This window comes from Oenanthe melanoleuca, chromosome 2 (assembly GCF_029582105.1).
Source record: "Oenanthe melanoleuca isolate GR-GAL-2019-014 chromosome 2, OMel1.0, whole genome shotgun sequence".
NCBI lineage: Eukaryota > Metazoa > Chordata > Aves > Passeriformes > Muscicapidae > Oenanthe > Oenanthe melanoleuca.
In genome coordinates, this window is record NC_079335.1 from 46,398,454 (window position 1) to 46,470,542 (window position 72,089).

The following is a 72,089-nucleotide window of genomic DNA, read 5'->3' on the forward strand; positions in this document are numbered from 1 at the left end:
TCACCAGTTTGTACTGAAAACTTTGTTGGTGCATTGGTTAGTTCCAAATGTAGCACTTACCAGTGTAGAAAGCATGTACCAGGGGTTACCATCCTGATTTGGTAACATGTTCTAGTTTGAGGATGCCTTCCCAACAAATACATGCTTTTAGCTTAAATCAGCTTTCCCATCTGTAATGAAAAACCTTTCTCCCATGTTGACCTTAAGCTCCAACTAATTTTCCGAGTAAGATACTAAAGAGGAGCCTTGACTATAAGTGAGATTGATAAGCCTCGTTCGTGGCTGCAGCTGGAACACAGACAAAAGCCACCCAAGGACAAGTGATCTTCAGATGTCCTTCTCAAGGTTCCTGCTGGGCAGGGTTATCTCCCACCACTGCCAAGACATTTTGGGAGACAGACCTCGCTGCCCTTGGCTGGAGCTCTCTTCACAATGAACGTGATACTGTAACTTCTCCCAGACCACAGGAAGTCCATGTGGCTCTGCTGTGATGATGCTCACACCTCAGGCACTGTGCCCAGGATGCCAAATGTCTAGCCACATATGTACCCTGAAAAATATTCTGAAGAGGAGAAGTAGCTTTTAAAAGAGTGGTGTGAGACAGAAGACAATTGCAATTCAGAAAAAAAAAAGTCTCATATTGATCACTGAAGGGAGATTTATGCATATTTAGAGGAATCATAATTTTGAACTTGATGATCAAAATGAATTGTGTGCACATCCTTGTTCTAAGACACAACAACCAAGCCTGTGCTGTCACTTTGTAACCTTAAAATAATTCACAGAGGACAGTGCTGTTTTTATCATCTACAGCACATAATTTTTTATATTATATGATATACAGGAATATAGATTGCAATGCACAGACTAAAGAAGCAAGATGAATTCTGAGGAAAACACTCTATATTTCAGGCTTTATTGAAAGAAACTAAGCCTAAAGTAAGCATGGTCCATCTTCCAATTAGGCTTATTTCTGCAGTGTCTTGCTCCCTTTTCTTCATAGTTAAGTGTTCATACTTATACACAGAGAACACTCCTGGAAAATTTATGCTTTTTGCAGGAACACAACAGAGACAGACTGTTGAAGATGAGCAGTCTTTCTACACTAAGAAACACACAGGACAAAGGAAATTTCATCTTCCAAATGCTCCACAACTGATTTAATTGAACACAGCAAACCTCTTCCCTTGAGGATCAGGGCTGATGTTTATTATTTCTAAAAACAAGAGCCCACTGATACCCCATGATGTACAAGAACCTCATCGCTCTCTTTTGCTCTCTCCTCTGCTCTTCCCTGGCCTATGATTTTTCTGCTCTTGTATTATTTTTCTTTTTTCTTTTGACAGGAGTTTCTAACTGTCAGCGAACAGACATAGTTTTCCTTCCACTTCATTAGAGACAAGGCATTCATCCTTTCTGCATGAGAAAGGCAAAGTTCAAAAGCACAACTAATTAAAAGCAACTAGCAACCAAGTTGGCCTCATAGGCAGAGCAGGAAACAGCTTGCCTGTGGACAATTTACCAACAATCTGACTTCTGTGCTCCAAGCAGTCTAAAACAACATTTTTTTGATCAAAGGCTTCCTTCTCAGGCTAAGATTGTTTGCAGAGTGGACAGATAACACTTCGGAAGTGCTAAAGCCATGACTTTGCCATCTTTTTGTTTTTGGAAATAACACTAAGTCACCAACTTGAAGTTATTCAATTGTTGGGTCCATATCAGACTCTGAATGTCACAGGCTGGAATACATGCTAAGAATCACTAGGAATGTGCTGTACTCCAGCAGGCCACAAGCTAGACCTGAGTTCAGAAGCCCATTCCAGTTTTCAAACCATTCCAGGGAGGATTGTTTTTGATTTTGTCAAATGGATAAGTTCCGAGGTATTACTGTTTCTTTGGGGGTACTTACCACATGAATGTCAAGTCTTCAAGCTCTTCCAGTCATGACCAATACAGTATCAGTATTTATTTACATAACTGCAAGATGCACAAATCCTAACATCAATTACTATGTTTTCCCTTATAAAATGAGAAGAGGCAGCATAAATCTTAAGATGTAATCCCAGATAAGGACAGGAAACTAGAAGACAGCAATGGCTATCCTAGCTGTTATGCTGTTCAGAGATTTTCATTTGGATGCTCATACTTCAATACAACTGAAGAAATTTCTCCCACTCTCTGAACTTCTGAGTCTTGTAAGAAGCCATTAAATATCTGGCTCACAAACATTGGTTTTAGTCCTGATCTCCTCCAAAGACAGAAACCTGCTTCAGCTTATGGTTTTTATCTGATTTTTTTTCCCCACTGCCAACAGACATGGAAAATCCCACAAATCTCAAAGAACACAGTTTACAATTCTTCTTGATAGTGCAGCTGACTGAAATTACAATGTCCTGCCGTGCCATAAAGAGGACAAAGATAGCCAATATGTATAAATGTAACAATATTTAAAATGATTTTTTAAAGTAGAATTTCCTTGCTGGGTCTGATTGGCTCCCTTTTTTTCTTCCATTCCTTCTGGGCAAAAGATACATTTTATTTCAAGGGTATGCTAAAAATGCAGATAAGTCATAATTAGAATCTTCTGCAAATGAAATATTTAATTTTTTTAAATGTATAAATTTAATAATCTTTTTTGTACACAATGGTTGCTTAGGCTTCTGGTATTTTTTTATTCTTATTTTTGGAGAAGAAATCTGTCTGTTTCTAGTCTTGTTTCTTGATTTTTACAATTGATCTCTGGCTTTTCAAGATGAAGCAAAATAGTTTTTCTAGCATTTGAAGAGCTAGGCAAGAGATCTACAATTTAAAAATTAATTTAAATCTTATAAAAAGTGGCCAACTATCAAAGGGTAAGAAAGAATAATTCTTACACTGTTTTAAGCTCAAAAGCAGCTCCTTACTGTCCTCTAGTGGAGCAGTAATGTCCTCATAGGCACTATCTGCTCCTTTCTTCTTGTAACTAAACCTGCTGCCCTTGGAGAGCAATCCTTGCTATTTCCACACTTCATGACTTTATCACCATCCATCACATCCCTTCTTGTGTATGAAGGGTTCTGCTCTGCAATTTTCCCCCTCTTATATATCCCAGTTCCACTTGCTCAGTGAATAATTTAACAGACTACTCCCTCCACCCTTTTTCAGAACACAAATAGGCTGAATAAAATGGTACTTAGCAGAATCTCACTGTAATGTCTTATGCACCTTTAAACAGGAGCCCTCTAGGAGAGAACTTCTGCACCATGGCAAGTTGGTTCTACTGTGAGCTGTCAGATAAATCATACTTTTACACCTTCAAAGTATCTAAAAGGCCCTCAGAATGGCAGCTGCAAAAGTGTCATCTTTCCACATAGTATTTATAAAGATCTGAAAATCTTGTTCATTATACTCCTATCAATTATCCCAGTTCCCATGACTCCATAAAACTCCTCAGGCTGCAGCCTCACTGATCTCTTTGGAGTCCTTTTTAAATCCTCAGGGCAGAATTGTTCCTTTGTTCTTCTTCACCACTACAGCTGATTTGAGCCTGATGTTCCATGCTAGAATGAGAGACTTAGCAGTTTCTTCTCTCACCTTCCAATCCATGGGAGCAGGCTCCAATCCTGTCCTTGCCAACACTCACATCTTTGGCCTTTTCTGCCATTTCAGTTCCCAACAGCTCTGCTCACCCACCCTGTACAGAAAAATTCCCAGGTACTTCTATAATGAACATTGCTGTAAAAATCCCATCTTTTCTTGCCATCTTACCTTTAAATGTTCCCATTATTGTTTATCTTTTACTTTACCTTTTACTGATAAAGTTTGTTCCTAAAATAGGATTCATAGTTATTTCTTTCAGAAACTCTCAAACAGCCTACTACATAGCAAAATTTACATTTGATAAGTTGCAATGTGCTTCCATTTTTCTTTTAGTGCACATAACTTCTACTGTGTAAAGGCTCTCCCCAGTTAAAACCCTACTCTTCTCATTAGAAATTTCTTTTTTAATGGATAAATATTTACTTATTAAGAAGTTCTTTATTAATGGATAAATACTTATTCAGAGCATGTAATAGTTGTTCTAAAACAATTTTCAAGATACCTGCAACAATTCCACTTTTTGGCAGCATCTGCTAATTTATTTTTAATTAAAAAAATAAAATTCAGGAAACCAGATTTACCTTGGCATGGGTTCTTTGTCTGCCTGCTCCAATAAATAAAGACTTTACAGTGTTGTAAACATTTATTGCCAGCGTGTATTACTATATGTGGGAACGACTAAAGACTTTCATTGTTATTTGGCTTTATGCCTTTGGTGTTCCTTAGGATATACAGTCCTGTGAAATTATGAAGTAAGCCAGCTAAACAGGTAGGATGGGGATGGTGCCTACTATTGTACCTTCCACTTTTCTGCAAGGCCTGTAATTTCAACCTGAAAGGATTTTGTGTGATTTGGTGTAACAATTAAATTGATCACATTTGTTTTAGTTTCCTTCTTGGGCCTATGCTACAACCTCTCCACCAACAGAAACTGCCACTGTTTAAATACAGCTGAATTTAAATGGTCCTATCCACCAAGTTTTTAAATATATTTTTGTACCCATACATAAGGTACAAGAACAGAAATTACAGATACATTTATACATACAAATATATACAGATAAACCCCCAGATGTATCTGTACTTTCTGTTACTTTATTTTTACTTAAAGCATTTTAATAGTTGCTTGCTTTATGATCTCCTTTTAGAAGAGTTCTCACCGGTTGAACACAACTCTGATTGCAGCTTCTTTATTCCTAAAGATCTTATGGTGATCCTTGGCTTGCCTACCTATGTAGGTATTACCCTGCCTCTGTAATACTGTATATCTTACTTACTGGGAAATATATCCCCAGCTACAAAACATTAATTTAAAATATCTCCAGAGAATCTTTTGTAATCTAGATGATGACTATTGCTGTCCTCTAGGAGAACTCTGGGCAGAGCTGTCACCCAAATTTAAAAATAACAATGCTTATCTCTATCAATAAATGAGACACATATAAGCAAAGAGGTTTCAAGGAAAAAATAAAAGAAATATTGGATGTTCTAATGTAAACACTGAGAAAAACCATGGTGCTATACATTTAACATCAGAATTGAAGAAAGACAGATTTCCTGGTTTTCACACCTCCAAACTATGAACAGTAGATACATTTAACATTTAACACAGCTTTATTCCAAATAGATATAACCATTATTGAAACATGAGAAAAGAAATACAAGAAAATCCAGAGCAAAATAAAAGCACCCTAGAAAATTGTCATTTCTGTTCCCATTGACAGACATTTACTCTTGCAAGAACAACTGATTTCAATGACTTCAAAGCAGTTACTCAATGACACAAAGTTTACACAGTAATTGCTGGAATTTCAGCTGCTGGCCTTAAAGAAAAAAAAAGTAGGAGACTTGTCTGGCAGGTGCAAAAACAAATACAAAATGTATCAACACAATATGAAACAAACATACATTAAATAGTTTTGTTTCCTGGTACAGCAGACTTGCAAATGAATTTTATAAAATTTACATATTCAATTAAACAATGTATCTATCATTGTGGAAAACACAGTTCTGTATTTCAAGTTTATATTAACTATAAATATCTACGGACAGGAAAGATACACTTCAGGCTGGCATTCCTTCCTTCCCCATCCTTTATGTCTTCTGCTCTTTGCCTTTTGGAGAAAACATTACAGCATAGGGCTGACGCCTTTTTGGACGTTGACAGGGAGCAAGATCCTCTTTAATGTATCCTTAAAAAGAATAAAGCTAAGGTAAGAAATATAATGTAAAACCAGGCATAACTTTAGCTTTAATGTGTGTTTAGCCCCAAAAAATAACTTGTAAATTATTTTTTCCATTTGAGGCAATTGGTTCTGACTTCACATAAAAGTTTTGAGATCCCAGTGTGCAAATATAATTCATTAAAAACCACAATTCTTTCTAGTAGGTAACTGCACAGTAATGCAATACAGACAGTTGACAATGAAGAACAGAATGGAAACTATGAATAGTTCATCTATTCAAAACAAAACTGCACTTTTCATTTTCTTTCTACCAAGGATTTTACTAAGAGTAACAAAGTATGCAAGAATTGCTAATTCAATTCACTAATAAAAATCACTTTTGAAAATGTAAATCCTAGTCATACAGAGGAAACTTCAGGCACATGTGTTTTTATAGGTTTAAACAGTACCTCCCTGTGTTTTAAGAGCACTCAGATTTATTAAAGACTGGAAAAAGCCAAACATGAGCCTATGGATCAAACACACCTTGAAAGCTCTCTGATAAGCAAAGTGTATAGAAAATTTCTATAACATGCTCAACTTAGCTAACACTGACAGTGAACAGACATTTTATGCAAGTCAGTTTCAGCACCTGGCTTTTGTCAATTCCTCACCATTTTTTCAGCAACAACATCCACCAAAAGGAGAGTAGTAGATTTCTACTTCATAGTTGTCTATGTAACTTGGTTATTTAAAAAAACCCCAAAACAACACAAAGGGATGGTTCAAGATACCAGTAAAGAGTAGAAAATACTTATGCTGTACCCCACTACTTTGGAGTGGCAAGAGCAACTGGTCATTATGGGAACTCTCTCTTATCTTTTAGTTCTCTTACTGCACTGCTATAAAATATTTTCTTTTCCAAGGGAGGGTTGATCTAAAGTCTGCCTTCAATATGCTGTTGAGGACCATTAACAACTGAACAGTTCTTCTTCCAGCAGAACAAGGAGACAGCCAAGAAGCTAATTTTTAATGAGGCAGCAAGCAGATTCCAAATGAGTAGTTACAAGTTATATGGTCCATAAAAATCAAGGCTCCCTATTATGAAAGATTAAGGATGATACTGCAACACTATCACACAATAGGCATACACAACTCAGGCTACATTTTCCTATGCCTGACACTGTTACAAGAACAGATAAAAGCAAAGATTATTGTTTCTAAGCTAATGCACAAGTAAAGATATAAGTAACTCAGAGTTCCTATAGGGCTTCTCACCACTTCTTAAGAATTGTACATAAAGTACACTACAAACTCAGTGTGTTTTAACATAATTTGTAAAAACTCATTTTTACACCAGGCTCTAAGATTTTGAAAAATTATTTAGAAAGAACAAACTTCTACGTGAAGTCGAGTTTAAAAAACCCCCAAACCAAACACATTGTAACTAAGAAGCAGGGTATATGTATGAAAAACTGTTTAACTACACCTTATCTTCAACATTTTCATATCACCTGGTATTATGAAACTAAAAACACTGACAAAAGATATCAATAGTGCTGCTTGTGTGTCCTAAGTAAGCAGGCCTCTTGGCCTCTGCCTCTGAAAATCCAGGTCTTGCTTATGGTCAAAAATATGTAGGGTTTAAATTAAGTTCTATGAAAATTGCAATTATTTCTACCTTCTTTATCTAGGCTCTAAGGAAATTTCCCTTATATTCCTTTCTTAGTAGTCAGAAACTGCTAAACAGAAACTGCTAGAACCAGATAATATTTATTAAAAATAATGGCTGCTGATAAACAGATATCAAGGGTGAGTGAAAAATGCTGCCATGTGAACTAGACCTAATTTCAGGGGGAAAAAAAAGAAGAGCTTTAAAAAGTGCTTTTTAAGTGGTTTTGTTTTTTTTTTTTTTTTTTTTTTTTTTTCACAAACCTCTTTCTACACAGGTTTGGGTGGAAGGAAATCCAACTTCCCAGAAATTTTCAGGAGTATTTGGAGGAATGTAGCGGAATCTGTGTCTTGAACAGGAAGCTAATTTCTTCTGTCTCTCTTCTTCTGGAATGTCTGCATAATACTGAATGTAAGGGGGGAAAAAAATCCCAGTTAACAAATTCATACATAATAGAGCAACTGCTTTACACAATTGACATTATCAATCACTGTGTTTATTAACACAGTTATCTAAAAACAATGGTGAGGACAGCCAGAGTAGAGATTCGTTATCCAAGTGACAAACACCTGGCAATTATCCTAAAAGCTTACTGAATTTACAGACTAAGTATAACTTTCTCATGGCAAATTTGTTAACCTTCTATCTTTTAACATACCATAAGTAACAAGGTTTAGGCATGTGTACAATTACTTATGTCAACAGTTTACGTACTGATTTTACAAATCTACATCGCACAGGTGTTGAAAGCTGTTGAAATAAATATTTTAATTTATTAAAGTGTCAGCTTGCATTTACAAATAAAATAAAAAAAGAAAAAAAACCCCAACCACTACCAACCCCATGCTGCAGAATTATTTCCAGTATCCAAATTTACAGTAGTAACTGCAAACTTTAGTAAAATGCTTCCTACTTACTTACCCTCAAATTAGAAGTAAATAAAGAGTTAGTTTAAGTAGCTGACTGACACTGAGACTCCAGAAATTATCTGCGAGCTAAGCAGTCTCTATAGTAAATTGGCTATACTCTTTCACCCCTGTCAGCTGTTCTGGGGGCTGAAATGAGAAAAGTATATACTCTCTCCAAACCTTTTTGCTGGGTGCTCTCCTGAGCAGCATCAAAGAAAGTTAGGGTATATTCTTTCCCATGCAGTTTTCTACTGCTTTAAATTGCAATTCTAGTTATATCTGGACCTTAGAGCACACAGAGGGTCAAAATATTTTCAAAGTGAATGCATTTTTTGATTCAGGTGGTAAGTCAACAGTCACAGCCACACAAGAAACCTGACCCCTGTGAAAATGGCAAAACAATTATATTGAAATGGTAGTGCTACAATTCAAAAAGGCAAAATAAAGTTTATAACTCATTCAATCAGATGGAAAGTGACCTAGACTGGGGAAATCACAAAAAGAACAGGTTACCTCTGCCAACAGAGATGCTCCCAGCTCCTGGCAGGATTTCAGAAAACCTACTTAGAATTGTAAAGTATGCTCATGCAATTTTAACTGACAAAAATTACGAACAAGGTGTAAAGTTAATAAAATTAACTAAAATAATTCTATAATGTCTGTGTTATACAAATATTACTGATTTGATTTAGGGATAATTAGCAGTGCACTTTATTTTGTTCTGTAAATAGTGTGAAATTTTAGAAATTCATCTACTAAAAGTTGGTAGTGTGTTGCATTTTTTTAAATTAAAAAATTATGATTAGTAAATAATAATTACAAATCCAACGATGAAAAATACAGTACAGTTCAGTAGGAACAGAAAATAAGAACAATAAAAAAAATCAAGATTAGCATATTTTAAAAATGAATTAGAAAGAAACTTTTCTTCTTTGGCATGTTTAGAAATCTATTAGAGTTGACAGAGAATGAGAGTTATGTATGTCAGCTAAACAGCAAAAAGAGCTCTCAGCTGTTTTCTACATTGATCTCACTGTCCACAGTATTTTTAATCCACAGAAAACATTCGAGCTAGGCTTTTCCATGTGTGAAGATACTGTAATCTCATCCTGTCTTCCCTGTAAAATATTTGTTTATAGAACTCTACAACTTGCAGTTTCAGAAAAAATATTCCTCCCATTAGTTTAGGAAAAACTTACATAATAATTCCTGTAATCTAAATGCATATAAAAACATCTGAGTGGTTCTCCTACTCACCTAAGTGTAGGTGCTCTTAACAACCACACTAATAAATGTTACATTTACAAGCTACCAGTAACTTCTGCCTACAGTCTCTCTCTGATAGCATCAAAAGGTCATAAAAAACCAAAACAAGACTTCTTATCAAAAGTTCTACACTGTAAAGTGAATGAGATGCTTCCACAAAGCTTTAAGAGAAGCACTTATAAAGGACTTCAATATCAGCCTGCTGTGGCACGTGCAGAAGTTAAATCTCAGGTCCTCTCAGAGTTACCCCACTCACACCACTTGCAGTACAGGGCCAGAATCAATTTACTGATCTCTACCCACTCCCTAAATACTCCCTTAGACTTTGGTAGCTTTTCAAACCCATATTGCTAATCAGCAAGCCTTTTCTAAAGCATCATTTATGCTTTATCCAATACTCCCTTCTTCCACAGGCATTTAATTCAAAGCTAGTTTTATTATTGTGCAATGACACAGCCAAGCATTCCACATGTTCCAAGACATTAATCCTGAACAGTGTAGGCTTAGAAAAAAAAGCCCAAAAAAGCCAAAACCAACAACAAACCCAAGTTTTCCTAGCATTTAATGGAGAAACATATTGTTACCAAATAGGAGCTGTGAATGTTTCCAGACACCACAGTTATCACTCCAACTTGACAGAAAGTAACAAGAATTGGATTTGCAGAAGGAAGACTTGCAGCTTACAGAAACAGGAAATTAAAATGCTTAACACATGGCTCTGGAACCATGAAACAGACTGAAGGTTGGGGGTTGTTTTGCTTCCTTTCAAAGTGTTTAAATTAAACATACTTTTTAAAATGGTATTTATAGTTGACTGTAAAACTTAAGATTTTGAATTTAATGAGTTTTTACCAAAACTATTTTTCAGAAAATATTTTCCTTAAAAACATACTATAATAAATTTCTTCAGCTAAGTAAATGGGACTTGGCTATAAAGTTGAGAATAGCAGGAGAATCTCTGAAAAATGTTGGTTCTATATACATGTGGAAATTACGTTGAAAGTCATTCTTCAGTCATTAATCCACACTACTACTGAATCATCATTTATTAGATCTATTAATGGCCAAATAAAATATGTTTTTACTACACACTCAATTATGCCAGTATTTTATTTCTACACCATGTATCTGAAAGCAGTTTAGTAAATAGAAAGGGAGGAAAAAAAATGTGTAATGTCAGATCTAAAATTTCATACTTTTTAACAAGTATTTTAAATAAGTAACTTTAAACATTTTTGTATGCATTTGCATAAATATACATATTTTTGCCTATGCTGCTGCAATTATCTGAAAAAACCCAGAAAACGAAGAAAAAAATCAACTAAACCAAAATGAGATCTGTCTACCTACATAACAGTACAACAGGACTCACTTATTCCAGCACCCATAAAGCTCAGCAGAGCTTCTGATCTAAAGTTTGGAAACCTGTAATAGTTATTCGACCAGCTAATGTAGTTTTATTAACAGTAATCTTACTGGAACCACGATGTAAGAAGCTCTTCTATCATACAGATACACACAAAAAAATCAAACCCAAGACTTTCCATGGTATATGCAGCTACCACACTAAAAACAAACCACTTGCAAACTTTGTTATCCAGCTTTGGTAAACACTTCCCAGCTACTGCAGGTAATGATGATGATGCAACCAGATTAATATTAAAACCAGCACTTCAGCACTTAGATACTGTCTTGAGTCAGGAGAAAGGAAGATTTACAAATTTTAAAGCACTACTTACTACTTCACATTCCTTGCAAGTGTGGCCAAGCAATTTTCTTCTTTCTTCTTTTTTTCGAATAACCTCAATATGAGGAAAATTTAACACAGTATTCTTTCTGAAAACCAAAAATGTTTTCATATAATAGTACTTTTATTTCTTCTACATGACTGGAAATTTTCTTTTTTTTTTTTTTTTTTTTTTTTAGAACATAATGATGGACAGTCAAGTAAAAAAATAATTCAGAAAATGTCTAAACCCAAATTGTACTGCCTTTCATAGTTGAACAGGGCAATTTTTATAAACAAAACATTTTTCAAATGTAATATGAACTCTTACATAACCAGAGATGTATGCCTCATTACTATGGCTTTTCATAGTGTAAAAGTAATTACTACATAGAAATTATTCAAATATAGATCTTCTATAGAATATTTTCATTAGAGGAACATATGCTGGGGTCCAAGATCAGTAGGTTCTTTTCAACTTAACTGCTCTCAAAACAGTAAACAAGTTTTCCTCTACAAAGAAAACATGCAGTAAGGTATAAATATAGTATATAATACAAGTATAAAATATAAGCAAACTGAAGGGCTCGGTATCATTACAAAATGAAGATTCAGACTTCCAATTATTATACTGGAAGTCAACAGAGGAGGCACTAAGAGGTGCAATTGTTGAACACTATTCATTTATTGCCTAGAGAGCAAGGGGCAAAAATACCAGAGATGAAAAGGTTTCATTTGTACAAGCAGCCCACAGGTTCTTGGCTTATAAATTCAGGCATGACCACATGCCTGTAAGAAACCACATGGATCACAAAACACTGCATTCACTAAAATTATAAAAAGCAGAAGAGGCAATCCCTTCTCTTCAGCAAATGTAATAGGCATCTCAACATTTTTTTTCCCTACCCCAGTTTTTATCCAAAGTCTTATCTAATGTAGTAGATCTTCTACCTTGGCATCTTCAACTGCTAGTCTGTTACACACAAACATGTTTATTTTATGGAGGATCAAGTTCCCTATAGGGAAGATACAAAGAGCCTTAAAATGCTCATACAGAACAAACTAAATTACCTCTCATCACTTTTGAAATAAGGCTCCACAAAAGCTTTCTGCTTGGCTTTATCTTGTTTATCCTCATGTTCTGTAAACACACAAGCAAAACAAAATATAAGGTTAACAGATTGCCTGCAGAAATTATTAACCAACTGTTAAGAAATATAAAAATGCCATGTACATCTCAGTCTGAGACAACAGATTCAAAGAGATACTAAAAATAATACAGAATTGATAGAACCATCAATCAAAAAGCATGACTTGAGTAGAAGGAAAACAGCACTGAGACAAGCAAAAAAGACAAAAAGAACATCAAAGGAAAGACTACTTAAAATACAAAATACTGTAAAATCTTCAATAGAACCTAGAATAGTGAGAAGAAAGGAAGTAAATAAACTGTAGCCAAAACCTGTTTTTTCTTTTAAGAGTCACTTAGGTGTTCTGCTGCTGTGCCAACTTTCACTACACACTCCACATTTGTGTGGTGACAAATGAACTACCAAAAAAGTTTTCATATTGCTTTATGTTATGTCCTTACAATAATCAACTTTATAATAAATTTATGCAAAAAGAACTGGTGGTTAATTTGGCATATTTGTTCCTAAAGAACAGAATCTGATTTCAAATCAACTCTTGTAGTTTAGGTAAGCTAATAAAGACAAAATGAAATTATATCCCACTCTTCAGTTTCTTGCTTGCTACTGTTATTCCCTTATCCTGCTCTTCATCATGAAGAGTTTCTTTTTCATCACATGCAGAATGATTATCTTCTGGTAGGCAGGATTCATATTCTTCATGAGTCGTCTGATCAAACATATCTGTTATTTCTCCTCCTGTTATTAAAAGAACAAAGAACATTCAAATCAGTGTCTCAATGTTTTTAGTTTAAAAGCAAGAAATTGCATTTTGACTAAATGTGTATCAAAAGAATTAACAATTACTTACTGCTCCAGTACCAATTAACTCAAAACCAGCTATACCTTTATTCTTGCTGCAACTTCTCTGTCAATCTTTCAAATGAGGCCAATGCTCATTTATTTTTCAGATACCTTGGATCCCATTTCTAAAGTCTGATTAACTGCTTAATCACTGTAATGTACCCTTAACCTTAATACTGGATATGTGAAATTTTTGTTCTTGGAATTATGGACAATCCAAACAGAAGGAAATACTTTTTGCAGGTAGGAAATAGCCACTGCCCTGCAGCCATGATTCACCACATACCATACAGTAAAAGTGATATAAATACAGCTGGATTTATTTTAAACATACTAATTCTATTTATATGTCATTAAAAATGAATTTAGTCTTCTCATACAAAGTCTGATCTGATTACATAAAAAAACTTTCAAAGCTGTTCACTGCAGGTGAGATCAGAACTGTTATATGGTTAAGTATTTCACCCTTTAAGCACTGTAAAGGAATAGCTACTGGTGTTCTCAGCATCTGTCATCTTTTTTAACCTATGTTAAAAAAAAGAACATCAAAACCCACCACAATTCTCTAGGAAAACAGACTAGTCTGTGTAACCTACAAAAATACATCACCACTTTTTTACTGCAAAACATTTTCTACTATCTAGCCATACAGGGAAAAAAATGTGCCCTTTTACTCTTTTCTTTCTCCTCAAAACACCAACCAAACAAAAAAACTCCAACAAACCCTCAAAATTCCACCATACCACAAAAAAGCAAATCAAAATGAAGAGAAAAAAAAAAGTATTACGTGGACTGCTTTCCTGATTTTGCTCTTGATTTTTCATTTCTAATAGCACACTGTCACTAACATATGTATAATCCATATCAACAACTTCTCCTCCAACTCTTGTCTGACAGCCACCCTAGGGAAAAAAAAAAAAGGCAAACATGACAATTGCACCCAGAAGCAGCTGCTGTAGTCAGTGTCAGTGCTAAGTATCTGAACCACCTTCAGAGCAGTTACTGGCTTATTTTTGGACACAGATTTACTTTTTTTCCTGCAGGTTACACTTTTATTAAAATTCTTTTGCACAACCATTTGTCCACTTTCATACTGAGAATATGCCTGCTGAGTTTATGAAGTACAACTAAAAAGTGAAAATGTTTTAGGATAATTGTAGCATGAACAAATATCAAATGAGACAAATTCAGAATTTAGTTCAAAGTGGGTTTGGTCTGCCAAGAACAATGTTCATGATACTACTTAGGCTTTTTCAACATCATACCACATGCAGACATATTATAAAAGTTCACCTTTGTATCAATCACAGTAATGTCCATTTTGTACTGTGAAAGGTCAGCTCCTGGGTCTATGCTCCACTGGAAGTTTTCTAAAGAGGGTTTATCTTTCAGGTCTGTATGCACAGAATATGAGAAAAAAAGACAAATAATCAGAATCAAACTCTGCCAGAAGCATCTGATCCCATGGCTGTTCTGTATGTGCTTTATGATGGCACTTAAGGTGATCTGCTCCATTAACTTCCTGGTCACCTGGGTCAGGCTGACAGGCCTGTAGCTCCCTGGATCCTCACTCCAGCCCTTCTTGGGGATGGATGCCACATTTGCTCACCTCCAGTCAACTGGGACCTCCCTGGTCATGCAGGACTGCTGACAAATGATGAAATGTGGCTTGATGAGCACTTCTGCCAGCTCCATCAGTACCCTCATGTGGATCCCATCTGGCCCCATAGACTTGTGTGTGTCTAAGTGGTGCAGGAGATCACTGACAATTTCTTGGATTATGGGGGCTTCATTCTGCTCCCTATTCCAGTCTTCCAGCTCAGGGGCTGGGTAACCTGAGAACAACTCATCTTACTATTAAAGATTTAGGCAAAAAAGCACTAAGTACCTCAGCCTTTTCCTCATCCTTTGTCATTATGTTTCCCCCACATCCAACAAAGCAAGGATATTGTCCTTAGCCCTCCCTTTGTTGCTGATGGATTTACAGAAACACTTGTCTTTTATGGCAGAAGCCAGATTATAAACTCTGTTTGGGCTTTGGCTATTTTACATTCATCCTGTGTAACCTCACAACATCCTTGTAGTTCTCCTGAAGCTGCCTGCCCCTCTTCTGAGAGTCATAAACCCTATCTCTGAGTTGTAGCCAATGCTCTCTGTACAGTCAGGCTGGCCTTTCCCATTAGCTCATCTTGCAGCACATGGGACAGTCTGCCCCTAAACCTTTAGGATTTCCTTCTTTAAGAATGTCCAGACTTCTTGGACTCCTCTGCCCTTCAGGACTACCTACCAAGGGAGAATAGTCAACCAGTCTCCTAAACAGGCCAAAGTCTGCCCTCCAAAGGCCCAAGGTAGCAGTTCTGCTACCTCCCACTTCTTCTCTGGGAATGGAAAATTCTATCATTTTGTGACTGTCATACCCAAGATGGCCCCCAACCATCACCTACCTGCCCTTCTGTGTTCACAAACAACAGGTCCAGGGGCTGCCTCCCCTAGCTGGTTCACTATTGAAGTTAGATCAATGGCAGTACAAGTGTCAGGTCTAAGCAAAGAGTACAAAAGTGTCTGGTTGTTGTTCCAAAGATGTCTCTTGATTTATCTCTGAGGGGGATATTTAGATTCCAAGCCACATGGCCACACCAACTACTGCAAAGTATCTTTTAAATTCATAATGCAAGTATTTCTAAATAAAGTAAACAGTGTAAGAGCTTGGCTGAGGAGTACAGAAGCTTTGATTTTACAATGCTAGTTCAAAAAGTTAGTTTTCCAACTGGAAGCACTTAAGAGGAAAGAAGATACATGTTCTAGAAAGAGTATATGACAGCCTGTGTTCATTATCACTAAAGGTACAAATTTCTTTAGCAGATCATTAGGAATAATGAAAAATATTAACAAAATCACTTATGCATACATTTAAGTAGTTTTCAAGTATTTGATACAGAGAGTTTAGACTCAAACTTTGAGGTATTATTATTACATTGCATCAAATAACAATGCTAAATAAACAAGAAAGAACAAGGTTCCTAGCCTGTTGAATGTACACCTGAATACCAATGATATATTTATTATACAGTGGCAAAAGTATGCCAGGAAAACACACACATGTAAATGTTGGGGGTGATCCTGAGAAATCCCAAATAGAATGTGACTGAGTTAGAAGCAGAACAAAGGGATTAAAGTGGAAGAAAGGAAGATAAGAAAAATTCTATTCAATCAGAGCACAGGCTGAGGAGGTAGGGAGGCAGTAAAAGGAATATTTTCATCAAGTTACCTTGCTCATTTTGCTGTGCTTTACTTTTTGATAGTCTACAAGGGTTTGGCTGAAGTACAGATGCTGGTTCAGACTCTCCAAGTCCTGTCCTTGTTTTCTTTCTATTTGGTACATGGCCACTGGCAACCTAACAACATATTGCAATTTTACTATTTCCCAAAACTTAAATAAAACACTTCAAAGGAGAAGAAAGAGTGAGAAAAGCATACCTTTACATCATCAAAAAGTTCCTCTGTCTCTGCAGAACCCGGCAATGGTGCAAATTTGAAGGGAGGAACTTCTTCTTTCATTGGGATCTGATTTTTCCTGTCAGGGAATGTTTTTCCTAGCATTGCCTCTTGTACATAGGATTCCCCTTGCAAATCTCTGCCAAACAAACAGCTCTCATTGTTGTTATTTTGAATGGGTGATGAACCTTCAGGAACGGTCTTCCCTACGTGTGAGAAGATGTCGTGCAGAGTCACTTGCTTCAGTCTGTTTTTGTATATCTCCTCACCTCCTTGTTTTTTCTCTTCACCACGAACTCCAGAGCAGCGATCAGACAGATCCAAGGGCTTATCACCTGCATGTTCCCCATTAACCTGAACATCGCATCGAAAAGGCACAGAGTTCTCTTTGTTGAATGATGTTTTCTCACAGCTAACTGCATGATCATCTTCAGTTTTCTTTCTCTTAGCACACCTGCCTTCTAGCTGCTTCTGGTATACAAGAAGGACACTGCTCTTGATAGTCTCATTTTTAGCTGTGCAGGTGTTTCCAGCACAGGTTACAGCCTCATTAGAATTCTTTTTCACAACCATTTGCCTATGGACAGAGGCCTGGCTGATAACCGAATTGATTTCTGTCCCAAGATTCAGTGGTGCAACAAAAGCAACATCTTCAGATTTTGATCTACTTTTATGAGATCTGGAATTGGATGGATTGTTGAAGAGGTTGGTTTTGAGATGAGGCTTCAATTCTGAATCTAAAATACAAGGAGCATGAACTGTACTTGAGTTGTTCTTCACGGTGCTAGAAGCTCCAAAAACAGGAGAAGCTACCCGAGTATCCCAGTCATCATGTGGTGGAGTGCTATGAGATGGATCTGAAATACTGAATACAATGAGATGTGAGAGATTTTTCTGGTGTACAGATGGAAGGAGAGAAAGTGATATGAACAAAAAAAGTTTCCTACTGCTAATCTGCTTTAAATCTGTGTGAGCTGCTTGTATTAACTGAAAACAGAAGGAAAAACAAAAATTAATCTATTCTAGGCATAGGTACTGTTGCACTTAGAGCTGTAGAAGGCAGACAAAATACACATCTCGTTCTTCATTTTGGTGTATGGTCTGAAATTTTGTTCCATGTTCAACTGAGAACCAAGGACAGAGTTAAGCTTGCCTAGTATCTCTTCTATCCAAGAACTCCCTACTTTTCAGAGCTATGAAAAGGAAAAAAGTGAAAATGGTTGCAGTAGGAGTCTATTCAGATTCTTGTACAGATCTTAGAACCACAATAGATTCTCAAAGATTCTGCAAGTGAAGGAAAAAAGTGCACGCTCCTTTCAGGTACAGTTTTTTTACCTGTCATCATCAAAACATACATTCAATACGACAAGTATGGCCAAAAATTTCTTTGTTTATACCACAATATCCTTAAGAGAGTGGGAAGGGCAACAGTCAATTGGTTTGACACCTAATCAGAGCAATAGGATCCTTCTTGCATTCCAGCTCCAGGCCCACAATCCACAGGGTTATGGGGCCCAGAAGATACCTTGCAATAATGAGAAGTTAGGAAAGAAAGGACTGTGTACAAAAGAAGCCCAAACCAGAAGTTTGTGAATTAAGTCTACAGTTTTGTATTCTATCAGTTTCTTTGCTTCTCATGTTATTTACTTGAAAGAAAGCCCTCTGATATGAAAATACTCATTTCCATTTCTATACCTTTAAAGAAAAATGCTGCAAGGTTTGAAATTCTATGAAGACCCAAACTTCTATAAGCCTGCTTAAAAAATACTATTATAACAGAGTGGAAACACACCCTAAATTGTTGTCATTATTTCTTGATTCAGAAGCTGGATGTTTTCTTGAGTCTTCAGACTGCGTGCTCTCTGAGGCCTGGCTCATAACTGTATTGGTGAGGGGAAGATTCAGTACACTCTGGGACTCCTTGCAAATGGTAAAAGAAAATAAAGAAAAGAAGTGTGAGAAGATATTTGGTTTAAAATTAGAAATATGTTCAGTTGGCACATAAATTCTCTGAAGACGCATTCAAATAGAAACATTCAAAACTCTGAAAAACAATAAAAGCTAAGAGATGAAATTTAGACCAGCTGCTTTAAAGAAATCTTATGGAAATTGAAAAAATTCGTTCACATGCATGGACATAAAAATATTCTGCATACTGTAATTTTCATGGTAGTTACCAACCAAAACCATCAAATAATCTCACCTGGGTCACCAACCAGTCTCATTGCCAAGAAATATTTTTAATGTCTTAGATTTGATCACTGCACAAAGGGAATTTAGCAGACCCAGGCATTTAGTTCACTATACTAAGAAAACTTGAAAGAAGGAACCGTGTCTCTACCCTCCTCCTCAACCCCCTGAGACAGGTCAGGACAGTTCCATCTCTTCTTGCTAAAGCAAGTCAGTGAAGACTAAACAAAAGCAAACCAAAGCAGAACTCAGAATGCTGCTGCAGAATTTTAATGCAAAACAGAAAAATACTGTTTTTGAAAACAAATGGCCCAAAAAGCTGGTTATGTAAGAAATTTGGGAATACTTACAGATTCCTCTTCAACACTAAGTCCAATTGTTTCTGCAACGACTGCAGCCAAGTTAAAAGATGGCTTTGGAACAGGGTATCCTCCCACCCTTAGTTTATCTTTGTGAGTAGAAAGAAGATCACAATAAGCTACATATGCATTATAGAATCTCACTCAACTCAGAGATGGTACAAACACTAAACTAAAAAGATCACAAACTAAAACTGGCATTTATGGAAATAGTTTGATCCATGTTAGATAAAAATCACATCTGGAAGTGGTAAGTGTCAAAAGGGGCAAAAGAATTTCTGATGAGAGCAAACTGCTGTATCAGCAGGGAGAAATATGTGCCAAATTTGAATACAGCTCCCAAAATAAAAAATCAGTGTAAAAGCTGCTTTGCACACTCCCAGTTCAGGGCACAAAGAGTCTGATAAAAGCATGTAGAAGAGATAATGTGTATTTATTATACAATCCTTGTCTTGTGTATTTCCTAATTGACAGTCACCATTATTTTTCATATGTTTTTATTAGGAAAACAAATAGATGAGTTTCCCTACTTTGAGGGGTTTAAGATTACTCAGTTCATTAAACCAGGTTAAGATAATAAGATTGGAAAGTAAAAGATCAGCAACTACCACAACCTTGAATTCTATACTGATTCTGAGAGTCATTAAATGATTTTAAAAGGTTTGTGCTTTACTAGGTTTCTGTGTTAAAAAAAAGGTTAAAATGATGAAACCTCAGTTTTATAATATTTTTGCTTTATTTTTTTATGGAATTAGAACTAAATCTATTAATACACTTACTTGGCACAGGGGACAGCTGTGGATCACAAGTTTCTGCCACTAGTATCTCTCCTCCATGGTGAGTGTTCACTTGTGTGGAAAAAAGTGGAATTTTTCCCAGCTCTAGGAGATGTAGAAACATTTTCACATGGTGAAATTAGGTATCCTGTTGTGATAATTTTGTGTAGATATAATGACCCTGATCTTAAAAGCACTCGAATGAGAGATTTAATATGTCATTAGATCCAGAAATCTAAGCATGTCTGATAATTTGAGACAGCGATATGTCAAAATAAAAATAAAATTATAAATATTTAATATTAATCTTTTTCTTTTCATAAATATCTCAGCCAGTCAGCTCTAAAACAATACTAACACAAAATGACACCACCATGTAATATGACCACATTAAAATAGTTATTCAAGCTGTATTTGACCTGTTAACAGGAGAATGAAACTATTGAAGAGTAAACCATACACGGCAACAATGTTCTGCATCAGCTAAGGTAATAAAATGGTGAAAAACCCGAGATCTGAATTATGACAAACATATGCCATGCAGTCCTTTCCACCTTGATGACCAATAGCTTTTCACAGCCATTAACTGTGATAGGTATTTACACCATGCCTTACATATTAAACTTTGAATTAATTTAGTAGCTCCACTGTTTTATATAGAATATGGAGAGAGATAGGTATGCTTAGAAAAGAGAAGCTACTCACAGCACTAAAAATTTCAAATGCAAAATAAAAGGCATGAATAATCAGCCCACCCTTTTCATCCCACAGTTACCCTATTTTTATTCCTTTAGTCAAGACTAACATTTAGATGTATTCATACTTAAAATACCTTTTTTTAATGCCACAAGATAAATTGACCTGGATTATGATATTTCCTGTGTATCAATAAAATACAAGCAGAAGGTGCCTTATTCCACAAAAATACTTTTTGTGGACAAAATAGTTATTTCTATGACACTACAGAACAAAGTCTGGAAATTAAATGCACACAATAGTTCTGAACTTAAGACAAAAAAAAGCAAATAGTGTAGAATACAGACAAAGAGAGATCATGTAGATATCTATCAGTTTCAGTAACATTACTTCAGTTGCAGAATAATTTCAGAATGTGGCAAAACATCTGTTTTACTCTCCACTAGATGGTGACATTGCAGCATGCACAAATGAAAACTGAACAGATGCTTTTTCAGCCAATTTGCACATAGAGAAGGAATATAGCCTGTTACATCTGCATGTGCATGTGGATGAATAAAAGTAGAAGGCTGAGATAAGTTCTGAGCATATCACTGATGCAACAGTTACTGCTATAGACTTTTTTCCCCTGGACTCATGCATTATCACACAAAAAGAGAAAAGGCAAAGCAAAAAAAGCACAAGGTTGGGGTTTTTTTTAGATTTTGCCCTTTGCAATACATACTACTTTCTCTTTAACCCTTAATTAATTACAAAAAAAAAAATACTCTTACCACTGTTGCTTTCCCTAAGTTCCAAATCTGGGGGTGTATGTTCAGTATATCGGATATGCCTATTCTCTTTTTTTCTTCTCATACGATTAACCACAGAAAATGAAGATGTTTGAACTGGAGAATCTGGAATGACTCCTTCTTCTGCCTGCACTACTTGCTGCTTTTGCACCCTGGAGACCAAATCAGGTGGTCAAACAAAATCCCAAGTCAGCAAGATGAAGAGCTTTCACTTCAACAAGTAGGACAATTACACAGTTCAAGAACGCAACAATTCCAGAAATACAGCAACTTCAATAATGCTACTCTGTAAAAAAGTAATACTCAACCCACTTTCTAGATACATTTAACAAAAGATTAACCATTGCTCCATCAAGCCCAAGGACAGCATACAACCCTAGTTCTTCACATTTGAAGTCAACATACAACTGCCCTATGGAAGCCCTTTTTCTCAGAAGAAGCTAGGTACTCTAGAGGTTACAGCTTATCCTCTGAAGCAGCTGCCTCTTCAGCAAAAGAGTGCTGAAATGGATGGATCTCCCCCTGTATGGAAATCCCTGTATATCTTCACAGTTTATGACCCTGAGGTTGGCTGAGCTGGTTAGTGCATGGTGCTGGATGACACCAAGATTCCAGATTTAATCCCTGGATGGGCCATTCACTTAAGAGTTGGACTTCATGATCCTTGTTGGGTCCTTTCCAATTCAGAATATATTCAGTGATCTGGAAATACTGTCTTAAATACAAAACAAAAGCTTTTGGATAATTTTAAATAGTAATGAACAGAACTGTATTCAAAACAATCCCTCTTGAAAGCATTGATTTTTACCTCTAACTCAACTCAGAAAGGTCTTCAGGGAATAATGTAAAAAAGCATGAAGAACAAGTAATGTAAAAAACAAGATAACTTCAGAAGTTTACCTTCTCTCACACTGTCAGCTCTAGCAGTTGGAGAGTCAGTATATAAAAATTAATGTAACAAATAACTATGTATTTCCTCTCCAAAAACTCTACCTAGACATAGCAAGAAATAACAACAAAAAGGATTGATTTTGGATCCTTGAATTTAAATAGTTTGTTTAGTACTTCATAAGAGGCTATCTGCCCTATGGTGGTGGCAGTGAGATGTGAAAGAGGCAATAAAATAAAAACACACAGAAATCTAACTCGACCTGCTTGGTCATCTTCCTGCAGTTGCACTTTCCCTTAAAATTCTCAAGAGAAAACACAGACCAAAAGATCACTTCCTAACTATAAAGGGAAGGATATAAGGTTTTGATCTAAGGGAAGAAGAGGAAATACAGATAAATTTTTGCCTGCATGGAAGCTGAACCACAAGATATTATATAGAATAAGGTAATGGAAAACTTGAAAAAGCTGTCTGGCTTGAGACAAAAAGCATTTTTGCAGTTAGGCTTTTTACCACTAGTAACTTTGAACACTTAATGACAAATACTGATGCACTGATGTTCTAAAGTCATGATGAATCCTACTGTGTGATTTTGCAATTGCTCTTTTCTAGCACATTTACAAAGAAAGCATTGGAAAACTACATGCAATATCTTAAGATACAAATCAAACAACAGAGCAATATATTCATCAATTTACTTTGCAAATTTAAGTTAGCTTTTAGAGTTCTCTTTAAATTTACTGGCACATGTGGCTTTGTTCAATAAATGAGCCTACTGAAAATATATTTTTCTCCACCTTACTATACAAACCAAGAGGCAGTTTCTACATACCATCACAGAAGAAAAAAACATCAAATGAAGCAGCTAGCACAGACACTGTACATCATAACTATGTAATAAATAATTTCTGAATCATGGATTTTTCTGAGACTCCAGAACAGGCTTTTTGCAGAAAATTTATTGCTGTTTCCATCCATGCATAATGAAATCTCAGTGTCATAAAGAATCAGATAATACATAATAATTCTTCTACACTTTCAGTGATTTCACTTCTATGGAGAATTCTCAGACCTTTATTCCTAATATTATAACCTGGTTACAAAATACAGAAGACTGTTTCTAGTGCATGATATGAAATCAGATTTTTGCAATCTGCTACTTTGCACCTACAATGTGATTGGTATTATATTGACCTAAGCTGCTAATTCTAAATAAAGTACCATGACTATAGCTCAACCAAAACAACCAGATGCAGTGACTGTGTTAAAACAGCAGTACTATCCTTTTAAATTACTGTTTATCCACCCAACTCTGCACTTAATTGAACAATCACCTAACATGCAGAGCAAATAACTTATTGTACATTGGTCACTGTCAGCTTTCCTACATTGGCCAGAGATCTTTAGTGGAAGCTGGGGTCATGAAGTATGCTACCCCAAGAAGATTAAATGCATATAGAAAAAATTAAGGACAGTGAAAGTGCAAAGATGGGAGACAAACCAAGAAATACAAAGCAATAGGTCTACAGTCATTTTGAACTGAGCTATAGTTGTTTTACACCCTACTGAAGTTGACTTCTGAGAAAGACAAGAAATAAGTCACATGCATAAAAAGCCTTCCATATCAAGTCCACACATCCTGTCCCATTTCTCCCAGGCACATACACAAGTTAGTCACAGACAGGCAAAAGTGAGAAATTTCAGATGATGTCAGATCACAACAAGAAAGGAACACTACTTCTGCCTTGCACAGTACACCACATTCACATATTAACCACAACATTAGATGGCACATTCTTACTATATCAGATTAAAATTTCACACTCAATTTGTAGCTCATTATTTTTATGTCTTGCTTTCAAAATTTACTATAGTGTTTTTCTTTTAAAATTGCAAAATTATAGTAGGTTTATTTTAAAAACATATTGCAAGATCCTGGGACTTTTTGACTATCTAAATAACTACTTTTCTGGAGTCTTAGCCTAGGAGGAAATACATGGTAAAGAGGCAACTAAGGAATAAAAGTATGAGATATAAGGCTTTGCTATACATTGTGATCAGAAGTCAAGCAAAATTTCTTTGATAAATTTACTTCTCCCAGTTTTACTGTCAGTTTAAAACAAGATGAAAACAGTTAAAATAAAAACCTGCACAATACACAGAAACTGAGCTTATGTTGTTATAGTGGCAGTGGGCTATCTTTTCACAGTCTATCTATCAGAAAGAGGACATAAGATTTAAAGACTTCAAAGCTGATATTTATATTCCCAAACATTTCTACTAAGGAATGGGGGAATATCCAAAACAATGCAAAACTTACTCTAGCTCCTTCTGTAATTGCTGGAACTGTTCAGTTAACTTTTTATTCTCATCCTGCAAGTTGTTTTTTTCATTCACTGAAATTTATAGAAAAAAATATTACAAAAACCAATGCACACATGTTAACATGATAATCTTGTCAGGTCCTTCAAGGAAATAGAACCAATTCTAACATGTAATACCTATGGTTTACAAAACTGAAGTTGCAAGCTAGTCATTAAAAAAAGTAGTAAAATTACATGTTAGAAAAGGCAGAGGTGCACAACTACTGTATCATATTAGTTCTACACAATTATTAATTACTTTTGTCCATGTACACAGAAGTGAGACTGTGTGAATTACTCACTTGTCTCCATAGACAAAATTGCTTCCTTAGACCAGAGATAACATATGAACTATAAAGCAGTTTGAATTTGGTTTTAGCCACTTAAGCAACCATTAAGCCTTTCTTCCATGCTGTCATGTAATGTTGTGATAGCTCCCAACTGTTCTGTTCACTTTAATTTTATGTTCTTGTTCTTATTTTGTTGTTGTCTATTTTGCCTCTATATTCCTCAATTGATCTTTTTCATTTTTATATAGATCTCAATGCAAACCCATGGGATCCTACCATTATGTCACAGTTCAAGATTTGTACCTAATAGGTGTCACTTTGATTTTTAAGGTTCAAAGCTATATTTAGAGATTGGCTGTACCCTGTTTGCTGCTCATCATTAAACTCAGAATAATTTAAGTAAGTGTCCAATATTAGAAGTCCTTGAAACACTGATGTGTTTTGTATTAGCATAGTACCTAATATTTGCATGATTCAATTAAGTACCAAAAACGTATTTTTTGTCCAGCATTTTCCATATTTTAAATCTCACTTGATGTCTGCTTGACCAAGCAAGACAACTAAGTGATACAAAATAATGAATGGCAAATCATAATGATACCATTAACATTTTAAATTTCAGTCCTGTATTATTCTATGCTTTATACAGCCAGTCTTTCCCAACGCTCTTTATGAACATATTTGTGTCCTGCTTGTGTATCACCTGGAACAAATAATTTAATTTGTCTCACATGTTCTATTTCTTGATTTCAAAATGAGCTGGCTACAAGCTGCCTAGTATAAAGCTATTTTTTGTGGCCTCAGTTGGTTATGTTACAGTTATGGGTTTACTGCAGTTGAAGTCCAAGACCAACTACAAGACACAAGCTAGACCCACTTCTGTCTGAACTTGATACTTTGTAATCACCAGTTCCTTTTGAAGTCAAGGCTTTCTTAGGAAAGCTGGCAATCATTCTAGCTGTAGGAATAAACAGAAGCAGTCCCATTTTATCTAAAGTAGCTACTTTACAGTGTAAGATTTTCCACGTCAGTTCACTTTCAGTATCAGCACTTCAATCTAAGAAGGTGGGTCAAATGACTAGTCACTGGTATGTTACATATTTTCAGACTGTACAGTTAAGTATCCCAACTGAACTTCTGGGCTTACTAAACACACCACATATAAATTATATCAAGTTACAGGAATTACTGGAGAACTAGTTTACAAAATAGCATGTTTTGTCTTCAGACTTGGAGATAAAACTCACTGAGCTCAGTAATAAGTTTGAGATTCTGCTGCCGGATATTTTCAAACTCTTGCTGCTTCTTTCTCATATGTTCTTCGGTTACAGCACAACGATCACATAACCCCGCTCTTAATCTACAATAAAATGAAGAGAAAAAGGTCCCTCTGTTAAAAAAACATTGCCATGCATGCAGCAGATACCAATGTTTAACAGACCTTTGGAACAACGAAAACCAGAAAACTTCTGACAGCTATGTGGAACACCACTAACTACTGTGGTTTTATATGTTCACATAGCAATATTTTGAGTTTCCTGAACGATCTAATACTATGTGCCCTAGCATTTGCATAAATGACTGTATGTACTGGATACTTCTAAAACAATATGCATTACTTTATTTAATAAAGTGGACCATGCTACACCTTTCCACTGAAATCCCTTGTGAGGCATCCTACTAACACTGTCAGATATAAAGCCATTCATTTTAAGTAAAGTTCATTCAAGAAAACACAAATAAGCAAACCACTTTGATAAACAGAATTACTGCTTCATCTACAAAGGACATGTATTGTCATTAAACAAAATAATCAAATAAAAAGGACAAATGGTCATCTCATTCTGTAACAACTGCCAAGCAAATATGAAACCCTTTATCTTAGCACCAATAATTTGAAGTGAATCCAAAAGCTCATGAGAGGCCTGGACTCCACTGTCTCTAATGGTTTCAATTAGCTGTTTAAAACACAGCCATGATCAGAAAAGGACTGGTTAGAATCACTCCATCTTACCTGACACATTCATTCATGCAATGAAATCTGTGTTCATTTAATAGGTGATAAATGGAATGCATTTATTTCCGGTACACAGCAAAAAGCTAACAGTATTACCAAAGTGAAAACCAGACTCTCTTTTGCCAGCTAAATAAGAAATAAGATAGTCGAAAGTTCTGCATTGTTGCTGCTACTACATCAAGTATTAAAAAACCCCAACTAAACAAACTAAACAAAAATGCAAGTTTCCAATTTCATAGCTGAATATTGGAAGTAAAAGCCATGCTGGTTTATTGGTGTTTTAATATTGTGGAATTGTGGCAAGAGTAAAATACTGAAAAGCCTCTTCATACTAACTTATCTGAATGTGCAACAAACACAGTATTACAATCTCCTTGCATCAAATCAGTTGAAACAATACTTTCGCTTTTCACAATGTGAGTAATTAATCTGCTAAAGGATTAGAAAAGTCCATCCACACCGTGAATACCTCTCTACTTACATGGTATGAAAGTTTATTACCTGCATGGCTACAAGCTTATCCCTAATCACTTTCACAGAGAGATGGGAGTTAAAAGGAGAAGTAGAGTATCACAGCTTTAAAATTTTAGGTAACTCAGGAATAGTGGAAAACATTTACTATGTAATGATCTCCTGTTCCCAGAAAACTTCTGAGAGCTATTAACAGCAAATTTAACATACACTTTCCAAAACAGAAATAGTTTTTAAAGATTAAAAAAATGCACTGTAATTTCATGTCTATTAGTTTTGTTTTCTTGAACCAGATTATACAGGAACAAATAAGGAAAAGGCAGAATGGATCAAAAGGTGAGAAGAACACCTAAGTCCAAAAGAAGGTAACAGACAGAACCTGTAATTAAATGTAAGTAAAACAGACAATTGGTAAAAAAGACACCCCTCAAATCTGAAGCCTCTCCTAGTGAGTTATTTCGTTAGTTTCACAACATATTATAGCCTTTGAGTTGTACTTGTACTACATCTTGATCAATATAAAATTGAACTATACAAATTAAACTATACAAAACGTCTGTTTGCCTCCCAAGCTCCTCTATTCTAACTTCTACTGGCCTTAACTGAACTAAACAAACTAAGCACTTTGAATATAACAATATAACAATTTAGTTATATAGAAGAGATAAATAAATATATATGCTATATATTTATTGATTGTTCTTCAGCCAGAAAAAAGCAAATTCTACACCTTTCACTATAACACACTATTTGGATTCCATTAGAAAAGGATTTGCTTACAAAAAGAAAATAATCAATAATCCCACACCAATACACAAACTCAACTTTGAAAAGTATCCAGAGCTATTTTGTAAGAGCAAAATATAGCAAACTCAAAAGCCAGAAGACACTACTTCACCTGTCTTCTAAAACCTTGATAGTGTCATGAAGTGCTTTTTGCTGTTCCCTGAGCTGTTGGTTCTTGGTATAGAACTCTTCAAGCCTCTCTGCATCCCTGAGAAGAAAAATAGGAAAAATTAGTTCTAGCTTTAAACTGCAGTAATTACTTTTTACTAGAGAATTTTCTCTGCCATGTTTTTTTCATACCCTTGGAAAATATGATTATCACCAGCACAAATATTAAGCTGAAGAGAAAGCTAGTTTTTCTGCTTAATAATAAATTACAAATGACAGAGGAAAGATGCAGCTAGTTTCTAATTCATTATACAGGTGATCTGTTACGTCTGATTTTTCTTCGGGTAAAAACTAGAATTGGTGACGGTCAAGACATAAAAGCTAGCAATGTTCAAGCAATAATTTCAGAGAACAAACTCAAATACTTCTCTTACACTTTACTGTGTTGTGGAGCTTTTGGGAATCTAATGGGAGCTTTCACAATCAGGTCATTTTGGTCTTATCAGTGAGTAAATTCTGCAGCGTGGCAAACCACATCAGGTTTGGAAATCCCTGAAGTCTTTAGATCCATTAGAGGTTAATTTCCTCAAGAAGAAATTCTCTACAGAGCATGCATTCCCATAATATGAATAAAAACAAGAGAGTCTCTTTCCAAAACCCTCAGAGGCAGATGATCCTATGGAAAATACCTTCTCTAAAAACCAGAACTAATTAATTAACAAGGAATATTTTCTCCTTGAAAGAGCTAAGAAAAAGTAATAACGTAAACTTCCCAATTTTAGCTCGCTTTCAGTTTTATTATCAGATCACAACATCTCTTCAAGATGCAAACAAAGGTACGAGTGACAAGCACATAATTGTTTTTTTCAGAGAAATTAATGTTCAGTAAAAGCTAAGCACCTGAATCTGTGTAACATTACAATGACTAACTTCTAAGAAATTCCCAGCTCTTCTTTTCACCATAGAATCCTCTGTATAGATCCATGAAAGCAGTTGTTTGTTTTCAGTGTGCTTGAGATGGATTATTTGTGGAATTCATGAAATTGGCTCACGAAAAGCTGTTAAGTGCACACACACACCAGGAAATAAAGACATACTTACTAACTTGTTGATACAGTTCTTTTACACAATCATACTTTCAAAATTGGCACTATCCCTTTAACATATGTTTAGCCAACCACATTTTCATATTGCTGGCATTACAGTGGTACAAGAAAATAGCAGTCATGGGTCACAAAGTGAATGGGACAGCTGGAAGCTTCTACAATGTACAGTCACAAGCATATTTTATTAAACTTTAAATTTAAGTACAGATGCTTTGTTTTTCTGTACTATCACAGAGACCCACATAGGCCATTCCAACTGCATGTTCAATCTATAAAACAGTTACATGCAAACAGCATGAGGGACCATTTAAGGCTTGTACTTTTACTTGGGAAGGACAAAATGTTAAAGTTCTGTTTCCTCAGTTCGCTAACCAAGTACAGCCAGGCCATGGAAAATTTGAAGTCTGACAAAAGCAGGCTGTATTTTCCTGATGTTTAGGACATAAAAAAAAAAAAAAAAAAAAAAAAAAAAATCGCTCCAACAAAAAAGTAAAACCACAAAAATCCTCTCATTTTTCTGTTTATGCCACTCACAGGAGGCTTAAAATAACATATTTAAAAATTGTTTCTAATTAATTCTAAGTCATTCTATGGCATTAAGTAATTTTCAATAAATAAGACATTTATACTACATGCCTTTCACCTAAACCCTGTAAAATGCCCCATGAAGACAGTAAAACAGAAGGAACTAGGCTGTTGGTTGGAGTTTTTTTCCTTAAAATTCCAGTGCATCTGATAAACACGACAGACATTTTTGGCTATGAAGGCATTGCATAATGGCCGGTTTCTGACCTAGGATTTACAAGTCATTAGCTCCAATGCTGGACTGGGATACAAAATAAGGTGCTCATTGTCAGCTGATTACCAAGTTTGAAATACTAAACCCCAGGTATTCAGATGTAGCAAGGAGAACAAGACCTCCTATGTAACAGTGCTGTATCTACAATGTGGCAGTTGTAGAAGATTCCAACAATGATCAACCTATTTGGTATTCTTTCATTCACAACACTGATAATATTGGTCATGTAGAAAACTGGCTGATCAATTTAAGATTCCAGAACATGGAAGCAACTTATGATACACCAGGCTAATATCAACAACAAGAGATAACTTCATTATTTCAGATTAAAAATGAGCAATTACTTAGTTTATAAATTATACATAAGAAATAACACACCCTGTAAAGAGCTACTTACATCTTCAGCTGAATTTTTAAAGTAAACAGTTTTTTACAAATCTAAAGAAAAAATCCTTGAAACCTTAATCGATCTTACAAGAATTGCAGCTCATTAATAGGACTCTGACTCTCCTTCAATAAATTAGATCATTAGCATGAGTACTTACAAGCATCTTTCCTTTTTCAACTTAGATATTTTCAGCTGTAAGCCTGAAACATAAAAAGAAGAAATCACATGTTATAGAGTTATGATTTTAAAAAAACATGAGTGAGACAATAAATTCATTCCCCCTCTGTCACTGTCGTCTGCAGAGAGTACAAAAAAGTCACTAATCTGGAGAGAAAAAGGTTTCTTCTGGACTTTTTGAGTGTGTTCTACAGGTTCTTGGAAACAAATATAGTCATTGTGATCTCCAGGAAATAAGAACTTCTTAAACAAACACACACACAAGTAAACAAACACCTTTGTGAAATAACCACACATGAATAGCCAGCACTGTCAATATATTTTCATTTACCATGCTCACATAAGTAGCATAAAATATGTTCTGTGTGCACATAAATTCATAACACTACACTGGAAATGAAGCATCCAGCTGCTGAACTGAGAAATGCTTTACAGTGTATAAGCAGAAACGAAACATTAAAAATATGTGATTCATGGCTTTAAAGCACAGAAGAACAACATCCTTCTTTGGAGGTGTGATACCAGACTCTCTCCAGTCAAAGCTTCCTTGGAATATCTGAAGGTGAATTGAGGAATGGTGTTTCATCTGTGGCCCTTCTCCCACTCTGAGTTCCACACTCCTGACTATATATTCTGAGCAGAAGTAAAAAGGTTTGCAAATACAGCTGATGTTCTCAGTAGCAGTGGCCAGCTGACAGTCCAGGGGACAGAACACTGTCCAGCCAACCTGCTTGCAAGGTCTTGCATGCATTTGTATGTGCACAGAGACAAGAAGATATTTATGTACAAAACAGTTTAATAAGCAGGACACAGTGCAATGTAAATTTATGTGATATTACCCACACAAGCTAGCCATTCCTATTCCAAATAAACAGAAATAATCAGACCCAAATGATAGAACAGCTTCTTACACAGAAATCCAAGAGAAATTTTCATATCACATCAGAAAATAGCGTAATATTTCCTAGCATGGTTTTCTTCTAACTATGAAAGGTTGCTACCAACTTCAGGTTGAACATTAGGTCTCTTGTAAGCTCTCTTGCAAAAGCATTATGCATTTAGGATAGCAGGATAAACTTATAAAATCAGAACACTTGTAAGAAAACTTCAGACTACTTTGAATTTAAGCCTAAATACATAGCTGATACTACATCTTACTATAGAAAATGCAGGTTAAGGCAGCTAACAGACTATTTTTTTATCCCCTACCACACTCAACTAGAAACAGCTCTAAGGGAAAAATTAATTGCTTGAGAAGGTTCACTCTTCAGGCCACTTAAAATGTCAAGCCAGCCACAGATTCAGTGAACCCATACTTGCTACAAGATGCCAGTGAGACAATGAGTTAAAAATGCAGACAGACTACTTAAAAAAATTCTTAGGAAATACAGCAAGATTTCTTTTATCTCCAAGTGTTCAGCACCTGTGAGACGTTATGTTCTATCATGCAGATCAGCACAGAAAGAGGGTTTATTTTTTTAAGTAGCTGCTATTCATCAAGGCAATTAGGCATCTGCAATTAGAACCCCTATAAAGCTTGCTTTAAAGCTGCTCCACGCCCATCGGAAGGAATGAAGCTGCACAACAATGCATCTCCTGTATGAACAGGTAGTCTGTTCTGCAAGTATTTAGGATTGTAACTTTGGCAACCTGAGCAACCAATTGAAGAGGCAGGGCTCAAAAGGCCCAGTACTGTGCTACAGGTAACACTATCTCCCCTCTCACCTGAATTCAGGAGGAACTAAACTAGTTACTTAAAGGTTCATTTTTTCTTAGTTCAAATGACTGCAATGAGAAGGCAGGAAACCAGCCTGTTACATTTATCCAAGAGCCTCGAATTACTACATCTGCTGTAGTCTCTTCCTTTTGCTTTTCCAGAGAATTAAGAGTTTTTAAGCATGTCCATTTAAGGAGCTTTGTTTTTTCAAGTTTCCTTATTTAATATAGGGAGCACATGTAACTCTGAAGAACTACACTGTGTCCCTTTGCCGTTCAATTTTATCTTTTGCACAATATTTTTATGAAATAGACAAGCTGCAGACTATATAAATCTACATTACCTAAAGCTTTTAAGTGTTTAGTAAATGACACTCCACACCTATTAAAGCAACAGAGACCTTCTTTAAATTATCATCAGGCAGAGTATTTAAACACTATTTTATGAAACCTGCTATTTGATTAGACTACATAGCTGTAATATTTCAATTAATGGTTATGATAATTTCTCTTCTGATTAATTTTCCAATGTATTAAATGCACTTCCTTAAACTGACAGTGCCTGGGAAGACTGCAGAAGCTTTATCACTGAAGATTTCTTGAAACAAGTTGAACAAGCTACTGTCAGCAATGACGCAGACATAATCCTACCTCAAGGGCACAGAGATGGACTAGATGACCTTCTAAAATCCCTTCCAGCTCTGTTTTCTATAATTATTTACTTTTGAGGAACTTCCAGCCATTTCCTTTCCTACAGCAATTTATCAATGAGATTGCTTTCCTCAAAAGTTTCTCTCCTATGACTACAGTTTTCTCTCTGTCGATATCTTCTGCTTTTCAGAAATAAGCAATAATAAAAAAAACTGTTTAAAAAGTTGTACATAAAACACTGCTCACATTTCTATGTTGATATATAGTTTTAGTACAGAGTTTTAGATCTAAATTAATCCTCAGAAACCATCTTGATAATATCCACATGTAGCAAGCATCTATATAATTATTTCAAACAAGAGGTAAGAATTACCACATGTAGAAATTAATCACTTTATAAAAAGCATTATTAAATTCCTTTGGATCTTCTGAGCACTATGCAAGTATCCCATTCTACAGATAGAAAAAAAACGGCAAATAGTTTTAATGACCATTATTCTAGTTGTTGAGTACTTCTGAACTCCACGAAAACACTGACACTGACCATACCCAGCATCTTTGGAAACTGGGATGGGTGTCCTACTCATGGGCTCATAATGAATTTAAGTTTAAATAATAATATTTTGGCTGAAGAAGGCCAAAATTAGGATTTTTTTGGAAGTGATCAGTTTAAAAGAACTATAAACTGGATTTCTCTACATAACAGTGGAAAAATACCCCCTTTACAATACAGTAACATCCAAATTCAATAAAATCCCTTTCAAATTGCATGAGTTTAAAATATTCTTCAGTCTACATTCTATAGATAAAACTTGTATAACATATCTGACCATGTCAAGTTCATGCATCACAAATTGTACTTTTCATGGGTTTTAAATAAAAAGAATTCCACCATTTCAGTATTTAGTACATTGTACATACAAAAAGTTTTTCAATAACTACTAACTTTCCCTTAATCCACCTTCCACCACCTTTAAAATAATTTTTGCTGACATTCAGATTGGAAACTCATGAGTCAATTTTAATTCTTATTTATAGACTTCAGAAACAAGCAAAGTCTAGGCAAGTCTGTGTTTGATGTTTCTAAAATATCTTCCAGTACCATTTTCTATAAGAGGATCCCCACCTTCTGGAAAAATTAACTATCCTTCAGGCATGCCTTTGATGTTATCATGGAAAACCTAATTTTACCTAACACAGTGTGGGACATACTGACAAAGGGCTAGGCATGAAAAAGACTGCCTGGTGGCAAAATTACTTGGCCACACCCTGCATGCATTCTAAAGAGTATCTTGCTCGGATAAAGAAAACCCAAACTTGAAAATCACGTGCTGCACACCCCAAGAAACTAGAGAAAGGGTCACTTAACATAAGTGTCTACATCAGAGCTTTTTGTTTGCTTTTTTGTTGTTCAGACATGCCATAAATTGCCAGATCCCATTCTGTCGGTACTTCCGCATTTATCTGTGGTTGACATCACACCCACTCCAAAAAGAACCATCACCAATTAAAAAAATAATTATTAAAAAAAGGGGTTTTTTGTGTGTTTTGGATCACAATATAAAATTGTAGTTCATATGTTAATGCAAAGAAATGCTGCTGTGTGCTATAGTTTTCAGTTGCCATACTGGTATATGCTTTTTGGTTGCTTGTTTGGTCTGATTTTTTTTAATAATCAAAAACAAAGTGTCACGGCCCAGTGCTGCAAAGTATTGAATCAAGACTTTCAGCAGGAGGCATGTAACATCTATTAATTATAAAACAATCTCCAAGAGTTTTTGAAACCGAGAAGTGTTGATATAATTGGGCCAAAATGGCCAGACCTGAAACTGTTTTGAGGCTGGTAGAAACAACCAAGGGCACTGAAATGGTCTGGATAAAGATCCACTTGCATGACTAAAGCTCTTAAATCACAAAAACTCATTCACTTTTATTCCAGCCTAATACAAATACTATTTCATACATAAGGATAAACTTGTTAAAAGATACAGTCTAATACTGTTTTAACTCCATCCAAAAGAATGGATCATGTGACTTTAAATTAGAACAAAATGTTAACTTATTAAATATCTTTTGCAAAAAACTTTTATGAATACTCCTTGGAAAACAGTATTACAGTAACAATACATATGGTGCAATAATTCATCTTTTCTGAATTACTGAAGAATGAACAGACACTAAAAGCCAATCTGTAGTAAAATTGTTATTACAAGTCACACAATGTAAGAATAATCATATTATAAAATCATTATAAATTTTGCTGAGAAAATTTAGAACACTAAAATCTTCACTTCAGTAACATTAATCTGCAGTGTGATTTTGCACAAGTTAGGGGAAATAAACAATGCAAATAATTTTAATGTACCTGAAGCAACTAAAGCCAAAAGCAAAAGTAAAGAATCCATTTAATAACATGTTTTTTACCATTAAAGGTAAAGGAACACATAAATATTTTGTAGGCAAGCAGAGACACCATGTAACATTGTATTACTTTTTGTTCACTGACCTAGCAAATCATTTATTTGTGTTGACAGTTTAATCCTGTTAAATCAGGCTTAGGTGGTCAGTCTCTAAGGATCATTTGTAATCATTGGGTCCAACTTTCTGCATAACTTAAAACATAAAAAATCTATTTAGTTCCATGCAGAATATTTTGGTTCAAAGTTTACCTCTAGTAACTGACAAATGCCAATTTTAATCTGACAAATCCAACCTTCAATGATTTACCTTGTACTTCTTTATCATGACATTCTTTCAGTTTGGACCACAGTTCTTTGAAGAAATCTCCTGTAGGTTCTGCAGAACTAGGGCTCCCACAGCTTCCTCCAGATGCATTCATCTTGCTTTTTTCTGCTCCCAGATTCTTTGACTTGCAGAACTGGCTCAATCTCAAACTTTATACTTTAAATTTCATAGTTATGAAACTGTTTCTGAAGAGAGGTGTACGTCTGTAACAACAGAATGATAACACATTTTAATTTATCAGAGCATAACTTGTAGCCATGGATGAAATGCAAAGTTTGTTGTCTATCCTTGATGAGAATATATATTTATATACTTTCATACTGAAAAACTTTCACTCTGAATGCTTGGACAATTGGAAAGCTAAGAATTTTGCTGTAGGTAATTAAAAAATAAGAAATTTTCCTCCCCTTAAAAAGCTATCAACTTAAAATTAGATTAAAATACTTAGGAATCTTTATATTTTTCCTATCTAAAGATACAGTTATACCGAATTCCTATTTTCCAAAAGTAAGCCATAGAACCAAAATCTGGCTGCCAGCAAAAGCATTTGTCAAAAGTTTTACCAGGGATGGATTTGTCTATATACATCCTTTATAAACTTGGACTCAAATGATACACTTTTGCAAAGAAAGTCTCACATCCCCTTGGAGTCTTCATAATTCTATATTAAAATTATTCCAATTCACTGTTAAAAAAAAAAGGAGAGTAATCACAAAATCTACAAATCTCCAAAATATTAATATTTGAGAAGGACAATCGGTGTCAGATTGTCTTAGAAGCTTGACTGCCTACAAAATTTAGGATAATCTTGCCCAGAATTCTCACTTGTTTTGAAGGGTTTCTTACAGAGATGATGCCCTCAGGCAAATTACAGGGGAAGCATGGTACTCAGATCTGGCTCTGAGACAAGGTAAGATTCAATTCAATTCACTGGGTGTCCTATACTGAAATAGTCATGTAACCTCAGTACTTCTGTTCCCTCTGTGTGAAACTGGACATACTACATTTTCCCCATTTTTATGCAGCCAATTTTAAACAAACACTATTAAACAGGGGCTGTCATTACCAGGTGGACATAGCTATCTCTATGACTTTGTAATATAAAACACAGTAAGAAAAAAAAAAAGCTAGGTATTTTATACTATTCCTAAATTAGCAACTTGAGCAAGCAAACTACCATGCCTACACTGCCAAATGGAAGTTGCTCTCAAATTTTTGAGGTATAAGTTATAGTTCAGATGATACAAGGTCTGTGACTTGTCAAGAAGCTGCATTTCCTATCTTGAGAGCCTTCAAACAACTTAGAGTATCTGAATGCAGCTACTGGTTTAGCTGGTCCCCCAGATGCACCACAATAAAATGTTCAGTAACCAAGTGTAGGGCCTGGAGGCTTTGGTTCCACTCATCTCTCTGTGCACTGTTTTAAGTCACTTTTTTTTCAGTCTGGCTGTCTTTACAATGGAATAAAAATAATGGAACAAAACATTATTCTCAATAGAAACACTTGAACTGTATATTTTCTATAGTATAATGATACTTAAATGCTACAATAATGCAGCCAGCAGCTCCACATTTGATTTAACCTGGTCTCTCCATAGAAAATTCAGTGCCTATTTCATGATATAGCATCAAAGTAGCAAATGTTACCTTCAGAGAAATCCTTAATAGAAAATAAAATTACCCTTTGAAATTAGCAATGCCTACAAGTCTTCTACAGAAATTGAACAGTAATTTGCTTGCATCTTTGCAGCTGAAATGCTCCACTTTGTGTGCAGCCACATTAAGCCATCTTACAACACTTCTCTCTGTGGAACCAATCCCCTAGTGACATTAGGAACGCCTTTTAAACTCATGCTTTGCACCTTTAACAGATGTTTCAGGATCAAGCTTTTTCTCTATCAAGCACTAGGGCAGTGAAAACCACAGGCTTGCTTTCATTTACTGTTTCAGATTTAAGTATGTCAGATGACTCATTTCCATGGAAAGGTCATCTGACTCTAGACAGTAAACGGTGTCCTTATTGTTTGTTTTGGGTTTTTTTTTCCCCAAGATGACTGCAAGAAAACACTGCACAAAACGCGCTCAGAGTTTCTGCAAATTATTAATACATCAACCGACTACAAATAGGAAAAATAGAGCAAGGCATTTTCCCAAGTTTCATCTGCTTCAAGATCCCAAAAGGATATATTGCTTCCTACAGGTGTTCAACCTCCCTTAAAACACAGGGCCCGCAAGAAGTGTTCAAGTCGAGCCTTTGACAGGCCTGGGCAGCTGCACAGGTGTAAAAGTGATGGCTTAGTCTCCAGCCCTAACAAAGTGCCTTCCAGCCCTTAGGGGAAAAAACGCCAGAGCTGGCTGTAGGGCCACTTGCAGGCAGGGACAGAAGTGAAGCTGCTTGGGGGTGGAAGCACAGCGCCGGCCCCTCTCCCGGATGTCCTGCTGTGCTGCTATCCTGCCGACTGCCGCCTCCACAGAACCACCTAAAAGCGTTCATTTCCCTCTTCTTCCACAAACCAGCTCCCTCCGCCACCGTCAGGCTTTCCACGGCTTCATCAATTACTGCCTTCAGGAACCCACCGGCACCGACAAACGCGCCGAGGCTGCTTGTCGGTGCAGACACCTTTCCGCCAGGGACACACCGCCCCTCCGGGCTTCTGATCCCCGCAAAAACCACCGGCTGCTCCTACAGACTCAACTCTCCTGTGCCTCCCGGCGGTGAGCGTTGTTCTCCTTTCCCTCTTGCACCAACACCGCACAGAAAACTCACTCGAAAGACACGCCGGGATGCTCTGGGAAATCCTGCCATGACCAACACCTGGGAGCTTCCCGCCAGGCCTGGGTCACACCCCGCAGCCGGGACGCCAGAGGAGCGGTATGGCATGTCCCACACGCCGCTTCTCCCACACGGAGAGAACGGGGCTCCCGGGGCGGCGGCGGGGCAGCGCCCGAGGAGCGCCCGGCGGCGCCCGGGCCGGAGGGGCTGTGGCGGGCACGGCCCCGGGGCGGAGCGTTGGCGGCGCGCGCCGTTACCTGGTTGGCTCCCGGCGGCTCCGCGCGCCAGCGGCGGGAAAAAAGGAAAAGCTGCAGCCAGCGCCTTCCCTGCCCAGGGGGCGGGGCTCGGGCAGCTCTCGCGAGGCTTCCGCACTGCTCTCGCGAGAGAGCGGGAGCGTGAGGGTCTCAGCCTCCCCGTCAGGGCCGCCGTGGGGGGGTTCGCGTGGCGGGCCTGATACAGTGGCGGGCCTGACATAGGATTAGCTGGGTTGGAAAAGACCGCTGACATCGTGGAGTCCAGCCTTTGACCAATCACAACCATGTCAATTAGACCACGGCACTAAGTGCAACGTCCAGTCTTAAACACCTCCAGGGAGGGTGAGTCTACCACCTCTCTGGGCAGTCCACTCCAATGTCTAATCACTCTTTCTATGAAGAAACTCTTCCTCATGTCCAACCTAAGCCTCCTCCGGGGCATCCTGAGGCCGCTTCTTTTTGTCCTGTCTCTTGTTGCCTGGGAGAAAAGGTTGGCCCCCACTTGGCTACAGCCTCCTTTCAGGTGGTCGTAGAGAGCAGTAAGGTCTCATCTGAGCTTCCTCCAGGCTGAACAACCCCAGCTCCCTCAGCCGCTCCTCATGGGACTCCTGCTCCAGACAATTCACCGGCTTCACTGCCCTTCTCTGGACACGCTCCAGCACCTCAATGTCCTTCCTGAACTGAGGGGCCCAAACCTCACAGCCTCACCAGTGCCGAGTACAGGATCCTGCTGGCCACACTATTTCTGACACAGGCCAGGATGCCATTGGCCTTCTTGGCCACCTGGGCACACTGCTGGCTCACTCATCAAGGTCACCAGGTGTTGTCTCAGCCCCCTCCTCCTCTGGCCTTGGGGTTTCCAGAGAGCTGCCAGAGGAAAGCGAAGGGAACAAGCCAGGCCCTGGCTGCTGCCACAGTTTGGTGTGATATCAGCCACAGAACGCTCTGGAAAAGCAAGGGTGTGTGCAAGAACCTGCATTGGAACAAATGCTCCCTCTGCCTTCCTGAAAGAAGTTCTTCCTGGTTTAGATGTGAAGAGGATCATCGGGGTGTACAACTGTGCCAGAAGTGGCCTTGCCTTTAAGGCTATGATGTTAAATCTATCTGTGCCCCAGGATTTGTAATCTGGTTGGTGGGGTCTACACACAGAAGTATATGGGGGGCTTCCCCCCACCCTCTTGATCTTAACAATTTCCATGGCTTGTCATTTTACTGTACAACAGAGCAGCCTTGTTATATTTTTATGTTTCATGAGTATGGAAACCAGCAGGTACATATGATTAGTACAGTTTAAGGCTGCTGAAGTTTTTTGTCACTTCTCAATGTTATTTTTTTGCCCAAATTGCAGATCAATGTTCCTTCATTTATTGGGACCAGTCTTGCTGTCTGCAATGAGATAAGCCCCTTGATTTTAAGTAGTTCTTAGTGATGTAATAGAAACAAAACACAGTTTTTCACTATTACTATTTTGCCTTCTCATGATTCCACTGGACCATTTTGGTACATATAGGAACTCTTGAAGGGTGGGCATGAGTAGAAGACATAGATCAGTTTGGAAGGGACAGTACTGCAAACACATAATTTTTAGATTGTTAATAACAATATTTAGAAAGTTAAGTGTTCAGGTATTTCATATTTGTTAATAGCTGTCCCATCTAATTATTTTTACATTAATCAGGTCTCAAGAAAACATAACAAATAAAGACCTATAGCTTAAATAAAACTGGATCTGAAATACTATTTCAACATTTTTGAGGTATTTTGAAATACTGTCAGACTGGAGATGACACATGATTCAAGCTTCAAATCTCTTGGTCTCCATTATTGAAAATATTCTTTGTTTTCCATCAAGTATGTACCATGAATTCTGAAGTATTTCAAAACTATCTTGTACTTAACTTTCCTGCTCGTTCCTCATTATTGTTTAACCACTTATTTTTCAGCTTAAATAAAATGAAAATGTTGTTCAGGAGCTCAGCAGCAGATTACTTATTGTATGATCAAATTGTGAGTTTGATCCGTTATCAGAACAGAGACATATGGTGGAGCTAAAATTGGCTACGTTTTGAAAGAAGCTGTCATGTCAAAATAGGTTGTAATAGACACTCCAGTCTTTCTAAATAATGCTTTTTGGCAGTTCTTCATTCTACTTTTGAAACTTCTGTAATCTAAAAGTTTGTGATGTAGACAAGTGATCATTTCCCCAAGTTAAGAGAAGCAGATGTCTTAAATCTATGCACAGATCTGATAGGTACCAATAAAACAGCCCTCTTGCTGATTGATCAGATATTTTACCATAAACTGTACCTTTCTTACTATTTATAGGAAGCACTCTGGCAAATAATTATGTCATCTCTTTTATTAACCAATAAACTCAGAGCTGTTTGCTTTCATACTCATTCATGTTGATCTTTACAGCCATATAAATCCACAAACTTCTACAGTGTTGTCCTTATCTACTCCACAGTAAGTGAAAACGGATTAACACTAACGGTTGAACTTTACTTTTATCTCTCTTCCAGATTTATTTGAGTTTATGTACTCTGTAATCACATAGTTGGCCACTGAATAGATTCTTTGCTCATTGAACATGATAGAAAACTACTGGAGAGTCTGATATTCCACATTCACACACTGGGTGTCTTAAGATGACTAGTCTAACTGGAACTGCATCTCATTCACCTTGTAAGAGTAAACACCCACACCTTGACAATAAAACTGTGGGAAAAATACTTCACCGTTGCTGCACTTCAACAGATGCAAAACTTCCTGTGGTGTCATGGCTTGTGTCCAGATTTCAAAATAACCCTTACTGTGGCTTGTTGAACTAGGTGACAGAACACTTATCCATGAGCAATTCTACAAAAAGGGAATCTTATTTCTTATTTCCTAACCCATTTTAGACCTGGATGGTCTGAGATGTTTAATCCTATAATACTAGGTGGAGCTGTCGATTTTCAGTTACAGTTTAGTGGCAATGCCTTTCTTCTTGATGACTGGACTATTTACCAACAAATCAGCTAATAAGTGAAGTTCTATTGTAAGCGCACTGCAGTGTTGCAGCACAGATAAAATTAAAAATAGCCCTTAATTCACACGCCCCCTCCCTTTTTGAGGGGTAGTACAGAGGCTGCATCAGTGTTTCTAACCACTCAGGTAGCAGGAGAGGACCTAGTTCACTGCATATACATACAGAGTAGGGCTAAAAGATATTAGCAGAAAGCTTAAATTTTTGTTTGTTTGTTTCTATTACTTTAAATTTAGATGTAAAGATTAAAACCAGATTTGAATTACAATGGGAAGTCCAATTCAAATATTTTATTTGCTTTAGGCACAAAGGTAACTATTTCATATATGCACTATTTGCATATATATATATACATGTAAGTATATATAAAATATATATGTGTATGTATAAAATAAAATAGTGAGGTCCTTATATATTTGCATCAGATTTAATAGGTCACACATACATATACATGGCCAGTGTGTTCACAACCTCCTCGACTTGCAGATCTGCAACTGAAGGATAAATATATTGTTTAACTCTCTAGTCATATTCATCTAATGTACTTTATGTTGCAACTGCCAATAAGGACATCAAAGGAGCCCAACTTTAGATGCAATGAATAACATGTGGCACAGTTCAGCTACTACCTAAACGGGATTTGAACTGGAAGCGCTCTGAGCAGCATGATTTCTTACAACTGGAAGGGCACACAGACAACAGACACCACCACTGCTGTCTAGCACAGGTGGTTGCTTTCTCTGGAAAAATAGGGAGGAGCCCCTCCATCACCCCACTAGTTGAATTTGATTCTTCTCAAGTTGCTTGCATAGCCACGTTTGAAACTGAGCCAAGATCAAATTCCCTGATGCCAGTAACACTGATTATTTTAAGGAACCCTCTTCTTTGAAGTGCTTTCACTGCTCCTCATCTATAATCAGAAACTGCCAGGGCTTACTCAACTCAAACTCTCAGGCTTTTTAGGAAGTCTTGATGAAGGGAAAAAAAAAAAAAAAGGCAATGTGGGGGAAGGTGTTGCAGGACCCCAGTGCAGTGTTCCTGATCTTCAGGCACTAAGCAGCAGCACCTATTTGTGTTAGCAGCATGCAGAAAGTAGTGGCATGTTTTGCTCATACTGATGTTTCTCAGGGTAACATGACCACTTTGAGTAATTATACATATTTATCTCTGCTTTGGAAGGCTGAAGTAAAAGTTAATAGAACTGTCCACAAAATCATGCCACCTACCTTTTAGTGTAGTGAACAACACAAATTCAGGGACAGAAAAAAAAAAAAAACAACATATAGGAAGTAATATTTTACTTACCATTTGGGAAAAAGAAATTCCCAAACAATAGCCTCTGTGCTTTCCAGCCCCCTAAAAAAAGTAGGGAAAAAAAAAAAAAAAAAAAAAAAAAAAAGCAGCTGAAGAAAAAAAGCAGCTGAAGAAAACCAAATAAAAGAGAACATATAAACTGGAGAGAGCATGGCATGCAGCATTTTGAAAAAGTGGTTTATTTAGTTTGAATTTTAAATATATTCAACATGTTCTGTGTTAAAATCCTATAGCTTTAGAAATCAAAGCTCTTTTGTAGTGTTTTATGGGCTCTACACAGAGTTCTTGTGCAAACCATAGAGTTCAGCCAGCTGTAATTTTTCTGTGGAGAATGATTTATCCCTTAGCAAGTTTTTTCTTACATATTTGATAGCAGAATCAACTGAGAATGTAAGAACATTAAACTTTTTTCCTGATGAATATTATAAGCTTCTGTGAGACTACAAAATTTTCCTATGTTCTTTTCTGTGTATCCACACTTCTAAGAAAAAAAATTTACACATGGATACAATGCTGTTAATGAAAAGGTGATTTCAATTCATTGATTTTTTTAAGAGGCTCAGGAGACCTTTTTCTTGGCACTCTACAAAAGAATATTATTAATTTTAGCATCAACTTGGAAATAGCTGTCAGTAAACAAAATTGAAGCTTCCTGTTGTGTGACTACCATAAAGTCTTACATAATCCTGTATAGATATTTTGTATCTAGTAGTTTGTATCCACTGATTCTGATACTGTTTTTTCACATCAGAAAAGAGAATGGTAATTGTTTTCCTTAAAGTTAGAAAAAAAATCAAGAATTCCTAGGAAGCGGAAGTAGCTATGTGAGGGTTTTTAAAAATGTAGCTACACAGATGTTGAGAAGATTCACATTTACTTAAGTTAAAGAGTTATTTTGTCCTAACAGGCATGACAAAACCTGTCTTCATTCCTTTCTATTCAGCTCAGCAAGTAGTTCTTTGCTCCAGTAGTTAATCAGTTACCAGATTCCACTGCTTTTGTTTTTACACTGTTTAATTTTTCTTATTTGACACAGAACCTGTGAATGGATTCAGGTGCAAATAGAGGTACAACTTTCAGGTCAGCCTACTCTTTATAACTAGCACTGCTTTTTATTACCATTACCACCACCGTTACTTGTTCCAAACAGGTAAATTTCTAATAAGTATGTAGAAAGAAAGCAATAAGAATGACAAGTAAATTTTCTATCTTACCACAAAATAGGTAAATCTAGACTTAAGTAGCTCACTCTATAAAATAGAACAATTAAAAAAGTTAGTCTGGCTAGAATTAGTAACCACACGTCTTACTGTAATGGCAGTATGCCTTATCACAACACTGCTGTTATGAGACAGGGATTATAAAAACACTGTATAAAAGAGAAGACCAATAAGCAATACTTAAGTGAACTGCTCAAAATGCCAGGTCATTGGCTGTGGAGTTTCTAACTCTCATTCCTCTGCTAGGTTCATTGAGCTGTCTTTGCAGTAAATACTCTGCAGAGAGAGCAGATAATGTTGAGCTGCACACAGAAGGCTCAAACAGCTGCAATTACCAAAATCCTGTCAACAAGTGCTATAAAGACTGGCAGTACTCTGACACATTAAGGAGATAGCCACTATACCACTTCAAGCATCAGAGAAATTTTTTGCTTAAGGTTATCTTAAATTAATTTAAAAGAAAGATTTTCAAAACTCACCCTTCTCTTTGACTTGTGAAAAGTTCTGTTCTTGGTCGGGGTGATAAATATTTACTATTGACTTCCCCTCCAGCTACAAACCTCAAGTGTAAGTGAGATGAGGAAGCCACTGTGGACCACACTAGAGAATGCCGAGAGGAGATCTGCTGCACCTAAGATATATACAATGTGCAATGGATAACCTAATATGCCTTTCATTTAACTGGCTGGGCAGGTTTCTGCATTCTGGAGAGCATGGAATCATACCAGAATTTGTTGGCATAACAGGCTTGTCAGACCGGTTCCTGGGGCACCCAGGAACCTGCCCAACCAGTCTGCATCAAAGGCCGGCCCAACATGCTGCAGCTCAGCTCGGCTGGGGAGGCTTCTACACCGAGAATTATTCACGCCTCTGTCAACTCCCAACATACTACTCAGAGAGAATGATGTAGCCTCCAGCAAAATAATTTACCGAGGGGTGGGGGAGTGATACATCCTTGTTAAGTGTAGCAAGATCTTATTGTTGTAAATTTTGTTTCATTTTATATGCAGATAAACTGGGCTAGAGGTCTGCCCAACATAAGTGCAAAGAGAAACAGAGAAGAAAATGCCTTTTTTTAAAATAACAGACTTATTATAATGGAGTAACAACAAATCTTTAGTGTGACCACCTAAAACCCCCCAAAACTATGCACTAATTCAGATTTATTTCCAGTGTAAAGTGTATTTACTGTGTGCATAGGATTCAGCATATCTTTGTTACCACATGAGAGACAGCACAATGGGAGCTTGCATGTGGAATATCCACCTTGTGACTTTGATGGAGCCCTAGGTCTGTGCAAGCTGACCCTGAATTACTGCACAGCCTATTTCAAGGTGAAACGTGTCAGAGAACATGGCATGTGTGGGCCATGCTTCCATAACTGTGAGGAACTACAGCAGTTGCCCTGCTACAATGGGCTGCAATGGCAGCTGCGCTGCTTCTTGCTCATGGCTGTGGGGCAAGAATACTTGCACAACACTCCTGCATATTGCAGTTATTCAGGCTGTAGGCAGACATCAGCATATGCCCCAACAGAAGCATCTGTGTAAACTGAGTAATCTTTTTTTTTTTTTTTTTCAGATACAAATATAGGCCATAATTTTCAGATCTCCTGCTGTGATTGTCAGAGATGGTGAGTAGAATCAGTAAGAGCTGAATTAACACTTCTGGAAATGTAATCATGGGTACATATACAGTCAGTCTGCTAAATCTGTGCTTTTTTTTTTTTTTGTTTAGGCACCTAAGATTTAAACACTTGGGCTTGAAAAGGTTTGCTGTGTTTAATGTTGCCAAAGGCTGTGTGTAACTATCGAAAGCTGCATTTGTTCATAAAAAGATCCCACTGTGATATTTATCATTTTTTAGATCATCTTTTCTTGCTTACCAATTTTAATAATAGTTACTGGACAACCTGTGATCAGAACAGGAAGTTATCACCAAATTCAAATATTGTTGTGTAGCACAGGCAGTGTTTTCACCATTGACCTGAATAGGAAAGACAAGCTGATATTTGAATATACTCAAATGATTTTACTACAGGAAAGTAAGCCTTCCTATAAAACTGCATCGTATGACTGCCTTGAAAGGAAGGCTCTTTTCTGAAGAAGACAGCTAACTGAGCTGAAATGCCAGATGCATGCTGTTTGTGCTTGCAGTCACACCACCTTAGGCTATGATTGCATACAGCTAAGCAGGGCTGGGCTGGGTCAGTACTTGGATAAGGGATTTGCAGAGAGTCTGCAGGAAGTGGTTTTGGTGATTCAGGAGGCTATACTGAATAATTTGGCATCACTGCCAAATGTGATGGGGCATTGGGCTCTGAGTATGCCCCAGTCTTGGTGCCATATTAATTGGAAATTTTTTAAGTCTCCAAAGCCCTTTCCACAGGCACTTAATCTTGAACTGTAAATCCGTGTCCAATGTGAATGTACCATGTCTGCCTATGATTTGGTTTTGTGTCACACAACTGGATAAACTGTGTAACTGATTAACACAAGTAAATTACCAACCAAAATAGCTGTAAGACTGTACAATGAGGCACAGGTTCTGCTTGTATAGCAGACTTAAGGAGGGCTGGTGTGCTTCAAAGCTGGTCTACTTCCAACTATGTCAGCTGGTCTCATAAAAGATACTGTCTGAAATGTTCCTTTCTGAATCCTGAGCTCGTCATTAAAATTGGAGTCTTATAGTGAACCTGATGGTGGGTCTTTGAAGGCATTGTACTTGCCATTGAACTCTTCACTGGACTCTGAAAAGCCTAGGGATAAAAGAAATGTTTACTACCTCTTCCTTTAACTTGAGAGCTTGAAGGAGTTTGCTCTTTCTGGACTCTTGATCCCCCAAACAAAACCCACCATGAGCACACCTTAGAGATTCAGCAGGGGCTTTCCTTAGTTAGAGCTTTACATACAGAGTTGCTGTCAGGATTGAAATTTTAAGTTATGCTTTTATATTCATTTCCGCAAGTTACAGAAATTTAATTTTTTTATAAGTAAAAGGCAAAAGTATAAGACAAAGAAGTTATTGTATGTATCAAAAGATATTTTGTCTTCAATTGACTCTTGTTCTCAGCCTCATAACTCATAACAGTTCTAAATGTAGACTTACCACAGACATAAATATTGTAGTATCAGATTTGTTCAGAGTTCTCTGTGAGATAGTTTTTCCTCCTGAAGAAGGCAGTTTTATTATCTGAAGGACCTATTTCTTTCTTACTTCAAATATAATTTGCTTTAAATGGATTTCACAGATGAATTCTCTTGAAAATCACACCAACTGTTACATGCTTTTCCAGTTGAAAATGAAGTTCCAGCTTCCATCAAGAAAAGTCTCATAATGCTTATCTGTGAATTCTACCAATTTATACAGTGATCACATAAAATCTTCTTCAAGAGGAATCTCGGAGAGGTGCAATTCTGAAAAGTAGGAAAATATAAATGGTGCAGGCTTCAACTTGTTATTATAGTGAAGGTATGCACAAACATTCATGTCTACAAGTATTTATTACAGAGAGTTTACAACATACCTCCCCGTAGCTATCAAAAGCTGTTCAGTACATTCACAAGCAAATTCAGATAACACACATGCCCCCACCCCTATCATAGTTAGGTAATATTTCTTTCCTCTTGACTAGTTGTGTAGCAGTGTAAGGGCAGGAGACTGTTGGTTCATAAAGGGCATAATGAAAAGTAGGCCAAGTCCAGCCTTGGAAAAGGAAGAGAAGTAGCTGCAGTTAATTTCTGACCTAGAGGCTAACTAGAGAAAAATGCCTTCAAGTGAGCCAAGGGATGCAACCTAAAGCACTTTTGATGCTTTCCTGAGCAAAAACAGGTTTAGAACTTGTTGCAACTAATTTGTTGATGACAACAGCTTCTTCTTTGCCTCGTCTGAGACAGCAGGATATAAAAAATGAATTACAAGAGAACTACCACTATTCTCACTATAGAAGTAAGCCTGATACAAAAGCTTGCTATTTTTCTCCAAGAGGAAAAAAACTTGAAATGATGCTATTTTTTGGTGTCTTACAAACATTTAGGACTGCTTTGCCTTTTTTTTTTCATGGAGATTAATCATTACAGAAGAATGAGTATTTGTTGTAAAGGGTTATAAAGCAGGAATCAGAAGAGGCATTGCTGTCATTGTTTGGGTGTCTGAATAATAAATACTTTTTTGTTATTTGTCTTCTTCTTCAGATAATGCTGTATTAAGGAACAGGCTTTCTTTATGAAGACATGGAAGCATAGGATATCGTGGACCTCACAGTTATCTTTTCACATGCTGAAATGAGTAGTTTATTTTTCTGTTTTGTCATCTAGGCCTTCAGTTATTTTAAATATGAGAACTACTTTCCCATTCCTTAGTCTGTACTTATGGTATCCTCTGCAGGCCTTGGTCAAAGACCTTAGAAAATGTGAGTAGATTGTCTACTACTCATTTGTCTGCTGTTTTATTAATACACCAGATAATTTTGTTAAGGAGCTACAGTTTTCTGTTGTAGGAGTCTTGCTGAAATATTCCTGGCACATTAGATTTCTCTTTGAGTGTCATACTGTGAAATGAAATGATAGTTTAAATGAAGCTAGTACTGAAGAAAGACTCACAAAAATTTTCAATAGGTTAGTGAGACCATATCTTTTGTTAGAAACTTAAAATGCCACATTGGTATTAAGCATCTTCAGAATTCAGAACATTGAGGGAAACCCAACCACTCTTATGTTCCCTTACTTCATTCACCTGTCCTGTTAGAGAATTTTCTCTTCCAATACTTAAAACTTTGTTGGTCTCTCCTGGTTCTTCTACTTAGAAATAGCAAGGGGAAGAGGGTATTAGGAAAACACTAGATGGATGTAAATGTATGTTCCAACTATCCAAAAGCAAAGCTTTTGACTGTTGCAATTAATGTCTTTCAGAGAAAATTCCAAGCTTCTAAAGTTAGAAGGAGCTTTGCTAATGACTTTACTGAAGCCAGATTTTTAATCCTCTTATGTTATCTGTCTTGTATGATAAAATAATTTGAAAAAAATTACTGTTCTAGTGTATGTTTCTGGCTTGAACTGTTAAGGGATCTACTCACTTTTTGGAAAAAGGGGGAACTTAGGCAGCCATTTCTCTGTGGTGCTAGTCCAGACACAGTACACAGAACCATGCTTTGTTGTGACTCAAGATTCCCTTCCTAGCCGTGCATGGTAAAAATGGAAAATCAAGACAGACCCATCGAGCCTCTACCTTTGACCTTCAGCCTGTGACTTAAACCATGAGTATGCTTGTATCAGTTCAGCACCCAGCAGATCACTAGCTCTACATCCTCTCCCTCTCTCACTTCAACTTCTGTCATCTATGATCAGTTGTTTATATGCAGCAGCTACAACAGTAACACCATTTAACCTGTTGTCAGCTCTCTTTGGGCTTCAAAAGGAAAAAGTTCACACCAGTTTTGCAGCATTATTGAATTTGGATGAAGAGTGGCTTGTTTTTGTGCCTCATTCAGCACTTCTTTTTTATCCTGTTTCAGATTAGCTACCTCTTGGAAATCCCAGGAGGAGGTGTCTTGTGGCAGAAGCTGGGAAAGAGCAGTGAGAAGTGGGAAAGGTGTGGCAGTGCCTTTCCCCAGCACAGGTCTCTGCAGAGCTTCTGTCCACTTTCCTCTGAGACACATATCTGAAGCCCTGGCATTCACAAATGGCAAAGAGGTTGTCACTCACTTTCTTGACTTATCCAGAAGCCAACTTTGCCATTGTCTCAAAAATATTCCAGTGAAAGTGTTGGTAGGCTTTTTTTGGTGGAGGCTATCACTGAAATAGTCTGGCTTAAAAATTTTATACTTAAACAAAAGGAATTCTTAAACCACAATTATTAAATAAATATCGTAGGACAGCCCCACAAAATCTGTGTCAGGATAGCTGAAGTACTGGCAAACCTTGGCAGGGCAGGCAAAAGTGGTGGGCTCACAGGATTATTTTTTAAAGCAAAACATTTTTCATTTTGAAATAAAGGAGTGGTAGCATGTCTGAGGGGCATATGCTCCTCATACTTTTCAATATAGGAAAGAGATCAAACTTTTGGGAAACTGGCACATGCACAGTGACCAAAACTTAATACAATATTAATGCGGTCAAAGACCTTAAAATTTCGTCAGGAAATTGTACAATGAACTGACAGCTACAGTATGAGCACATCACTGGACTAAGTCTAGAAATGATACTATACATTTTCCTCATTTCCAGCTGCTTTATCAATAAAGAGATGGGATCAACTGAAAAAAACACAAATGAACACGGAAAAGGTAATTGTGATTTAACAGCATCTTTTGTATTAGAGTTATTTTCCTCCCTCAGTAAAACTGCATGGCTAAAACATAAACTCTTCACCTCCACAGGAAATATATAAACTTTGAAGTGATTCTTTATTACATTATGCCAGTCAAATTTCTTTTTGCACTGTGTTTACTGTGCTATGCATAGCACCACAGCTTTTGCAATGCTCTAGTGATCAAAAACAAACAACCAAAAAAAAAGTCAGTGCAATACAGACACAATGTAAGTATTGTTGTTTCCTTAAGTACTAACGAGCTTCTTAAAATTCCGAGGGAAGTGGTAATTTGCCTTAAGGAAAGTGTATGTTTTTTCTGATGCTCCCATAAGCTCCTGACAGAAGGCAGGATTGTCAGGACTGATGGTTCAGGTCACTTTTATCTGAGCCTCCACCTAAGGCAAGGTCAGAATCCAGCTGATAGCTACGGATTGAATCACTTTGTCTGAGAAAACAGATACTGCAGGATTTTAGTGTAGGGGAGTTTTTCAGATGATTCACTTAAGCTAGACCAAATTCATTTGCAACCACTTACATTGACTTCCATTCCAAATCAGCTAAGCTAAGACAGGAAGTCTGGTTTTGACTGTGAACTTCAGTGATCAGACAACTTTTTGGATTTGCTCAGTGTAGTCAGTTTAAAATCTTGTCTTTCATCACTGTGTCTGACATAGGTAGATTAGAGAGAAGTAAGCTAAGGTGTGAATTTACAGCACACTGGCTGCCTTGCCCTAGTCCCTTCTGAACAAACACTTGTAGTGAGTGTCAATGTATCCTGCTGTCAAAGTGGACTAACTAGTAAATTCTGATGGTGTTCTCTAGTCCTTTTGGTAGTGGTTACTTTTTATAGGGATTTAATCCACTGAAGTGTGCTCATATCCCACTCTCGAGATTAATTTGTATTCTTCCATGATTAGCAAAAAGCGGGGAGCAAACTCAGTAAGGCTGACCTGGAGCATGTCCTCTAACCTGGTGCTTGTACAGTTAAAGTATGTCATTTAATTGGGTGCTATGTAATTCTATTATCTAAAAGGAATTGTCCTAATCATCCTTTGTGGAGGTTCTTGCAGAATGGTCTTCTTGGAATTTGATTTTTAAAAAGAGACTTACTCATACAGCGTGGAGACCTCGAGTGTTTCTAGTTGCAAATTAGCAGGGTGTTTTTCTAATGTAAGCATCTAATGTAAGAAATGCAAAATCAGAACAAAATCAGAAAATCAGTGGTGAAACCATTATTTCCTGGGCACAACCTAGAAAATTCCTCTGAAGCACCCTCTAGAATTAACAAACTACATTTCTGAGGTTGCCCACCCCATGCCCCCCAATAAACTGCTTCTAGTCAAAACTAACTGGGAAACAACTATCACTCTCCTCACTCAGCCCAAACACTAATTCTCCACCTACCTTCTTAAAACTAGGCTGACTCATATGCAGTCAGTACCAGACAGCATACTTAGTAAAATGGCAGCAACTAGGAACCTAAAAGAAAGCAAAGAATACTGACCAACAAATGCTTTTTTAATTCAGTAAATGAAAATGTGTCAGCTAAATGGGAGAACACTTTTACCCACCCCAGAAATTTAAAGAATGTATGGAATAGGGGATAATGTATTTGTACCTTTGATCATATATTTTTTTCTAACTCTCAAGTCTGTAGTTCATTACTTTCTGGCTTGTATTCAAGCAAATACAGGAATATAATTAATTCTAAGAACAAATATCAAGGACTCATATTTGAGTTATGCATTAAAAGGCAGCAAAACAAAAGCATAAAGTGTTAAACCACATCTAAGGTATTGATCTGCTGCTCTGCTGCTGTTAAAGCAGGCTTCCATGTTAGAAATTAAGGGATTGTTATTTCATTAAGGAAGTGCATAAAATAATTTTTCATCCTGAAATTAGGTTTTTCGGTTTTGGACTCTTCAAAGACTTGTCTCCGTTTAGTCTGTGGGGGCACACAGAACTAAGGAATGAAATGGATTCCCGTGTTTCATAAATTGGGCTGATAAGGATTCTGCTGCCTCAATGCCTGGAAGGGACATCTGCATGCCTTGTACAACCAGCTATCCAGCTGCTCCTCAGTAAAGGGCCAGCTAAAAAGATGAATGGGGACTACTTTTGGGTAAGAGCAGAGCAGAAGGAGGGGTGATTGCTCTTTGCAGGAGCAATCTGTTGCTTCTGCTGGCTTCATTGGAGCAGCTTCTGCTTTCTTCACTGCAGCAGCAGGGGTTAAACCCTCAGTTCCTGAGTTTTGTCAGCACATGTGAATTTTGTTAACCTGTTCTTAGGGTGTCAATATCTCATCTTCCCTACATATTAAGAAGCCCAGGGACAGTCCAGTGTCAGCAATACTGTTTTCTAAGAATTCTGCACCCTTATATACTTACTTCTCAGATGATATCTTTATTGTTTTTTCAATCATGCTACTTATATTTTAAACATAAAGTAGTAGAAGGATTAATGGAATTGGAATGTGCAGACTGGAACATGGCCTGTTTGTTACAGGAAACCACTGTCACGCGTTGCTGACAGTCTGACATAGGCTTGATTGTCTACACTGCAGCGTAAAATGGGAAACTTACCTTTGGGGAAATAGAAACCATTTATCAATGGCTAATCTCCAGGTTGTTTTCTTAATGTCAGTGAGAAACAATAATTCAGTGACAGAGAGAAGTTGGTTTTTTGTCATAGGTACTCTGCCTGGGTCAGCAACAACATCAGTTTCTTGTCTCAATGAATTTCAAGGCACATGGGGTTGATTTTGACCGGTACTGGAAATGGTTTAAAAATTCAACACATTTGCTTTGGTTTCTCCCTCTCACTTTATTTTAAGTTTCTAGATCATGTTTTGCCCATTTCTGGGCTGTATAAAAACATGATTGAAAATTGAAATAATATTTAGCTTTGGTAAAACTGTCCATCTGCCACAGGCATGACATAAAGGTTAGACTGAGCCCCTGGGGGTGAGTAATATCAGGAGTGATCCAGGGCAGAAGGGCTGGACAGGGTGCTGAGCTTTGTTTTACCTCAGGCTTTTGACAGCCCTATTGCACTAAAGATTTGCCTTTTTTTTTTTTTTTTTTTTAGTTGGCATAATGAAATAGTCTACTTCTTCTGGGTGGCTATGTGTGGGTTGTAGGAAGAAGGAGAGAAGGAGAACATACTAAAAATCCATGTGGGATCACAGAGCATACTCCAAAGCACTTGGCTGGTAACCTGCAGCCCTGTGTGCTGTAGCTGTTAAGTCTTGTTGGAGAAGGCAGCAGCTGACAGCAGTTGTTGAGAATAAAAGAAGGAGGGCATGGGAGCAGCAAGAATGATAGCTGACACAGCAATAGAAGTATGGACCAGAATACAGGTGAGGGGAAGGAATCTGGATAGGAATACAAGATGTATTTGTGTTTGAAAAGTTTCTTCTTTTGAAAGCAAAGGCCTGCTGCTGCTTTCTCAAAATATACTCTCAGGGGTTTTTACTGTTACTCAACTGCTTATGAAGCAGTTCACTAGTCCTGGTCAGAGGCCACCTGCGTATTAATTTTCTGGAGAGAAATTAATCTTATTTATGTGGAGGAAGTGATTAGCACTTCTGATAAGCACATTGCTATCCAGAAACCAGACAATTCAAACATCTGAAAAACAGTAACATGAGTGTTTCCAATCATGTGGCATTTTCAGTGGAATCAAGCAAGCAGCATTCTTAAGAAATCAAGAAAACACCTTTATCCAGGCAGCTTTTTCCCATTTCTATTCTGGTTCAGATTTTCCTGTGATTCAACTCCAGAATAAGAACATTATAGCAATTGTTAGCAAGGCTGAAAGAGTTAAACCAGGGTGAATATGACCCTTTTGTTTGTGCTATCTGTACTTTTTGTACTCTAAAGCCCAGGGTGACACTTGATATTGTACTTAGTCAAAGCCTTTCAAATGGTGCTCTCTGTATCAGATTAATGATGCTCTGAGTTACACAGGCAGCAAATCAACCAAATCAATACACATACAATAGTTCAGGTGGCCTTTTTTTTTTTTTTTTTTTTTTTTTTTTCAGAAGAATGGAGGACTTGCTGTGGCAAAAACACCGGAAAGACAGAAATATGTGGGCAGATGGCAGTAGGGCCTCATTTGGACAAGTGAACAGCCTGAAATAGTGTCATCTCACCTGGTATGTGACCTGAGAGAATTTGGCTCTGAGTTCTTCCCCCCCTTTTGCATGCCCTTTGTTCATTGTCTTTCAGCAGTGGCTGATGTTTGAAATGCATATACTACTGCTGCTTACAGAGCCCTAGCACCAGAGGAAAGCCCTGGTCCCTAAACCTGTGCTTTAGGGACACTTCAAAAGCAAAGGGACATAACATCTCTCTTGGCACAGATCTTTAGTCTGGTCTCTTTATAAATTTTTGCCACTGAGAACGTGGCAGTTGCCTAATTTTAAGCAGCCATTACTTTACTTTTACTTTGAGGGACACTCAGCTCAGCTAGGATCCCTGCATTTCGATTGGGGCAGCCATCTGTCTCAGTACCCAAGTGAAAACTGATGTGTGAAATATTATTTTTTTAAAATCTAGATACTATGAGGAAAAAAAGAGATAAAACTGCCCATTTTTTGCAGACGTTTGGGTCAGAACAAGAAGGACTCAATCTGAGGTATTTGTCTCTACAAGATCAGACTACAACCCTTCCAAAGAAATTCCAGTGAGATTATTGTTACACATGCTAAAATGGCTTTTCTGTTTCTTTCCTTTTTTTTTTTTTTTTTTTTTTTTTTTGGTTAAGTTGCCTTGTTTTGTCATTCAGAAAGATCAAAAGACACACAAATACCATGAAAGAAAATTAGGAAAAGATGCAAGTGCAAAGAACCTGGCAAAAGACTGCCAGATGAGTGACTTTGAGGAGACTGAGCTGCCTTCTGGCTGAGTCTGAGATTTCAGAATTAAATTGAGCAAGGTATATGCACTGGCCACTTTGGAAAGACAGATGTAATACAAGTGGAATTTTATTTCAGTACTTCATGTTTCTGTATAACTAGAAGACAGCTAATAGCAGGAATGCTGTTGCCTCAGATCTGTACTGGAAGAGATGATTACTTAAGGCAGAGTGCATGTGAGGAAATATGTTGGCTTTCTAGTCAGTAGTATTTTCCCCAGTTTTTCATACAGCATGACAAATAGAACAACACTTCCATGATGTTTATATGTTTTATAATACATCCTAGCAGTAGAATCAAGACCACGTGCCAAGGCAGATAAATAATTCCACTTTCCTGAATTGCCCATAAGGTTTAAGTTATGTATGGCAGTTACCTCCTTAAATTATTAAGCATGCAGAGAGTGGTTATTGCCTGCTGTCTTTCTGTGGCAGGGACAGTGAACCTTGCTGTGTGTGCTCTTGTGGTGACAAAGGAGTGCCACACACCCTCCTGCTTCTGGTGGAGCTGTGGAGGTCTGTGCCAGTAGCACTGCTGTGCCAGGCTGTGCTCCAGCAAAGCAGCTGCCAGCAAATTGCTTCCCCAGGAGCTCCTGTTCCAGGAGGTGAGGCAGGAAAGGGTAAGGCAGCAGTGCATCATCATTGTGGCTGCAATGTGAAGGAGGAGAAAAAACACAGAGAGTTGGAGTGAGAAGTCTAAGGCTGCTCTGAGGAGCTGGAGTTACTGTAAGGAATTGAATTCCCCACGTAACCTATGTCTCCTGCTCAGGACCTACCCACAGAGATCTGTTTTAAATCACACAAACCTTAGAGATTTCTTTACAGTTTAGTTTCATCATATTGATAAAACAATGCCAGTACCTGGCTGTGCTTGCTCCATGTAATTTCAAGGACTCTAGTAACTTGAGCAAACAAGGAAAACCACAACCAGTGGGCAAAGTAGCAAAAACATGCTGCTCCTTGCTTGGACTTCTAGTCTAGTTTTTTTCTGCTGAAGGTGCCTGGTTGCTTTTTAATTATCTTAATCTGATTAGCTTTCACTGGACCTGTTTTAGAATAATGAACCTAAACTTGAACCTAACAGTCTGAGGCTGCTCTGTGTTTCTGTAGAGTGATATAGTATCTCCCCATCTGCTTGCAGGACATATTACAGGGCCTCTGCACAGAAGCTGGTGAAGTGAAGTGGTTCTGGTGCATTTGGTGTTTTATACCAACAAATTACCAGATGTCCTGCAGTGGGTCCCATGGCCCTAACAGATCTCCCTAAGCCATATATGAGTCTTCTTCACTGCATAGAACCAATGTACTACTTTGGGCTGCACAGTTTCCTTTAGTGGTTCTTTCCTGGGCTTCCTGGCATGCTTTGAGATATAGCCCTGTGTCAGTTTAAAGATTATGTAGTTGACCCATATTTAAAACCTAGACCACCATCCATCCCAGCAATCCGTAGTGAGAAGACAAAACCAGAGGGCAGTGTGCTAGCAGATGATTAATTTCAGCTCCTTTCCAGGGAGCTGTGCAGGAAAATGGGGTTTCCTCCAGATCACACCTTTCCCTGCATGTCTAGGGACCTGCAACAAGAGAGTTGATAGTGATGCTGCTCAAAACTTGTAAAGCTGGGGTCCCTGGAGAGGGACATTGCTATAAAATTGCCTGCTCTTAGCTTAGTAAGAAAAGAAAATAGTTAATGGTGAAAAATTGGAGTGATTTAATGGTTGTATTTAAAACCTGAGGGGAGCCTGTAATAGGCTAAATAGACTACTTAGAGAGAAGCCCTCATGTTTTCCTCTTTTTTGTGTGTGTTTTAATTTACCATGTGTAGCTGCCATTATCCATAAACCAAAACTTACAACTCTGTTACAACAGGAGAAAAGAACACTTTATTGTCTGCTGCTGGCAGATCACCCAAAGTCCCCTCCCAACTTAACAAGCGTTAAGCTTCAATAAGACACAAGACACTTCAGAAAAAAACATCGCCACAAGGCTAATGATGACAACAGCTGCCAGCAAACTTTCCATTGCAAGCAAGTAAAGACTTGAAACAAATTTTAGCTCAAGTTTTGTTTTAGTAGCATCAGTGACATGTCTGTACCGGCAACGGCTCAAATCGCATTCCTTAACACTAGGACTGTAGACCTATCTCCTGGAGTCATTACATTGCAATAGCCTGGTAGTCATGAGTAGAGTGAAGTCTTTAACAAATCTGACCTTTTCTTCTTTTTAGAAGAGGTATTTATGCCCTAAAAGGCCAGTGAGACAAGTCACTGGAGTCTCACACAAATGAGAATTTTTGCATGACAAGGAATGTTTAGGTGCCTTTTATGTTTGGAAGAGAGCATGAGAAAGAGGTTGTGGGTCTCAACAAAGCAGAAGAGTCAAGAAATTTGTAATTTTGTTTAGTTTACTTTTTTGATACTAATTTTCTTCTCAACAAGTTATTTAAAGCCCACTCTTCATCAGTGACCATACCTACATGAATAAGAGCTTTGTACAGCATGGGTAGGTGAGGTGTGACCTCCTTTCATTCTTCCAGTCTACAGTGCAGTGAAAATTTTATTTGTACACCTTGTCAGTCAGCTGGGTGAAGTTGCTCTATGTGAAGTTGTTCTGTACAGAAAGTCTTGAAGATATTAGATGAAAACAACACAAGCCCCTGGGTAAGAGTGAAATGTCTAAACAATATAAATACAAGATGTTAGAACACAGGTAATGAGAACAGATCAGCAGGAAGAGAAGTTCACACTGTCTGTTTTTGATGCACTCTCTCTTCTCAAAACAGGTGTTATCACTTTGCTCAGCACTTTCAAGAGCTGAAAAGATGTAATGAACAAAGGCAGGCTGAAATGCCCTTCTGACAGCCTGACTGCCTTTTCTGTCCTGTGAAAAGGATCTCAGCATGGGGACTGTCTTGCAGAGGTAGAGGTGGCCATTAGGTTAAAATAGAACTTACTTAACAAATTGCATTTTTCTAAGCAGAATAAGGAAATTTTGGGCTGCATCTCCCTATGGGTAGAGCCCAAGACAGAAAGCTGCATGAAACAAAATGCACTTTCTCATCTGTGTGTCCGAGTTCTGGCCCTGAAGTACAGTTCAGCAGCCTACCTATCCTTGCTGCAGATACCAGCCTTTTTAGAAGGCACCTACACTGCCTTGTCTGCCTTGTGTAATTTTGCTGCAATGCTAGTATGTTTGAGTCTGGACTAAAGAATAGTATGACTCCAAATCTCTGCTTGAAACTCTGTTTTGGGTGTTAATACTGAAATTATTTGGACATGAAACAAGTTTGAGCTGAAACGTGCTGGGACACAAGCTTGAAATGCAGTCAAAAGGTGACCATTGGTGTGCCCACACCTGTGTGTCCAAAGTCCTGTTACTGGAGCCACACAGGGGCACAGTGACCTCCTGCTTTTGTTTATTTGTGGTGCAGATATACCAAGTAAAGCACATACTTTACAGAAGTATAGATCTCCTAAGCTTCTTCTACAGAATTGTTTTATTTTTGTGGTCTAGCATGAGCAGAATAGTACGAAACAGGCAAAAGGAGAGTGTTGTTAAGGAGTTACACTAACTAAAGTGAAAAAACACCCAACTAATTCGAAAAAGTAAAGAGGAATGTTGGATTTGAGAGTTTATGCTGAGTATGTTGTATGGAAAGCCTGATATTAAAGCTGCAAAAAAATCCTCATTTGTATTTCAGGGATGTAGTCATGGTTACTTACATACAAAATGCTTGCCTGTCTTGATTATTTAGGATATGTTTCTTAAATTAATTTCTTTTACAACAAGACCAAATTGCTATGTTCTTACTTCAGAGCAAATCTCCCACATTTAGCTTAAATTAAATTAACTTGGCTTATCTTTTAGTTCTTTTGTACAGGACATGTTGTGTCATTAATTTAGGCAGAACACTCATTGTTTTCACTGGAGTGTCCTGCTTAAAGCATGGATCCACATTTCACTATCCTAATGATGAACTTGGAATAAGCAATCAGATCTGAAGGAGGAGACAATCCTATTTTGGAAATGTATTACTTTTTATGCAACTTGACTTTGAAAAAGGAACAAAGAGACAGCATTCAGTTTGAGTCATGCCACACAGAATTCATTTTTTCAAATGAAACTCTCTGAGAAGAGAACTTCATTTGAGGGGGGGAAAAGAAAAAAAAAAAAAAAGAAGAAAGAAAAAAAGAAAAAAAAAAAAAAAAAGAAAAAACAAGAGAAAAAGAGAAAAAAAAAAATAAAGAAAAAAGGAAAAAAGCCCTGAATTGCATCCTCCCACGAGGACATTTAATTTAATAAAGCAGCCTCCTCAGGATTGCTCCACTCTTGCTTAGGTGCCTCAGGGGCAGGATTCTTCCTCATGAGGGGGAGGACCTTGGCCAGGCATGAGGGAGACGCTAAGGCTGGGTGTTAGGGAGTGGATTTGTCCCTGAGGGCAACATTCCCCTCTCCAAACAGCTGTATGAATTTCTAATGCAAATTCTGTCTTCATTATGTCTGTGAGAGGATTCATTTTTAGGTAGGTCAACTGTTTCATGCTCCTTTCTGAATTCCCCTGGCTAACCTGCTTGGTCTGGCAGTTTGCAGAAGTGCCCATCCTATGCCCTGGTGTTTACCTGCCACCCCCATCCATCCTTGCCTCCAGGTGATGGGATGTTGGATAATAACAGGGTAAATGAATTGTTGGCAAGTTATACAAAGGTAATCTGAGTTTTGACTTTAGTGTGCCAGTGTTGGTAATCCCAGGAAGAGCAAGTTAGCCCTTCTGCCTTTCAAGGAGGAGTCAGTGGAGTCCCCTGCCCTGTCTGTAGACAGGGTCTGGAGTGGTTTAGTCAGCTGCCACCCCAGCTTCAGTCACCCACCAGCTCCTAGAGCCAGAGCTCTTTCTCCTTATCCCACTGTCAGCAATTTCTTCTTACAGCATCAATTTACCAGGGAGTAGCAAAAGACAAAATCCACTGTATGCTCCTAAAGAAGTGGAATGGAGCTTTTTCTGTTAACCTCAACATGAGCAGGACTGAGAAGAAGCCTTCCCGTGCCATCCCAGCCTTAGTGCAAGAGTCTTTCAAAATATGAAACAGATGTCTGCTTTTGAGAAGCTCAATATGTACCTGTTGCACACTGCCTTCAGCATAGGTTGTATGTTGTCCAGGAAATGGCAAAGCAGAATTTAGAGTTTTACATACACAAATAATACACTCTATCCAGAAGGAATATTCTAGGAGTATAAAATAAGTTGTTATTTGTTACTAAAGCATTTCAGGCCAAACAAGTAAAGAATGGAGCCAAGAATGAGAAGATTTGCAACAAGCTTGCATGGAAGAAAAGCCTTACTAGGTGGTTGGCGTTGGTGTGCAGCATCTTGACTGATGATTAGATACATTCCAGGCTTTGGGGATTTTTGTGAAGGACTAGTCCTTTGTTATTGTTTTGATTTGGTGTTTCTTTTTGGGAGGTGGGCAGGGTGGATGGAAGTTGGAAGAATGGATGTGGGATTTTGTTTGTTTGATCTTTGGGCTCTTGCCTTCCATGGCAGTCTCTCTGATTTGTCTTACCTGTCTGATTGAGTTTTCAAGAGGAAGCCTAAAGGTGGAGAAGCCAAGAAGCTGTGAAGGAAAGGGCATTGAAACGCTCTTATATCCAGAAGCAGAAATGCATCTGGCAGCACATTCATGACTTTAAGCCAAAACTTCTGTGATTAAATGCTTTTGGCTAAAAATCAGAATTGATAAGTGCATTACATATTGAACTCCTTTCCAAAAGTTTTACAAGAAAGGAGGGGAAATACTAATCCATTCAGCAAAACTCGATGGTACTGTATTTTAATATCTAGTTATTGTAAATCATGAGAAGTGGAGGTTGCCAGGCAGGGTCTCATAACCAGAGTTTTCAAGTAAAGCCGACGGTAACGCCAGATGGCGCCTAAAGCCCAAAATAGCACTAAAATTGCCTTAACCGCAGGGCTTCCAGTGCCACCTAGTGCCGCCACCCAGCCTCCTGCTTCGGGCAAGTGACATCTCAGGCGAGGGGAGCCCCCAGAATAGCTGGTTTCTGAAGGAGCAGGTTGTGCTCTCTGTGTTCATCATATGCAACACAGGCGATGGTTTGTGATGGGGAGTCTGTCTGGAGGAAATATTACCACCTTCCAATATTCTAACTCTGTTCTTGCACTCCTCCCAAAGCGTCCCACCCTCATTGACTGTCTACTGCTTTAGGTCCACTTTTTACTGTTATGGTGGTACACTTTATGGCACTGAAATTTGCTAAAAATCAATGATGCTATCAAAACCCAAAATGTATTAGTAAAAAGAGGCAGCCTGTGAGGAAATAAATATGCCTTCTTCAGTATCCCTTTCAGAGTGATACTTTGCATACTTACATGCCTCCAACAGAGATTTTACAAACAGTAATGGGTTGTTGTTGTTATTATTATTATAGCTATTGCCATCATACTTTGTTTCCTTCCCTTTATCCCATAGCTCTCTAAGTGAAGCAAACAGAAGAGAATGATTGTAGATAGTCATTTGGATTCATTTGGAGCAACAAGTCTTCAGCTCCTTCTGCTTTGCTGCTGAGCTTGCAAATACTTGCTGGCAATCTCTGTTGTTCATCATGGAGAAAAATTTTAAAGCAAATGAACATCAAAGAAGTAGTGAGCGGAGAAGGATCCCAGTTTCCACATTAGACTATCCAATGTTAAAAAAAAAAAAAAGAAAAAAAAAGAAAAAAAAAAGTTATTTTATCTCTGAATGGATGGGACTTACTCATCTCTCCACAGCTGCCTGTTTTACACAGCCCTCCAGCCTGCCTGAGCATGCATGTTTTCTGAGTGGAAAATGTCCCATCCTGTTATATTGGCTGCTTTTCTCCAGGAGAAAAAAACCAAACCAAAAAGAAAAAAAAAATGCTGGCAACAATGTACTTTTCTTGCAGAGCTATGATTTTCTGAGCAATGATTTTCTGCATTGTGGCTTCACTGCATGTTGAACACTTGCATTTCTAACTGAATGAAAATCTTATTCGCAGTTGAAACAGGTTAATTACAATTATTTAATACAACAGATGCTTACAGGCATTGCCTATTAAGTCATTATTTTGCATAGCAACCTGTTGGCCTTATGATGTTGTTTCCCTACCCGTGCCTGTTCTTTATTCCTCCCATGGATCATAATCATTTATCCACAAGCAATAGGCAAATAATGGTGTTGTTGTGTTTTTGGGCATCCTTCCCCCTTTCATCAAAGAGTTTGTGGTCTGCTTTGTGTGTAAAGGGCACCTGAGCCACCTAGAGGGCTGAGGGTAAGGAGCCTTCCCTGGGAGAAAGTCACTGAAGGAGTGGGAAGGAGGCCCCCAAGGACTCACTGGTTCTTCCTGGGAGACACACAAGGGACACAAGAGAATTCACAGCAGTGTCACAAGTCAGGCAAGTAAAGTCTTGCTCTGAGTTTTGAGTGTGTAGCAAAATTATTATTAACTCATCTGGAGAAAGTGTGGGGGAAATAATAGTCTTCCTTGCCAAATTACATTTTTTAAAAAAAAACAGGAATGTTACATTTGCTATGTAATTAATATGCATTTTTGGCTGTCAGCATCACAAATAAGTGCAATATGCAAGTCTCAAGCCCCTGTTTAGGAGAAGACAGTGACAAATACAGCACTTCTGCCAGCTTCAGTGGAATGAATTCTCAAAACTAAATGCATGTTAGGCATTTGGGGGTTAAGCACTTCTGTACTGTGAGATCCCTGCATAAGTATTTTGCTGAGTCGAAGCCTGGGACACATGTGGACCCAGACTTGCATGTAAAGTAAGGACACCCAGTAGAGTAGAAGCATGACTAAGAATGTATTCCCTCGAAGACACTTGGAACGGATATTTGTGCCTGCAGTAAAGATTGTCTGATGCTTCCCAGTGAGAAAATGGGCGCAGAGTAAGTGGGAACAGATGTGGGGATGGAGAGAGAAGCCAGGGAGAACAAGAACAGCAGAGTTTTCCAAAAAGAAAATACATTTTTCTTCTGTGATTGAACTGTGCTTTCCCAACTTTCATCTTTCATTTGCTGTCTAACAAATAGCTTTGAAATATACTCATTAAAGTTTTGTCTCATCTCCCTCCCGTGGCTGGGCATAGACAATAGTCTTCTACTGTGTCACCAAATGCTCGAGCAGATTAGGACAATCATAGACTGTGCTGTGGATCTAAGCTTTTGAGACCTGATGACTATTCATGAAGTTTTCCAGTCCTCTGTCCCTCATTTTTTTTCCTTTAATGGAATTGCATGTAAAACCTACATTATTCGACTTGCAAGTCAAGCACTACAAAGTAACAAAATATCAGAAATAAGTTGTCTCTGTTACATTGTCTCTTCCATGTTCATGACATTTACATGTTTTTTTTCCTCACAGAGTCCTTAATTGCACAGTATGGGCTTTATTCTCAGAAAAAAATATCAAGGTTCTGTCAGTCTTATTTCTGGGAAAGTGCAGAGGATGGACCCAAAGTTACAGTCTGGGCAACTGAAAAGTTTCAGTTTGCTGTAGTAGTTCTGTCAAAATCCAGCTATAAGAGAAATTTTCTGGAAAAAGAGATTTTCTGGAAGAAAAACAATCAAATGCTTACTATTTTTCATCCTCCTTCTCTTTTTGAAACCTATAAAACAATGTGGTTTTTTGTGAGCTTTTTGAACCAGGCAGGTGGTGAATTCCCAAGTGGATTGTGTGTTTCCTGAACCCTCTGCTGTTTGGTTTGGCTGGTAATTAAAATCTTGGGTAAATTACATGGAAAATCTGTGCTGATTCCTCTCATGGTTTAGGTAGTCCAGAAGTGGCTTCCAGTCAGATGAGAGCCATCAAACACTATGGAGGTTGTCACTGGTATTTGCTGGTTCTTTGCAGACAGTATATGAAAAGCACAGTCCTTCAGGTGCTCATTTCCAATAACTGGTTTCAAAACCCCAAAAAGTATGTGAAGGGTTTCAATTTTATTCATGCCTTTCTCGGCCATTGAGGCCAAGTAGGTTTAAATAGATGGTGTTTAGAATATCCCATTTGATCTTCCCTACTGAAGGTACCAGATGTGGTTGCCTCAGGAAGGATCAAATGCCGTAACAGATGTGTTTTAGAGGTTCCTGAATGGAGACCCAAGTGGCACCTGAGATTTATAAGAGAGAAGACTTGTATGCCTAAATGTATATTCCTGTGTATGCTTCTCATACTCAGGAACAGAGTACAACTTTGGGACCCTGGGTCTCAAACTTGTGGCAGACTCACCTCAAACTTGTGCCTTAACTCATCTGATTCCTTCTTCTCAAAGAAAGCTGGATGGAAAAGTGTTGTCAACAGAGTTGAGCTGATGACTAAAGCTTTTTGTGTCTGGTGGGTTACTTCTGCATCCCTGTGTAAGCTAATTCTGACTTGAGGATTCATATAAAGAACTTTCGAATAGATCCCTAGATCCCAGCTAGATGCCATGAGTGAACAGTCCCAGAAGAAATTATCTCCCTACAAAAAAGTGAAGAGAGGGATGCAAAGAATAGTTGGTTTTACTGGCTGAGGTAAACCATAGTTGCTATATGCATGACCTCTGGTGCTTTTTCTGGGGGAACTTAGCCAAATCTGTTAAACTGACAAGAGTGGAAATTTTTGTGACAAAGAGATATTCTTACAAGTTTGCTAATACTTCCCTGTTGTAAAATTTTTCTCACCAGATGAAATACATCTTTAAATTCGTCAGATGACTTTAGTTTTAAAAGCATACACTAAATTATTTTTGAGTAGGCAAAAGAGCCCTGGTGTTGCTCTGACTTGTCATGGAAGGTCTTTGAGGCCTCATCCACACTTAACAGTAAATTGATATTTAGCCTCTGGGTGATCTGGCACAGAAGAAAGCAGAAGGGGCAGTGCCACTGCTGCCCTGCAGTTGTAGAGAAGCTGCTGGCAAGGTTTGGCTGTACAGCCTTTATCCCTGCTGTAGAGATGTTTTATTAAAGCACTTTCAGATTTGAATATAGCCATTCATCCTTCTGCATGCTCTTCTCAATAAAGGATGTAACTGCATTTTAGACAAAAGCTGAGGAAGGAGACTTTTTTCCCCAGCTCAAAAGTGTCAAAGTGATGATTTGAATATAGAGATAAGGAAAGGCTGAAGCAGAAGATATGTCCTCCTTTATCCTTTTTGGCATTGCCCAGCAACCTTGTTCTCTTAAACAGAGTTTACTTTAAGCACAAAAGAGCTCCTGAAGAGTGTAGAATTAAGACTTACTTATTTGAGCCCTGATTTTTGATGGCATTAAAGCACATCAGAATATGTTCTAAAAAATGTTTTCTTAGCCTCATTACCAGAATTACCTGTACTGAGTAGCAGTTTCACAGATCTTTTACTCTCCTCTCTTGATGTATCTCTGCTGGATTCCTTTCCCCCACTATTACTACTGTTTTTCTTCCTAACAAAAAGAACACACACTTTGTTTCTATAAAATTGGCATATGAGGAAAAACTTGGTATTTAGAGAGAGAAAACTTGATCTGAGACAAAAGCAAGTGCACCCAAATTACTTTCACTTTCAATCTGCTTCATAAAGAAATACGTATTAATTGTCATGTTGCTCAGGTGCCTGTCTTTTAGGCCTCTGTAAGTTTTGAATCTCACAGAATCAGAGAATTGTCAGGGTTGGAAGAGATCCTCAAGTTCATCTAGTCGAACCATCAAGGTGGTGCCACTATAATCAACTCTAAACTGTTTCCCCAGGGGCCACATCCAGATGCCTCTTGAATACTTCTGGAGCTGATGACTCTGCCACCTTCCTGGACAGCATATTCCAATGCCTAGCTGCTTTTGCAGAGAAAATTTTTTCCTGATATCTAATCTGAACCTCTCCTGGCACAATCCTTGAATTTGCTGACTAATTTATGTTTATTTGATGTAGGAAAGAAATAATTTCTTCTGTGTTAAGTGAAAATTAGTAGCTGAGCAGAGTTGAGGGGTCTGACTTATTTTTCTGCTGAGGGAAAGACTTCATTATGAGCCAAACATTATTACTGGACATCAAAAAATCTCCATGGGAGAAAAAAGGAGCCGATGGGTGCCTCAACCTCAGGAAAAGTTTCAACCAGAGTTTGCATCTTATTAGACACAAGATAATTCAACCACAAGACACAAAGCCACAGGAAACTGGACTTCATTTTCTGTAGCTAGTTGTTTTGTTAAATCAGAATATTTGGGGTTTTCCCCTCTCTTCACTTCCAAAGAATTATTACTGTGCTATGATCCTGGGCTTTGAACTTACAGCAATTTTATATTTTGACTGCAGCTCTTTTTCTATTAGTTTGTAATAGAAATTCATGAATGTAAAAGTTAATTGTGAAAGTGTGGATAGTAAGTCTGAATATTCAAAAGTGTATTTGTGACGTCTGTCTGCTGATTAACTGTAAAGTTTTACTACTTGTAAACATAGTTAATAAAAGTATTTTTCCAAGGTATGATTTAATTTTCCAGATAATAATATGTGTCCAGCTTATTTACAGTAGATGCTATGGTTATGGTTATATCAAAATTTCACTATAGTTTTGGCTTACAATTCCTTGAGAAAAAAAAAAGTACTTTTGAGTATTTATTTAAAACCCTAAGGATTAATTTACTTTTGGGGCATTTTTACTGTTTATTAAATTATTTATTTGGTTTTATAGCATTTGTTCAGTGAGATCTGTTTTCTCTCTTGGCTTACATATGAGAGGAAAAGCAGTAACAAGCAAAATTAAATATTGTTTATATATATTTCTTTATTTCAGTGTCTATTATTTCCTAGAAGAGGCAAGAAGGTAGAGGATAAAACTTTTTTCTTTAAGCTATTAATTGTGTGAATTCCTTAATTTATTCACTCCTTCTTCTGTTCTGAATTCCATGTAGCCCGTTTGTTGGGCATGCATGGCATGCTTCTTTGAATGGTAAATCCAATTCAGTCCAGTTCAAATCACCATTCAGTTCAGTACTGCCATTTAACACTTAAATAACAAGTCCTTAGTTTTCCCCAAAGGAAGCAATGTAGGTAAATTAAGCTGTCCCCAGCCTGAAGAGTTATTGTAAAATAATGAATATTCCATAGTAAGGAAATGGCAGAGGGGAGAAGATGAATCTTTGAAGCCTCATGAAACATTGGAATTAGCATCTGTATCAAGACCTAATTAATGTTTCCTTTCTGGATTAATTTTCCATCTAATTGGCCAAGCTCTGATTGGAAACTGGAAATGTCATCCAAAAATATTTCCTCTTACAACACTACTCTAAACAGAGTGATTGTAGTTAGTCATTATATTCCTAGTTTATTCCCAAAACATTATATTAGGTTCTGTGTTTTTATCCTTCAAGGATTTTCAGCCATAGTCACTGTATTTATGACTAATTGCTTCATCTGGGCAAATTTGCAGTCCAAATTTATTTTGGGTCAACATAACTCAGGTGGAATAAATGGTGCCCTGTGCCCAGTGTCAGTGCTGTGTGTCCATGTGAAGGATTCAGACGGGTGGAGTTGAGCTCCCTACCCACCATGCAGACAAAGCTATGGTTCAACTCCCAGCTTTGGTGAACCATAAACCAGGGACAACCTTATTTAACATATCACTGAATCTGATTGATATGTTAATATCATCCAAGTTCAAAGCAACACGTCCTGGCAAGATAAATGCTATTTTTTTCTTGTAATTTACCATTTCCTTCTTCCGTAAAACCAGCAGACAAAATAACAATGGAGAGGGGGAAGGGGGCTGGGTCGGACCAATCCTTTTAAAAACTAAGAATGCTTTGGCAAAGCCTCTCGAACCTGTTACTGTAAACATCAGCAGTCCTGTCACTGTCTCAGCCCGTATAAATATGTTCATGGCGCCCCACCTAGATCAGTGAAATATGTACATAGTTCAGACATACAAGTTAAATCCCAGGCAGCAACAATAAAGAGTAGGAACCCGAGGTCTTTTCCCAGGTTTTATCTTTTACAGGCATCAGTGCTGAGAGCGTAGTAATGCAGTTACTAAATCCTTCTCAGCCCAAATCCTGCTTCCTCTGTTTGTGTGGCACTTCCTCCAAGTGTTGTGGCTGGGGCAGCAGAGCTGGGCTCAACACAATAGTTCTGGGCTGAGATTGTTGTCACCTGTCCTTTTTTGTCTCTTGGTTTTCAACCTACTATACCTAAGTATGAAAAGGAAAGCCCATGGACAACTGCTGCTTTTTTTGTGGTTTTTTTTTTTTTTTTTGTTTTTTTTTTTGTTTTTTTTTTGTTTTTTTCAAAGAAAGAGAAAAATTGTATTTTCTTGATCTTTAAAAACAAAGTCCTGCTCTGTGCAGTCAGGGCAGTGCTCTTGCCAGTGCTCTTTCTCCCATTGAAAGCAAGCTTCTCCAAAGTTTGTGTTGCCTGAGACACGACCCCTGTATTCGAAACGCCGTGGTCATTCATTGCTTATTGTATCAGTGGCTATTTTAGAACTGTGGGAGCAAAGTATTTAAAATTAAGTCCTTTGTGACTTCAAAGGTTCTGCTGGTGTGATTGAGTTAGCATGCATTTAAAGTCTCCTCCTGAACTGCATTGGCAGCATGAGGGATGAGAACTGGGACAAGAAAGCAGGCTGAAGTCCAGTCCTCATGGTTGCTTGAGAGGACTGAAAAACAGCTCTTACTCAGACAGAAGATATTTTGTACTGGGAGATTTCTAGCTGATTAGGTGACAGGAAAAGTTTAGTCAACACTTTGTCAGAGTATCCACTTATGTTTGGTTGTAAGATGTTGCAAATAATTTGGGGGCTCCACAGTGCTCGTCAAGTCACTTGCTCTCCAGATTTCACATGGATTTTTTTAATTAGTGAGAGAGAATTATGTGATTGGGATGATAGATTGACAGGTCTGAATAAGTTGTAAAGTGGTGTGAGGTGCCAAAGTGATGCTTTGTACAGTGTTAAGGCCTGGACTTAACCACACAGCAGTATGTTCTCTGGTATCACTTACGGCCATTCCGCAGGTACATGAGGTGGCACAGGCACTGACAGACAGAGCTGCTGTGTTCTGCTTCAGATAAGTTCTCCTGAGCCCAACAAGGACCAAATCCATCATGATAAACCATACTAATTGGTGTGGGAGGTGCCAAGGGTGTGGGACCACTCTGCTAACATCTGTGCTTGGGAAGGAGCGTGGGTGCCCCACAGTATCAGCTGCCTGGTTCCCCCTGGCACCAAGAGCCCAGCCATGCCTCAGCTCTCTGAGGCACCCTGGCTCAGGCCAAGCCCCTGCATGGGAGATCTGTGTTAGAGGGAAAGTGGTGGAGGAGGCTCTACATCACTTTGGGCATCTCCTCTTATCCTGAGTTGGCACCTGGGAAACTGTGAAGGTTCCCTTTGTGCTTGGTACAGCTGCTAAAGCCCAGGTGACAGCTGAGCTGGTGGCATCTCCTGAGCTTTTATGGGGCCTTGCTCCAACAGCATAAATGGGTAAGGGGTTTGGATTGACCAGCTCTGACCCCAAGGGTAGGCACCCAGAGTGCTGACCACTGCCTTAGAAGATGGGCGTTCATTGCAGGGGGACAGACTGGCAGTGCTGGTGAGAAATCAATCTTATTAATGCTTAGGTGGTTGTTTGTGCTCCTTAGAGAGGGAGGGGCACAGTTCCTTCTGGGACAGAAACACTGGTAATTTATGCTGCTTGGGGAAAATGTAAATAATTACAAATTTCCATCCTACTGTCCAAAAGAGACAGCATAATTTTATGCATTTGTTATGGTGCGCTATAATTATAATCACTATTCTGGAATATTATTGGAAAAGTTATTGTTCTTTTTAAAATGTTAGGTCACTTTAATGACTAAAGAGTTAATAAGGGTCTGGTTGTTCTTATTCATTTATTATCCAATTACTTCACAAAATTGGCTCTGAAAATGTAAAATGTATTTTTATGGCATAACAAATGCTACAATTAAGCTGTAAAGAGAAGATTGTTTTTAAATTCCTGTGGAGAGTATTAAAACTGAATTTAAAATACTAAAAATGGAATCTGGAAATGAACAAAAACATTAGAAAGGAATGAAAACAAGTTAATAAATTTATTGATAGTACATGAGCAGGGAAACATTAACCCTTTCACCATTGCAGTTGAAAACATTTATTATCACCACTTTTACAGGGAGTTGACTTGGCCCCCTTTGTGTACCTTGCCTCTTGCTCACAGTTACCCAGTTTAGGACTAAATAGCACCCTAAAAAATTAAATCAGCCCAGGTCTGGTTCTGATCTTCATTTAAAAACTGAAACAATGATTGTTCATCAGTGGGGCTTTGCTGGTGAAGATCCGGATTTAGTGCATATAATCATTAGTTTGAAATTTAATGCACTTTATGGTTACTTGCCTTTCTTTGATGCACACAGTGGATTTCTGGTTAATTACATCCAATTCTATGTACAGATGGAATCTTATTGAATTACCAGTGAGTAAGAAATGAAGTAAAATAGACATATTGATGTTTCTATGAAGATGTGAAGTGAGTTCTTCTTCCATGAAGTGTGTGGGAACTGAAGTAAAGATCCTTCTGTGAGAAGGTTGGTGTCTTTTACATCTTGTTCAACAAGGCTGTGCCCTGCTGGGCTCCATCAGCCACTGTATCCCTTGCAGCTGAGAGCTCTGTTATCTTGATAATCAAAGAAAAAAAAAGTAATAAGAAACTTGAAGGGGAAGCACAGTCCTCAGTTGTCATTGTCTGAAATCCCCCATATGTATCCAAGCAAGCAATTTGAGAAAACCTGTTTCTTGAGATTGACTTCTCCCTTCTAGGAAATTTGAAATTATTTATTGAATTTTTTCATGAATCTGCCTGCTTAATAGATAGTTTGCCAACAATGAATGGTCCACATTCAGTAGTGAAACTCTGTATGCAAATAATGTCTGCCAATTTTGTAAGTTAGGCTGGTAGAAGGGGCGTGAAAAATACAAAAGAAAACATGACCTTTGAACCATTAATTTTATCTGATAGTTAATATTTCTTTTTTGCCAGTGGCATGTTCATATTTAATACTCATTTTTGTAGTATTCAGAAAAGGATAAAAGAAGACAGTATTAGAAATAAATGGAAACTCACAGCTGTGAAAATACTTGAATTTAAATCTGCCTTTGGACTTAAATATTAAC

The 72,089-nt window shown here is 37.7% G+C and overlaps 1 protein-coding gene across 2 annotated transcripts; it reads right to left on the reverse strand.

Moving 5' to 3' along the window:
* Positions 1 to 2,629: 2,629 nt before the first annotated feature.
* RBBP8 (RB binding protein 8, endonuclease) lies at positions 2,630 to 45,263 on the reverse strand. Of its 2 annotated transcripts, XM_056485085.1 has the most exons (20): positions 45,189 to 45,263; positions 43,481 to 43,531; positions 36,103 to 36,323; positions 30,989 to 31,031; positions 28,543 to 28,638; positions 26,404 to 26,516; positions 24,824 to 24,899; positions 21,597 to 21,766; positions 20,131 to 20,232; positions 19,343 to 19,440; positions 18,595 to 18,722; positions 16,785 to 17,667; positions 16,576 to 16,702; positions 14,601 to 14,701; positions 14,095 to 14,209; positions 13,050 to 13,202; positions 12,388 to 12,457; positions 11,330 to 11,426; positions 7,680 to 7,821; positions 2,630 to 5,771 (listed from the first exon to the last, which is right to left on the reverse strand). In XM_056485085.1, exons 3-20 carry the CDS (start codon positions 36,212 to 36,214, stop codon positions 5,674 to 5,676), a joined length of 2,724 nt encoding a protein of 907 aa, XP_056341060.1. In that variant the 5' UTR covers positions 36,215 to 36,323; positions 43,481 to 43,531; positions 45,189 to 45,263; the 3' UTR covers positions 2,630 to 5,673. The 2 variants fall into 2 exon arrangements, with proteins under 2 accessions (XP_056341060.1, XP_056341059.1); XM_056485084.1 differs by lacking the exons at positions 43,481 to 43,531; positions 45,189 to 45,263 and adding an exon at positions 38,888 to 39,119.
* Between the last annotated feature and the right edge of the window lie 26,826 nt (positions 45,264 to 72,089).

Excerpts from the sequence above, each read along its gene's own strand:
- RBBP8 (XM_056485085.1), bottom strand. The coding sequence starts at position 36,214 with ATGAATGCATCTGGAGGAAGCTGTGGGAGCCCTAGTTCTGCAGAACCT. Across the intron at positions 21,767-24,823 it reads CAATTACAGAAGGAGCTAGA|GGTGCAAAAGCAGCAAGTAG; the intron begins GTAAGTTTTGCA and ends TTTGGTCTCCAG. Across the intron at positions 12,458-13,049 it reads AGCAAGCAAGAAACTGAAGA|AACATGAGGATAAACAAGAT; the intron begins GTGGGATATAAT and ends GTGTGTTTACAG.